We start from the raw sequence: 72,089 nt of genomic DNA, 5'->3' as shown, positions 1-72,089 counted from the left end.
GTGTAAAGGGTACTGTCTGAGCCCCCTGCCGGGTGCTGACATAGTGCCTGCTCTCCCTCTGGAGAGGGAAAGGGCAAAACTCATCCAGTCTAAAACCTTTAGAACAGCAGGGCCTTGCCCTTGGCTCTGTGTGTGTGTGTGTGTGTGTGTGTGTGTGTGTGTGTGTGTGTGTGTGTGTGTGTGTGTGTGTGTGTGTGTGTGTGTGTGTGTGTGTGTGTGTGTGTGTGTGTGTGTCTGTCATGTCTATGAGTCAGCTCATAAAGTCCAACAAGGATAATTTAAAGTGGCAATCAGCAGTTACTACATCAATGATTGGACTTATAAATTAATTATACTGCATGTACCCATTAATTCTTCAAAAATATAACTTATAAATGGATAATGAGCTTAGTTCAGCTGACGTACCCCATCAGAACCCAAAGTGGTTGAGAGTGGTTACATTTCTCTAGCCCCATCCCCACGCGTTTTACCGAAACAGTGGTGGACAACGCTTTGGTATTGTTTTAAAGTGGAACTGACAGCATTTTAGCAACAGGAAATATTATAAAACAATCTGTCCATATACACCCCAGGAAGAATATGACACTTTTTAAAATATGTTCTGACAAGCGAGCACTTAGATATGGTCATTTTCACGTTTTCATAAATTCTTAGAATGTTTGGCAATTACGTATACTAAGGCATTTGTGAAAATTCTATAGCGATATAAAGTAGGACAGTGACCGTGCATTTGGGCAATTAACTTCTTATGGCTGGGGGGGCAGTATTGAGTAGCTTGGATGAATAAGGTGCCCAGAGTAAACTGCCTGCTACTCAGGCCCAGAAGCTAAGATATGCATAATATTAGTAGATTTGGATAGAAAACACTCTGTGTCAGATTTCAAGAAAACTTTACAGAAAAAGCAAACCATGCAATAATCTGAGTATGGTGCTCAGAGACCCTACAAGCCAAAAAGATATCCGCCATATTGTGCAGTCAACAGAAGTCAGAAATAACATTATACATATACACTTACCTACGATGATCTTCATCAGAATGCACTCCCAGGAATCCCAGTTCCACAATAAATGTTTGATTTGTTCGATAATGTCCATCATTTATGTCCAATAGCTACTTTTGTTAGCGAGTTTGGTAAACAAATCAAAACTCACAAAGCGCGTTCACAAGTTGCAGACAAAATGTCAAAAAGTTCCGTTACAGTCTGTAGAAACATGTCAAACGATGTATAAAATCAATCTTTAGGATGTTTTTAACATAAATCTTCAATAATGTTCCAACTGGAGAATTCCTTTGTCTTCAGAAAAGCAAATGGAACGGGAGCTACCTCTCATGTGAACGCGCGTGACCAGATCGTGGCTGCGGGCAGACCTCTGACTCATTCCCCTCTCATTCAGCCCCCCTTCATAGTAGAAGCCTCAAACAAGTCTCTAAAGACGGTTAACATCTAGTGGAAGCCTTAGGAAGTGAAACATGACCAATACCCCACTGTATCTTCAATAGGGGCTGAGTTGAAAATCGACCAACCTCAGATATCCCACTTCCTGGTTCGATTTTTTTCTCAGGTTTTTGCCTGCCATGAGTTCTGTTATACTCACAGACATCATTAAAACAGTTTTAGAAACTTCAGAGTGTTTTCTATCCAAATCTACTAATAATATGCATATATTAGCAACTGGGGCTGAGGAGCAGGCAGTTTACTCTGAGCACCTTTATCATCCAAGCTATTCAATACCGCCCCCGGCCATAAGAATTTTTAAGAAGTTTATCTATAATTCCATGCATAACACTTGTATCTTTTATCAATGTTTATTATGAGTATTTCTGTAAATTGATGTGGCTCTCTGCAAAATCGTCAGATGTTTTGGAAGCAAAACATTACTGAACATAACGCGCCAATGTAAACTGAGATTTTTGGATACATGTAATTGTGTAACATGAAGTCCTATGAGTGTCATCTGATAAAGATCATCAAAGGTTATTGATTCATTTTATCTCTATTTCAGCTTTTTGTGACTCCTCTCTTTGCCTGGAAAAATGGCTGTGTTTATCTGTGACTAGGAGCTGACCTAACATAATCGCATGGTACGCTTTCATCGTAAAGCCTTTTTGAAATCGGACACTGTGGTGGGATTAACAAAGTTTATCTTTAAAATGGTGTATAATACTTGTATGTTTAAGGAATTTTAATTATGAGATTTCTGTTGTTTGAGTTTGGCGCCCTGCACTTTCACTGGCTGTTGTCATATCGATCCCGTTAACGGGATTTCAGCTGTAAGATTAAGACTGCAGTAAATAAAACCTAGTAAAAACATCTGTCTCATCCAGGACAAGAGTCTATGCAGACCAGTGCACTACAGCCAATTAGAGCTACAGCCTCCAGTTCAAAGTAAATGATAGCAATCCTGTGTTGCAAATGCCTTGCTCAGTTGTGCACAGGGGCCTCCCACTCCTCTTTCTATTCTGGTTAGAGACAGTTTGCGCTGTTCTGTGAAGGGAGTAGCACACAGCGTTGTACGAGATCTTCAGTTTCTTGGCAATTTCTCAAATGGAATAGCCTTTAAGTAGTAAGTTTACATACACTTAGGTTTGAGTCATTAAAACTCATTTTTCAACCACTCCACACATTTCTTGTTAACAAACTATAGTTTTGGCAAGTCGGTTAGGACATCTACTTTGTGCATGACACAAGTAATTTTCCAACAATTGTTTGCAGACAGATTATTTCACTTACAATTCACTGTATCACAATTCCAGTGGGTCAGAGTGTTACGTACTCCTCTTGGAGGAGGGAACGCAACACACTGCTACAACTCAACTCCCCGTGGAGTTAAAAAAGGTATGTGATTGTAGGTGCGGGTAAGGATGACAGAGGCAGAGAATATTACCGTTTACAGGGAATTTATTCTTCCTTCACATGGTAAGGTGGGAAAAAGGGGCAGGACGGAACCAAAACAAAGAAAGTAAAAGTTCCCCCTATTCTACCTTACCTGCCTACCCACTGGTTACCTATTCTTAGCACCACCTGGTGCGCTAACCAAAATACAGGGGGTTGTCCGCCGAGGTCTTACCTAGTGTGCCTAGACATAGTAAATACTACGGGTATATGTATGCCCACAGGCCTCTTGCCTAAACACTCCCAATGTACCTTCCCCTTCCACCCTGGGAACAAATGAAACACTATAATTAAAACTTAGTGAACAATTTGAATAAACCAAAAACACTAGGTACTATGGTATACACATACCTCTACAGGAGTGGCTACAAAACACTTTCAACAAATTTACCAGACCAACAACCAACACATGACATACAAAGAAGCTCTCTCGTAACAAAGGAACACTGGCTTTTCAAGCTGCAGGAGGAGTCGGTAATTGATGAGCCAGCTGTTTCCCCTAGCAAGAGGGCGGGGTCCGAGCTCCAATCTGCAGTGGGGCCAACTAATCAGCTGCTTGGAATCCAACAAACCATCCTGAAACACACACATACAAACCCACAACAACACAGAAACTGGGGAATGAAACACAGAGGTTTATTTCAAGGCCTACCTTCAAACTCAGTGCCTCTTTGATTGACATCATGGCAAAATCAAAAGAAATCAACCAAGACCTAAGAAAATAATTGTAGACCTCCACAAGTCTGGATCATCCTTGGGAGCATTTTCCAAACGCCTGAAGGTAGCACGTTCATCTGTGCATACAATAGTACACAAGTATAAACACCATGGGACCAAGCAACCGTCATACTGCTCAGGAAGGAGGCCCTCCTAGAGAAGAAAGTACTTTGGTGCGAAAAGTGCAAATCAATCCCAGAACAACAGCAAAGGACCTTGTGAAGATGCTGGAGGAAACAGGTACAAAAGTATCTATATCCACAGTAAAATGAGTCCTATATCGATATAACCTGAAATGCCGCTCAGTAAGGAAGAAGCCACTGCTCCAAAACCGCCATAAAAAAGCCAGACTACGGTTTGCAACTGCACATGGGGACAAAGAACGTACTTTTGGAGAAATGTCCTCTGGTCTGATGAAACAAAAATAGAACTGCTTGGCCACAATGACCATCGTTATGTTTGGAGGAAAAAGGGGAGGCTTGAAAGCCAAAGAACACCATCCCAACCGTGAAGCACGGGGGGTGACAGCATCATGTTGTGGGGGTGCATTGTTGCAGGAGGGACTGGTGCACTTCACAAAATAGGTGGCACGATGAGAAAGGAAAATGATGTGGATATATTGAAGCAACATCAAGACGTCAGTCAGGAAGTTAAAGCTTGATTGCAAATGGGTCTTCCAAATGGACAATGACCCCAAGCATACTTCTAAAGTTGTGGCAAAATGGCTTAAGGACAACAAAATCAAGGTATTGGAGTGGCAATCACAAAGCCCTGAACTCAATCCCATAGAAAATGTGTGGGCAGAACTGAAAAAGTGTGTGCGAGCAAGGAGGCCTACTGACTCAGTTACATCAGCTCTGTCAGGAGGAATGGGCAAAAATGCACCCAACTTATTGTGGGAAGCTTGTGGAAGGCTACCCGAAACGTTTGACCCAAGTTAAACAATTTAAAGGCAATGCTACCAAATACTAATTGAGTGTATGTAAACTTCTGACCCAATGGGAATGTGATGAAAGAAATAGAAGCTGAAATAAATAATTCTCTCTACTATTATTCTGACATTTCACATTCTTAAAATAAAGTGGTGATCCTAACTGACCTAAGACAGGGAATTTTTACTAGGATTAAATGTCAGGAATTGTGAAAAACTGAATTTAAATGTATTTGGCTAAGGTGTATGTAAACTTCCGACTTCAACTGTAAGTGCCATTGAAACACAGGAGTGATGGTAGCTGATAATAGGCCTCTGTACGCCTATGTAGATATTCCATTAAAAATCAGCCATTTACAGCTACAATAGTCATTTACAACATTAACGGTGTCTACACTGTATTTCTGATCAATTTTATGTTATTTTAATGGACAAAAAACATGCTTTTCTTTAAAAAAAACAAGGACATTTCTATGTGACCCCAAACTTTTGAAAGGTAGTGTATGAGACAATAGTTTCTCACTTTTTACTTTGATTCCTTTGAAATTGAAAAGGAACATTTCCAAACACTTTAATTTATTGTTTTTATTTTTTCCCCAGCCAATGAGGCAAGCCAGAGCTCTGAAGTTTAGAATCAGAGTGGAGCTTGGAGGAGGACACAGCTAACAAGCGTTACATCAACTCATGCAGATATAGAGAAAAGAGGCTGCCAGAGGTAAACTTGCAACTGTAAAATGTATAATGCTCAATAAATAACAGGACCGATTAATTCCATTCCATTAGTGTCAGTTAGCTGGACGGTAAATCAGACAGACTTCATGGACCCATATGCGTCAGATCAGATGTTCTGCTACAAAGGTGTTGAGAAAAAGACCAGATTATTAAAAACTTTTCCATGAGCCAATATAATTCAATGGTTGATTTAATATCCATATTTTATTGTTCAGTTAATTAAGGTGGAGCTGGTATACAGAAGTTCAGTGTGGGGCAGCAGTCAGGGTGAAAAAATAACAATTAGGAGCATCTAACTGCCTTGCTGCATTCAAACCTTAATTAATTCCTTATAATGTAAAGTTTCCCCACCAACCAGCTCCCCCACCTCAGGGGAACCCTGGCAGCGAATGAAACAGCCTCTCCGCCTCCTCATGCTGCTTGGCATGTCTGTTTTTTATTACAGGTTGAACTCGTTTTGCTACGTTTTGTTTTTTCAACTTTCATTACACAAACTGTTCATTTTTTGGAAAGACGTTATTTGTGATAAATGACTGTTGGAAACACACACTGTATTTCACCACTGGACACCACTGGGGAGGAGTGGCTGCTGCCTGTGGTCCTGTGTCAGGATGGTAGCTATGCCACCAGCAGAAAAAACACCCACCTGCCATGGCTGGAGCAGCTCCAAACTCCATGTTTTAACTACCCCCGCCTGAAGGTCGGCTGATGAGGTGCTAAGTGTCTAATAACGGCAGATTAACACTCCTTAAATGAGGACATTTCTCCTTTAATACATCACCAAGACTGCCCACTGGCCATCCCTCTAAACGGGAATGAAGTACTGTAAATTCATCTCCAACTGATGTGAAACGGATCAGGCCTTCTATAACATCATCTGAAAAGTGGATAAAATACCCTTTTTCAAAGCACCCTGAACTTTATAACAAGTTTTTTTCTCTTTCCTTCCGTGCTTCCAAATGAGAAATTCTTGAATAAATATTAGTGTTTCAGATTTGTTTTCCAGAGATAGTTCATCTAACCCTTGCAGTTTTGGCCTCGATACTCATTATGCCTACAATATTGCTACTGCACATGAGATCAGTTGAATATGGGCACTATCATAACAACTGAGCAGCAGCGGTAGAGGTATCCCAACCCTACCAACACTATAAATCTATAGTTATGCTCTTCTGAACCTAGCCACCAAGGTTTCAGACAAGGACGTATGGGTATGACAATGTGAATCTATCTATACCTTTCCTTATCTCTACTTAACTGTATCCTTATCTGATCTGATCCTAGATAACCTTTGTCTCTCTTGGTTTCCCACTGAGTTCCTGGCACTGGTTCTATAGCTCTGGCTCAGGCCTGTGATCCATGTCAAATCATGTGATGTGTGGAGAGCATGGAGCCGCAGGGAAGCGCTTCACACAGCAGAGCTGTAAACACCAGACTGTATGGGGGGAGAGAGAGAGATAAACACGCTTGTAGGTTTGGGAAGCCTGGGTGGATAAATATGCTAGGCTTTGGGACTATAAAGTTCTATCTGACATTTTTTTTAAATTACATATTCCGACCCGAGTTAAGCGAGTGTAAATGGAACCTAATTCAGTTTTTATGCATTTTTCCTTGACCTTGAACTTAAGCATGAGAATATTGTACTATTCACCAAGAGGAAAAACATCTAGGCCTACTTTATTTTTATGATAGAAATAACACCATTCTCCATGCACTGTAATAGACAAGTGCTATCAATAAGAGTTAGATAAATGTGTAATCAGTTTGGATAAGGGAATTGTAGTCTAAATATAAATGCTACTTGTTTTAGATCTATTTTACCTTATAATCGCTGGAGACAAATGTCAAACCAGTCACTTTTTTCCACAGTAAAATACTGCGCATTTATGCAGAATTTAAATTCTACGGCCTTTTAACTTGCAGGGATGGGCACTCTCGAAAGTCTTATTAATTATAGGCTACCCCAACTTTCTCTCTCTCTTATTTCTATCATGTTAAATATTAGCCACGACCGTCAGTAGACCTAATAACCACACATATTCAACTGCCAATTTACTGTTAGTTCCTTCAGTTGGTATAGTCTACATTATCATTCCATTGAATTACATTGTTTTGTTAACCTTCATTTGCTTCCTCTGTAAACGCAATCACGGCCATGTGGTTGTTTCTGAGGATCATTAGTAACAGTTGATAATATTTAAAAAGACATGAAGGCTAAATAAATCGTTATGAAGTGGAGTGTAGACCAAGCCTAAGAGTTTGAATCCGATACATGGTGCAATACTTGGCTGTCCTCACACAGTCCCATGGTTAGTGCAGGCAATAGACGATAGGACAGCCTACTATTGTACACTATTATCCCTATTATATTTATATGTACACTAACCTGCCAACATTATCATGGGTGGAAGAACTGAATGTCGGAATATTCAGAATGAATCAAACCGGTTTTCTTTCTTTTGTGCAAAAGGCTATCCAAACCAGTTTTTTTTATGATTCATAAATATTTTTCTTCCCCTATATAATAAAAAAAGTTATCTACCAATTGGTGCTGAAACAGAGATTAATATGCATATATTTAGATGCCATTCTTTCATTGATCCCTAATATTCTCAACCTGTTCTCTTGATGTATTCTAGTGTGTCTGTTGACAAAATTATAACTACAGGGTACACCGTATTTAAAGGGGTGGCTTTTTATAAACATACTCGAAACCCTAATGAATGAAAACTCCACAAGAAAATCTGTTGGTTAGCAAGAGGAACGTTTTTCAGCTGTTGAATTACATTTATGCAGCGCACACAAGGGAACCATGCCTGCAAAGCCTGCTATGCACCTTCATAAGGGAAGTCTGAATAGCAACTACTGAGAAGTGCATAGGAAAGGTGTGTGTAAGAAATATGTAACTTCCTAATTTGGAATAGGGACCATAGAGTTACTCTTTAGTTGTTCCTTTTCATATTTGGTCCTTTAAATATTTCAGAAGGATGAAAAAAATTAAATATCTGGAAGTTATATTTGTGCAAACACCTTTGAACTTGGTGCTATAAGGTTCTATCTGCAATCCAATCACACAATGCTGGTTTGTCGATCACAAATAATTGTATGTAAGGTGATATACTTATTGAGTCATGAAATAGGAAGACATCACAAAGCAGTTCTGAGATCTGGGACTTTATGGGACTTTACATTATGATCATTATCTCAAAACTATACATTTTGCACTTAGAACTTTATAGTCCCAAGTCCGTGATTATTCATATCTTAGGTTCTGGTCCTCTTTTTCAATTCATTACATTTGTTTCACCACTTTTTCAGAAGAATGGCCATAACGTCAACTCTTTATGGTAAAAATAAATCAATACAGGTTCCTTAGAGCATGTTTTATTCCCTTAGGAGAGGTATTGTTGTTTTTGTCTTGTTCTACATCAATACGGAAACCTACTTGGAAGGGGGTATTTCACAAACATTACAATCTTACTACATTTGATTGATTAATAGCAAGTATTTTACTGACTTTGGGTGTCAGAGACCAGAAAGATATATCCGTTTACTTATCCAGAGCTAAGCTTTAGCAATGTTGCTAGTTATCCATAGGATATAAGGTGCATTCTGAAAGTATTCAGACCCCTTGATTTATTCCACATTTTGTTACATTACAGCCTTATTCTCAGATGGATGAAATTGTTTTTTGTTCTCATCAATCTACACACAATATCACATAATGTAAAAAAGCAAAAACAGGTGGTTACATTTTCTTTCACCTTTACTCAGTACTTTGTTGAAGCACCTTTGGCAGTGATTACAGCCTCAAATCTTCTTGGGGATGACGCTACAAGATTGGCACACCTGTATTTGGGGAGTTTCTCCCATTCTTCTCTTCAGGTCCTCTCAAGCTCTGTCAGGTTGGATGGGGAGCATCACTGCACAGCTATTTTCAGGTCTCTCCAGGGATGTTAGATCGGGTTCAAGTCCGGGCTCTGGCTGGGCCACTTAAGGACATTCAGAGACTTGTCCCGAAGCCACTCGTTGTCCTGTTGGAAGGTCAACCTTCGCCCTAGTCTGAGGTCCTGAACGCTCTGGAGCAGTTTTTCATCAAGAATCTCTCTGTACTTTGCTCCGTTCATCTTTCCCTCTATCCTGACTAGTTTCCCAGTACTTGCCGCTGAAAAACATCCCCACAGCATGATTCTGCCATTACCATGCTTCACCGTAGGGATGGTGCCAGGTTTCCTCCAGATGTGACGCTTGGCATTCAGGCCAAAGAGTTCAATCTAGACCAGAGAATTTTGTTTTTCATGGTTTGAGAGTCCTTTAGGTGCCTTTTGGAAAACTCCAAGCGGGGTGTCATGTGCCTTTTACTGAGGAGTGATTGGCCTGATTGGTGGAGTGCTGCACAGATGGTTGTACCCTTCCCCAGATACGTGCATCGACACAATCCTGTCTCTGAGCTCTACGGACCATTCCTTCAACCTCATGGCTTGGTTTTTGCTCTGACATGCACTGTCAGAGCATAGATAGGTGTGTGCCTTTCAAAATCATGTCCAATCAATTGAATCTACCGCAGGTGGACTCCAATCAAGTTGTAGAAACATCTCAAGGATAATCAATGGAAACAGGATGCACCTGTTAAATTTCGAGTCTCATAGCAAAGGGTCTAAATACTATATAAATAAGGTATTTCTGTTTGTTATTTTTAATAAATTTGCAAACATTTCTAAAAACCTGTTTTTGCTTTGTCATTATGGGGTATTGTGTGTAGATTGATGAGGATTATTATATTTTTTTTTATCCATGTAACGTAACAAAATGTGGAAAAAGTCAAGGGGTCTGAATACTTTCTGAATGCACTGTAGTGTATTTGTCATTTTAGGGAACTATCGCTTTAACAAATGTGTGATGAACATAAATGAATATATTTGATTATGTGATTAGAAAGAAGGAAGTGTATTCTCTTTATTTCATTATTAAATGTCTGTACGTTTCTATTGAAATTATTTTAACATTGTGTGCCATATAGCCTTATGGCTGAACCCAGATTGACAATTCTATCTGTGATTTCACCCCCCCCAAAAAAAATATTTAAAAATGTCTTAGTGTAACGATCATCATAGGTGGAAGAAGGAGAGGACCAAGGTGCAGCGTGGTACATGTTCATGATCTTTTAATTACCCTGAGCACTAGAACAAAAATAACAAAACAGAACAAACGAAACAGTCCTGTCTGGTACAGAGACAGAAAACAACTACCCACAACTCAAGGGCGAAACCAGGCTGCCTAAGTATGGTTCTCAATCAGAGACAACGATTGACAGCTGCCTCTGATTGTGAACCATACCAGGCCAAACACATAGAAATACAAACATAGAACAAAACATAGAATACCCACCCACATCACACCCTGACCAAACTAAAAATAGAAACATACAAAGCAATCTACGGTCAGGGCGTGACACTTAGGATTTTTTTTTAAGGTGAGGACCCTGGGTTATGAAAGAAGAATTCACTACAAAACAGTTCTGCGATCACAACCTGGGATGTGAAAACTTTGATGCTCAATATCTCAGAACTCTGCTTTGTGCAGATAGAACTGTATAGTCCCAAGGTCTCGTATTGTTACTTGGGAGAGTCGGCCATGTGTCTAAGAGACACGTTTGGGGTTCTAAGTCTCAGACAGGGCTACGTCTTCATGAGAGCGTGTTTCCAAATCACCTCCACTACACTATGTACTGTATTGTAGGTTTGGTTTGTGGAAGCTTGGGTTCACATGGTCTCAGGTTTGAATAAAATACCTAATTCAAGGTAGGCCAGTATTACTGAACTCTGCAGAGTAGTTACGTTGTAGTTACTGTACATTTTTATTCTGATCCAACACCTTTTTATAGGATTTATCCTGAATGGATGATCCAACCAACAGAAACATCCACAAAATCCCAGAGGGACAAAGGTACCACCTGAACTACAGTGGGGTTTGATGTATCACAGTCTGTGCTGATTCACTATATTACCTTCAGAGGTGAAACTAGATAGTCATCAAGAGAGAAAAGAGAAGCACATTTCAGTGTGGGCAAGACAAAAGTATCAAGCACAAGTTTTGGAAAACCCGACACATAACCGCAAAGATATGTTAATCTCTCTCAATCTCATAAAACACAAACATACAAACGCATGCACCGCACACACACACACATACACAAACTGATGCACTCATGTACGCAAGCACAAACACACACACCAACAAACAATTTGCCTCAAACAATCCACACACATCCACAAATTTAACCCAATCAGCCCCGATACACATAACAAATATTCACACACAGCCCAGATGAAAGCTGTCTTTAACCACGGTGAGTTTGTACCAGGAGGGTAGCTACTGTTCACATCCGGTGTACAACCCATTTCCAACCACCCAGACCCAGACCTGACAACCTCCAGCAGCACTGCAGGCTAGGCCTCACTGCTTCTTTGTGGTTGATCCTTTTATAACAAAAAGGGGTAGCATGGCAACATTTTTTAATAACAGTAAAACAGAATTTCTGGCAGTAGCTTGAAATCAGTTGTAAACCTAAACTTGTTAACCTGCCCATAACACTTGATTTTACACAAGCCATTTACAGTGCCTGAAGTAGCTACTTTTCCTTCTGTCTCTAGAGAGGAAAATACAGCACTGTGGATTCCTTATCAGCCCCATCCAAATATGTTTATTAGAGATCGAATTCCAGATAAGGTAAGTGAATGGATGGAGGGGCTGGAAGAGAGAAATATTCCCTCCTTTTCCAAAGGCTGTCTGATAAACTTGTTACATTGCCACATCGAACCTTTTGTCCACAGAGAAACTGCACTGAAGGCCTGTGGTTCAGAACCACTCATATTCCACAGATTCAGCAATCTAAATCGCAACAAGTTCAGTTACAAGCTACAGTACAGTAAACCTCAGAGCACTTTGTTTTATTTTCTGGCTCGTACAGCTACAAGTTGTTTGATACTGAAAGCCCACGGTACTTTATCATCATGCTGACAATCACCATCATGTCCAGGCAATGTGCATATATACAGTACAGTACATAGCCCCTCATCAGTTTAATGGAGGTTTGATCTAACATACACCATGGATTACAACAGTAAATGACACAACTGTCTTTGCTGGGTTCATTGCGTATGAGCTGAGCTCCATCCAGTCATTGGCAGCCAGTGTTACAGTTGGATCAGCCTGGGATAAGGCTGTACCTGAGTTGAGGAGCAACTGAGGGAGGGAGGCATTCAGCAGGCTCACCTGTGCACCAACAGACAGGTGTGTCTGCAGCCTGGGCCTACCTGTACCTATAGCTCCTCAACACCCAACACCCATCAGCCGGCACAGATTCCTCTATCCGCCCCAATAGGGGTGACTGTCTCCAAGGTCCCAGGCAGGCAGAGAAAACAACATTTCAGCACCATGCGTACTTCCTGGCCCCTGCGAACGTAGACCCCCATGGAAAACACATTCCAGTGATCAAGGCAGCCGTGAGAGCCCCCCCCGCCCCCAAATCCCCTCTCCACACACACACCCTCACACCCTCACACCCCAATCACACCCTCCCCACGCGCACTCAGGCGCATCGCCGAAATTCAAACCCAACGACCCTCACAGGCAACACTCCAGTTCCTGGAGAGACAAGAGGCAGAACATCTCATCCTGAAAGATGTAATATGTCCTCAGAGTGAGATGAGTGTGAGGGCTGCAAACACCGTGTAGGCAAGGATGGAGGTACATATGGTTCAGACAGGAGTTGAAGTTAGGAGCAATTTAAGTACTTATTGCCTGAACTCTAATAGATTCATTTGATTCTATCAAATTAATTGATTCCACTTTATTCTAATAGATTATATTCTAATATATTCTATTGATTCAATCAGAGAGGATCCTTCCACTGTAGGCCCTATTTTCGCAAAACAAAGAGAAGCCTTAAGGTTGAAGACTATAATACTCACAATATCTGTTATGAAATCTATTTCGAAAACATTTAACCGATTCAGTCTTGCAACTGTTGCATACCAAATTCACACGCCAACTGTTTGAACAAACATGGTGCATTGCCATCTTGATATAAAGCATAAAGACTGAAGAGGCTTTCTGATTTGAAGAAAACATATACTTATTCCACACACAAGAAGCCCTGACTGAAATACAACTCTGCCTATAGTATACATTCCTATTTGCTTTGTTAAAAACCATTAGCACTTCTCGTCCCCTGACGGACTGGAAAAGGAAATGTGTTGTGGATGGTGTCACCGCCGTCCTGGTTGCCCACTTGGCACATCAGAGTCATTATACAAGGGCTGGGCCATTGTAAGCCCGGTTTGCCTTGTTAACGAACCAGGAGCTGAGAAGCATGGAGCAAACTGAAAGTTTACCCACTTTTTCCTCTTTCTGAGTCCTTCTCTCTCTTCATTGCTCTCGCTCCCGTCTCTTATCTCCCCCCTATCCTTATCTCTCTCCAACCTCCTCCCTAGCTGAGCTCACCCTCCACTTCACTCTGGTTCTTCTCCCAGTTGCTCTGTATATTACACTTTCTCTGTAGAAACCTGTCAAATAAAGTGATGACCCTATTAACACAACACATGCAAATGAACAAACAGTCATGAATGCAGTCTTTACTAGGGTGAGAAAAGGGGCCATTGAAGGCTCTTTCCACAGTCTCAATCAGGGGCCACAGTTGTATAATGGCAGTGATTCGCTTTTTAATATTTGTGTAATTACATATTATTGAGGTTGAACCAGGTTAACAAACTGATTATTTAGTACACTATAAAGGCCTTAATAAGAATAAAAGGCACTGAGGGAAGGGGTGTGTGTTGCAGTGTGGAGGGTGAGTTTGGTGACAGGGCGGTCAGTGCCCTCTTGTGCTTCCAGGTCACTGACCCGCTCCACGTCCAGTCGTGTATCTTTAACAGCATGGCGTGTGTTCAATGGTCATCTGCCTTTTTTCAAAAGCAACTCATCTAGACTATCCACCATCCAGGGCGAGGCACGATACAATAGGACTTGTTGGTTGGTGTATCCTTTACTCAAGGCTGTCACCTAGTGGTTTATTTTTTAAAGAATATACACTCTTTTATTTGTTTAAAGGTTAGACAGATAGTTTGAGGGCTGTAGCCTGTCCTTGATGTTGAGGCAGTAGCCTACAATGTTTTAGTTTCACACAGCTGTATAAAATCAGGCCATGGTCTCCTGTAGTGATTTGTGGCTCTACAAATATTTTTTTTTAGGCTCCATAGCTGACTGCCAGAGGAGAGGAGGGTAGAGGAGGGGAGGCCAGGTCAAGGTGGGTGGAAGGGGCATTGGGGTGACCTGGGGGCAGAAGTTAGAGGTGGGTGGGGAACCTGCAGGTGTGTGCGTGCTGCTAAGTCCTCTGGCTAGGGACAAGTGCACTGCACCTGCACCACATATGCTCAATCAAACCCACACTCATTCGCATTCCAACATCCGCAATGCAAATGCATACACACGGACAACAATATAGTGTTATATATTGTGTTTTAGTGTTTGTGAGTGCGTGATGCCTTGTTTTACAGCATAAAACACCCCTCTCCCCCAACACGCGTCATCAGTCAACAACAAACATATGTGGGACAGTCTGACTTGGTAAGAGACATCACCATGATGAATGTCTTCTTCTCCCTAGACCTGGACTCCCTAAATCTCTGGTGGGGTGTGGGGGGGTGATACTCCTCATTTTCTACCTCCTCCTCCTCCTCTTGCTTGCTGGCAAATGATGCTAATCATCTGGTTACCTTGACTGACTCAGCAGTTTGGAGGGCTCTTTCACACGCTGGAGAAAGTCATCAGGAGTACGCAGTGTTCTGGAACAGCGGGCCTGGAGGGGCAGCTAGCTTCCAACCCCTCCCCCAGGCTAGCAGTCAGGCCTCCAGGATCTAGGGATGCAGAGGAGATGCCTTGACTGATATGATGGCATGGACATGGACTTTCTGGTCTCACAGGGTATGTGACTTGTAATGGTAGTACCCTGGACCTTTGTGTTTCCTGCCACTTCAACAATATCTCTATCAGGTTTTATAGACAATCCCTCAGTATCCTGCAAATGATCACATTTTAGAGGACATTTTAGAGTGGCAGAAAGACAATGAATCACCACAATCAACACAATCATCTATTCCCAATAGACAATGTGCACAACAAAGATATGACTGTATGCAAGAAGAGTGAATACACAAAATTCCCTTCTGGTCTAAGAGAAAGGAAACAACTAAATCCACTGCAGGGTCATTCCATGTCATTTCTGCAAGCCATGACACCCACAATCTCAGATTGCTCTGAAATATTTTCTGTTGTTAGAAACAAGATAAGATAAACAAAATACAATTTCTGGAATGCTTAAATATAATTTAATCTCTGTGAATTTAAGCTAATTTATTGCACCCAAATTGGCCATTTTAATTTATAGGATTCAAATAATATTCAATAATTACAAGTACTAAGGAGCAGCTCAGAGTATTGTTCCCCACCCATTTTTTAAAGGGATAGTTCACCCTAATTAAAAAATGATATTAGATTTGGACCAAACGTTTTCCTAACAATGAGTAAGACATGAGGAATACAAAGAATTGGTCAAAAACCCTCCATGGACTCCCCACGTCAATCCCACCCCAACAATGAGTATATAGCATCAGCTCTCTGCTTGACAGGTAGCATGGAGCTGCGGCTCAGAGAATTGTTTCTTCATCCTATGTAATGTATTCTCAGTGAATTTGGTGATGTTCTTCTCCTGTCATTGAAGTTCTTAGGTTTATTTTTTGGTAATATCAGGATGTAGGATGGGACACAAACTTAACAACGTCAATGACTGATTTCTTGATTTCTCTGAACAGAGGAACAAAACATCCCCAAATTCACTGAAAATGGGGATCCTCAATAAATACAAATACAAAAATACCTAGGATGAAGAAATAAAAACTCCATTCCGCAGTAGCATACTACTTTAGCGTGGGTTCTGGGAGGTCCGTGGGTGATTTTTGACCATTCCTTTGGATTCCTCATGTATAACTCATCGTTAGAAAAAAAGTCTGGTCCAAATCAGATGTTAGGTACTGTATGTATTGAATATTATATGAACCCTATATATTAAAATGGCCAATTTGGGTGCAATCAATTAGCTTAATTAAAAATTACATTTCAACAAAATAATGTTTCGGGAATGCTAATCTTTCTAACAACAGAAACGATTTCAGAACAACCTGAGATGGTGGGTGTCAAAATCCTCTTTCTTGTGCTTTTTGAGGTGGAACAACCCTGTATCTACTTGTGTCTGGACAGCATCAGAGAGAGTGAGAGCGAAAGCGAGAGAGAGTGAGAGTGTTCATGTACACCACACGTCCAAAGAAGGAAGGAACCCCCTCCTAATTATAGTCTCCAGCCACACACTGGAAGTTTGAGTAAACTTTTTCTCACTACGTGGTGGCAACACTCCATAGAGAGACCAGTAAAAATAACAAGCCTGAAAAGCTCTTCTGTTTCTTCATAGAAATTGTTTGTTTACACGTGATGAAGGGGTGAGGAGGAGTTTGGGGGGGATAGAGGGAAGATGGGAGGTCTGTGTGTCGTGTGGTAGGGTAGAGTTTCCCCTGATGGGCCAAGGCATGTTGGGAAATCTAAACGATATGCACCACAAACGATGCAACTGGCGATCGTGTGATCATGTTTTTGCCCTTTTTCTCTGGGGAAATTGGGGGGAATTATGGGTGCAGCTGAACCCCGTTGATAAACAGGCTGAGGAGTAAAGTATATAAATGGTTGCTACGTAGGCTTTGGAGATGAAAAATGACCCAGCCACATGTAAACTGTGGTCGGAAAACACAGAAAGCTGCTGACTAACTGCAGTGGGGTAAAAGGTGGGGGCACCCTGTCATTTGGTCTGGGCCTGGGCTGCCTGACTGAGAGTGCCTCACTCATCTAAACATGTCCTCTTTAGTCTGGGTATACCAACCACCCAACCAACCCACCAAACAGGGCTGTATTTTTTGCCACCATCTGTATCACATAAATAAGTGCTCATCACCTTACTCCTTCCATCCAAAATAGCCCTGCTGTTAAATAGAGACCTGTTGCTGTCATTGTTTTTGCCCTTTATTAGTTTATTAAAGGCCTGTTCTTGGACACCCAATTTAAACAACACACCTAATTTAAAAACACAGGAAATTAGTTCACTAACTGCAGTTTATTATTACTTACTTTCCTTACAGAGGATAAAGAAACACTTCAATCTGAGGAGTTTTCCTAAGTCTTCAAGTGACCTCAATACAGATGCCATTTAATCTGCTCAGGGACTAGAAATCATATCTCATTGGGTTCATAGCTCTAGTAAATGTGTGCGTCTTTTACTGGGTTGACAGGCATCATACTCAGAACCATTCTACAACCATTAGTGCAAATTCTACAACCATTAGTGCAAATCAACACATCATTAAAAAAAGAAAATAAACAAGCATAACCATATCACTTTGGAAACAGATTTACAACAGGTTTCCTACTGGACTAGAAGCTGGTCAGTGGACTGGTGCTGCCCTCAAAATGCCACTCTCAGGGCTCCAGTGTAATGTTATTTCAGCCCAACACGCTGACAGGCCCTGTCCAGAAACAAAACCTATCCCCTACCCCCCTAACAAGCCCTAGACACTTGGCCTCCACCTTACCACCAGCACTGAGAGAGCTCAGCCTCTTAGGTCATGGGTTTATTCATCTGTCTCAGTTCAAAGGTCACAGTTCACCAACAGACAGGGTAGTAGTATTCCATCTTTATTACAGGAAGGTGTCAACGCAGCCCCTGCTAAAAACAAGATCCTTGATTGATTTATGGAATAGTAATAACAGGGTTCCAGGAGGAACCTCAAGTGGGGTGACAGGCTCGTGGTAATGGCTGGAGAAGAATCCGTGGAATGGCATCAAATACATTGTTTACATGTTTGATGCCTTTCCATTTGCTCCGTTCCGGTCATTATTGGAATTTCATGACTTTTCCATGACTTTTAAACCAAACTTCCATTACCAACCATTAGCGGTGTCTCTACGTACATAATGTATAAAAAAAGTATGTGTAATGCGGTATTGACACTGGCAGGCTGCTCTCTGATCCCATTTACAATCTCCTGTAGTTGTGCATGCACTTAACCCCCCCAAAGTAAAATACTAGATAGGCAATTGCAAAAAACACATGGTCAACCCTCAGTTTGTAGAGATACTGGGTGTGCAGGCATTTGATCAAGCCTCGGCTGAGCAGATCATTTCCAAAACGTGGTTTGTTAAATGGGGACTGTAATAAAATCCTGCACACCCACTAGCTCTCCTGGCGGATGGTTGACCACCCTTGATGTATAACATATAAAATACGTTTTATGTCTTTGGAAATAATTCACTGATTTAATATATCAAAGAGCAAATGGCTTTGGTAGGCTACAAAGTTGTTTTATTCAGCAGATGCAACTCCACAACTTTTCTTCAGGAAAGTACCTTTTGTAGTCATATTTATCTTAGCTGCCTTAGAAGTGTTTACTTTGCAGGCTGACTAGTTATCTGCTAGATGGGCTTTTAGTCTAGTTGGCCTGCCTAACTAGTTGTTTTTTTATCTGGACTAATAATGGGGGCCTCAAGGGAAGAAAACGGGCCGGTTTGGGGGCCTCATGGAAAAAAAATTGCCGATGTGTTACAAATGCCAGGGACGATTTCTGGTCCCAGTCCGCCCCTGCTGACTAGCATCTATTGAGTTGCAATGTCCTATACACTGGATGCCCAAATCAACTGGAAGTATCTACAAAACTAGTTTTGAAGCCAAATAATCCAAAAGAAAGGCTACATCTAATCTTTTTTTCCTAAAATTACTGTTCGCGATTCACAAAATGATTTTGATTCACATTCGGTTCGAATTTACAAACACAGACGCGCTAATGCATCATTCCGATCTTGGCGATATGCAGATTTTTTGGGGGATTGATAAAATATGTAAAACCTGTGCCTAAATACATTTTATTATCAAATTATTAAATACATTTCCATGACTTTTCCAGGCTTAGAAAACACCATTACAAAATCCATTACTTTTAATGACCATAAAAACCCTGTAATAACTTTGTATTATGTTATGATGGTTGCTTAACCCTTTGAAAGTAGTCAGATTTGATAAATTAGCAGGTAACATTTAGCCAGTTGGAACCAGCCTGATCGCTGTGGCTAGGTAAAATGAACCTCATCTAAAGTTATTCCTCACTGATTCAGCGGTGACAAGAGTCTAGATTTCTGACAGAAACTACAGACAGTTAGGTTGCTTCTCATCTTTCCAAATTGTCAAAGGTAGACTGGTATGATTCAGTCTGCGTCACAAATGGCATCCTATTTCCTATATAAACGCCAATAGGGCTCTGGTCAAATGTGTGTGCCATTTAAGACATACCCACCGTCCTCAAAAGCACTGCCCCCCACAAACACCAGGCCCCCTCCACAAAAGTATTTCCTTCAGTCACACAAACATCACTTCACACAACACCCCCAAGGCTTGGACCATGCAGGGTGGCCAAGATGATGGCATCACTTCTCAAGAGCCAACTTTAGATAAACAACACCTTCACTAAAAGAACACACAGTTGAGCATTTCCCAGATTCTGCCAATGATGGCAAAACAACAAACGAACCATGGCTGGCACTTCAGAAACTTATTCTGTGTCTTTACAATAAGGAACCGTTCGTTTCTTATAATGTCCGGATATAAAAGCTTGAGAAACGACTTGTCTGAAACAAGTTTGTCCCTTGTCTCATCTGGAATCTTGCAGGGATACTGTCAAACTGTTATCTAAATGCCCTCTGGTACATGGATACAGCTGCCTGAAAGTAAAGCCCTTTAACAGTACTCTAGACACTTAGGGCCCTCTTGAAACAAGTCTGATATTGTGCTTGCTGGGATAAGACAAAAATAACACAGAAAGATGTAGAACATTGAGAGCCCTTAAATCTCCTGCCTCCAATAAATAAATAAATACATATTTTAAAATGGTGTTTATTCGTTCACAATTCACACTTATTACACAAAGGGCAATAAACATCAAACAATAAAAAACATATTTGAATAGAAAATGAGACATTTAAAACAGGGAGCCCTATGTCCCCATGGAGTCCATTGTAAACCATAGGCAGGTGTCGGCCCAATCCTAAATGGACCCCTAGAACCTTCACCTAATGCTCTTGTGCAGATCTGTGAGGATTCAATTTGTATATGCAATATGGTGAAACTTTCACCTAGCCTATCAAACAGCAAGGTGGAGTTATTACCATATCGATTGCACCGGTGAAATCCTCTCCACAATTGCATACTGGCTTAGGGGTCCATTTGGAATTGGGCCATCGTGTGATCCTTACATTACTCCCCACCGTTGGTGGCCATCTTGTTGGTCTCCTCCTTTCCTGTCAATGTCCTCTTGCTGATGCCGCTGAAGTACTTTTCCCTGAAGGCGTTGTGGCCTTGGTACGGGCTAAAGTGAGGGTCTGACAGGTGGGCCAGCGCATCTGTCTCCTATAGAGAGAGAAAATACAATTTAGCCCCATATACCAACAACAGAAAGTTCTTAGTACAATTATACCTCTTAAATTTTCGAAAAAAGTGAGAGGGTTTGCCTTCACAAAGCGGAACCAATTCACCTACAACATCGGTTAAGTAAACAAATTTAGCGTCATAAAAATGCATTTGAACACAGGTGAAGGAAGAAAGAAATCAGATGATATCAGACCTCTGCCAGGTATCCCATTAAACTAACCAAACAACCACAGGATAAAATTCTCACCTTGTTTTCCACCTTGCCGTCACAAGCTCAGTGTTACAATAATAAAATGTTAGCAGAGTGTTAAGTTCCTCATATTGTCCTGGTTAGGGCTTTGGCCAGGTCGTTAGGCAGTGTTTGGCAGGCCAGCAGGCAAGAATGTGCCGGGGTGGACAGAAAGTTGGATGGAGCGGGAGGGATGGTGAGAGGGATGAGGAGTAATGAGGTGTCGGGGATGCAGAGTGCTAGAAGGGATGACTCCACAGCTGGCCTGCCATTTGTCAACACAACCTCTCTCTGTCGGCCCTGGTTACCACTGCCAGGCAACCTGTCATGGACCTAGAGATAGTTTCCTTCAGTCTCCACCACATCCAAGAGCTTAAAGAGCAATCCCAGATATGAAGCTCCTAATACTTCCTTAGAGCAGGGTATTCAATAACCACAGAGGTCAAAATTTTCCAGGTTATATTTTCTACCTGGTAGTCAGTCATTGATAGGCCTAGAGTTCACACACCTGTCCCAAATCTGAACATTTCCCAACACAACCATACACCAAACCATTCAACACAGAATATAAAAGCTCAGCAACTAACTTCAAAGTGCTCCGTGGTAGGAGTTAAAAACACAAACATCACTTCTGAATGGAAGCAGTTAAATTCACACAAACTGACACTGCAAACTCTCTCAAACACACACACACACAACCAACACTGCTGTCCCATGAAAGAGACATTGAACCACTGGACACTTCCCATTTTCCACTGAGTATTTAAATACTCTATTCCCATCATAGCTCATTCTAATAATTCTACTACTGTACTTTGTATTTAGTGACTGTTTATACCCACAGCATATCTTATTTACATAATGGATTATTGACATAGCTCACTAATATATTTACTGCTGTACACATCATTCTTAGTACATAGTGTAAATTGTTCCAGTGTATACATAGTGCCTTCGGAAAGTATTCAAACCCCTTGATTATTTCCACTTTGTTACGTTACAGCCTTATTTATCCTCAACAATCTACACACAATATCCCATAATAACAAAGCAGAAACAGTTTTTTAAAAATGTGTGCAAATTTACAGAAATACTTTATTTAAGTATTCAGACCATTTGCAATGAGACTTGAAATTGAGCTCAGGTGCATCCTGTTTCCATTGATCATCCTTGAGATGTTGCTACAACTTGGAGTCCACTTGTGCTATATTCAATTGATGGGAAATGATTTGGAAAGACACACACATCTATATAAGGTCCCACAGTTGACAGTGCATGTCAGAGCATAAACCAAGCCATGTGGTCAAAGGAAATGTCCGTAAAGCTCCGAGACAGGATTGTGTCGAGGTACATATCTGGGGAAGGGTACCAAAACAGCGTTGAAGGTCCTCAAGAACACAGTGGCCTCCATCATTCTTAAATGGAACCACCAAGACTCTTTGTGAGCTGGCCGCCCGGCCAAACTGAGCAGGGCTTGGTCAAAGAGGTGACCAAGAACCCGATGGTCACTCTGACAGCTCCAGAGTTCCTCTGTGGAGATGGAAGAACCTTCCAGAAGGACAAGCATCTTTGCTGCACTCCACCAATCAGGCCTTTATGGTAGAGTGGCCAGATGGAAAACACTTCTCAGTAAAAGGCACATAACAGCCCGCTTGGAGTTTGCCAAAAGACACGTAAAGGACTCTCAGACCATGATAAACAAGATTCTTTGGTCTGATGAAACCAAGATTGAACCGTCTGGCCTGAATGCCAAGCGTCACATCTGGCACCATCCCTACGGTGAAGTATGGTGGTGGCAGCGTCATGCTGTGGGGATGTTCCTCAGCAGCAGGGACTGGGAGACTAATCAGGATTGAGACAAAGATGAACGGAGCAAAGTACAGACAGATCCTTGATGAAAACCTGCTCCAGAGCGCTCAGGACCTCAGACTGGAGCGAAGGTTTACCTTCCAACAGGACAACGACCCTAAGCACACATCGAAAACAACGCAGGAGTGGCTTCTGGAGAAGTCTCCGAATGTCCTTGAGTGGCCCAACCAGAGCCTGGACATCTCTGGAGAGACCTGAAAATAGCTGTGATAACAATGCTCCCCATCCAACCTGACAGAGCTTGAGAGGATCTGCAGAGAAGAATGGGAGAAACTCCACAAATACAGGTGTGCCAAGCTTGTAGCGTCATACCCAAGGAGATTTGAAGCTGTATTTGCTGCCAAAGGTGCTTCAACAAAGTACTGAGTAAAGGGTCTGAATACTTATCTAAAATGTTCAGTTTTACATTTTTTATAGATTAGCAAAAATCTGAGGATAGAAAACAAAGGAATAACAATAGAAACTGAAAGACTAAAAATCACCCTAAGGAAAAGCTGAGCTAAAAAGGTGTGTTTTAAGATCTCTTTTAAATATGTCCAGTTTTGTCCCCCCTCAGGTTCTCTGGCAGGCTATTCCAGAGGCTGGGGGCATAATAACTAAAAGCTGCCTCTCTATGCATCTTGGTCCTGAGCTTTGGAACAGTTAAAAGGCCAGTACCACGGGACCTGAGGGACCTACTGGTTACATAACTAAAAAGTATGTCTGACATGTATTGGGGTGCACAATCATTAATTATTTTAAGAACCAATAGAATAATCTTAGCATTTATTTCAAAAACGCACATGCAGCCAGCGTAGAGACTTTAAAACCGGTGTAATGTGCGCTCTTCATATGGTCTTGGTCAGTACCCGTGCTGCAGCATTCTGTATGTTTTGCAGTTGACCAATGGCTTTCTTGGGTAGACCCGACAGAATAGCATTACAGTAATCAAGCCTGCTTGTAATAAAAGCATGGATGAGTCTCTGTATCATTGTGTGTGTACTTGTTTGACATTGTACTGAATTATAAGGAGCTGGTAACATAACCATTTCACTGCACCCGCTATATAATCTGCTAAACTGTGTACGCAAACAATAAACATTGATTTGATCTCAATATGAATGGTAGCCTACATTCTCCAGCTTTCTAGCTATTGCGAATCCTTAACTCCGATTGGATAAATAGCAATTTCAGTTTTGAGCCAACATCGCATCACAATATATGGAGGACGGGGAGAAGGGCCAGGTTCACGGCCCAGTCAGGAATGCCCATCTTGATTAGATTTTTACCACTTCGGCCTGTAAAGCAGAAGCCTTTGAAGACTGGGTTGAGCAGCATTGCTGGATACAGCCTGCCAGGAGGAGACTACGGAAATGTGATAAACAGTTGGGTCCCAAATTGACACCCTTGATAAAAAAATTAAAAAACAATGACAGTATAAAATACATTTTTCAAGTACTCCAAACTTCGAAGCATTTGCAGTTACTTTTGGTTGTTTCAGATTATTTTGTGCACAACATAAATTAATAGTAAATAATGTATTGTGTCATTTTAGAGGCTCAGTATTTGATTTATTTTACACAGTCATTTTGCTCATCTATATCAAGGTTGTCAATTATTTGACACCACTGTATACAGTGTCATCAGAAAGTATTTACACCCCTTGAGTTAGTCCACATTTTGTTGTGTTACAGCCTGATTTATTTGTCTGACCCATCATACACACAGTACCCCATAATAACAAAATGTTTTTAGAAAATGTAGCAAATGTATTGAAAATGAAATAAAGAAATATATAATTTACATAAGTATTCACACCCCTGAGTCAATACCTTTGTAGAAGCACCTTTGGCATGTTCTTCTATCTTAGCCAAGGAACTCTGTAGTTCAGTCAGAGTGGTCATCGGGTTCTTCGTCACCTCCTTGACCAAGTTCCTTCTTGCTCAGTTTGGTCAGACGGCCAGCTCTAGTTCCATATTTTTTCAATTTCCCAATGATGGAGACCACTGTACTCTAGAAAACGTTTTATTCTTCCCAGGTACAGTGAGGCAAAAAAGTATTTAGTCAGCCACCAATTGTGCAAGTTCTCCCACTTAAAAAGATGAGAGAGGCCTGTAATTTTCATCATAGGTACACTTCAACTATGACAGACAAAATTAGAAAAAAAAATCCAGAAAATCACATTGTAGGATTTTTAATGAATTTATTTGCAAATTATGGTGGAAAATAAGCAAGATTTCTGGCTCTCACAGACCTGTAACTTCTTCTTTAAGAGGCTCCTCTGTCCTCCACTCGTTACCTGTATTAATGGCACCTGTTTGAACTTATCAGTATAAAAAAGACACCTGTCCACAACCTCAAACAGTCACACTCCAAACTCCACCATGGCCAAGACCAAAGAGCTGTCAAAGGACACCAGAAATAAAATTGTAGACCTGCACCAGGCTGGGAAGACTGAATCTGCAATAGGTAAGCAGCTTGGTTTGAAGAAATCAACCGTGGGAGCAATTATTAGGAAATGGAAGACATACAAGACCACTGATAATCTCCCTCGATCTGGGGCTCCACGCAAGATCTCACCCCGTGGTGTCAAAATTATCACAAGAACGGTGAGCAAAAATCCCAGAACCACACGGGGGGACCTAGTGAATGACCTGCAGAGAGCTGGGAACAAAGTAACAAAGCCAGATGTGTCCCCCTGCTTAAGCCAGTACATGTCCAGGCCCGTCTGAAGTTTGCTAGAGAGCATTTGGATGATCCAGAAGAAGATCGGGAGAATGTCATATGGTCAGATGAAACCAAAATATAACTTTTTGGTAAAAACTCAACTCATCGTGTTTGGAAGACAAAGAATGCTGAGTTGCATCCAAATAACACCATACCTACTGTGAAGCATGGGGGTGGAAACATCATGCTTTGGGGCTGTTTTTCTGCAAAGGGACCAGGACGACTGATCCGTGTAAAGGAAAGAATGAATGGGTCCATGTATCGTGAGATTTTGAGTGAAAACCTCCTTCCATCAGCAAGGGCATTGAAGATGAAACGTGGCTGAGTCTTTCAGCATGACAATGATCCCAAACACACCGCCCGGGCAACGAAGGAGTGGCTTCGTTAGAAGCATTTCAAGGTCCTGGAGTGGCCTAGCCAGTCTCCAGATCTCAACCCCATAGAAAATCTTTGGAGGGAGTTGAAAGTCCGTGTTGCCCAGCAACAGCCCCAAAACATCACTGCTCTAGAGGAGATCTGCATGGAGGAAAGGGTATATAACAAAGTATTGCCAACAAAGGGTACATAACAAAGTATTGAGAAACTTTTGTTATTGACTAAATGCTTATTTTCCACCATAATTTGCAAATAAATTCATAAAAAATCCTACAATGTGATTTTCTGGATTTTTTTTCTAATTTTGTCTGTCATAGTTGAAGTGTACCTATGATAAAAATTACAGGCCTCTCACCTTTTTAAGTGGGAGAACTTGCACAATTGGTGGCTGACTAAATACTTTTTTGCCCCACTGTATATAGCTCTTACGGACAGTTCCTTGGACTTTATGGTATAGTTTCTGCTCTGGCATACACCGTTAACTGCGCGGCATTTTATGAACAGGTTTTTCTTTCTAAATCATGTATAAATAATAGAATTGACCACAGGTGGACTCAAGTTGTAGTGACATCAACGATGATCAAAGTAAATTGGATGCACCTGGGCTCAATTTGGAGTGTCTTAGCAAAGGGATGGATACACCTACTCAAAATATTTGTACTATTTTCTACATTGTAGAATAATAGTAAAGACATCAAAACTAGGAAATAACACATATGGAATCATAGAGTAACCAAAAAAAAAAAGTGTTAAACAAATAAAAATATATTTTATATTGAAATTCTTCAAAGTAGCTACCCTTTGCCTTGATAGCTTTGCACAATCTTGGCATTCTCTCAACCAGCTTCACCTGGAATGCTTTTCCAACAATCTTGAAGGAGTTCCCACATATATTGAGCACTTGTTGGCTGCTTTTCCTTCACTTTGCAGTCCAACTCATCCCAAACCAGGTCGGGTGATTGTCGAGGACAGGTCATCTGATGCAGCTCTCCATCACTCTGCTTCTTGGTCAAATAGCCCTTGCACAGCCTGGAGGTGTGTTGGGTCATTGTCCTGTTGAAAAACAAATGATAGTCCGACGAAGCACAGACCAGATGGGATGGAGTATCGCTGCAGAATGCTGTGGTAGCCATGCTGGTTAAGTGTGTGTCACTAGCAGAGCACACCCATACCATCACACCTTCACGGTGGGAACCACACATGCGGAGATCATACTCAGTTCACCTACTCAGCATCTCACAAAGACACAGCAGTTGGAACCAAAAATCTGAAATTTGGACTCATCAGACCAAAAGTACAGATTTTCACCGGTCTAATGTCCATTGCTCGTGTTTCTTGGCCCAAGCAAGTATCTTCTTCTTGTTAGTGTCCTTTAATAGTGGTTTATTTTCAGCAAATCAATTCACACAGTCTCCTCTGAACAGTTGATGTTGAGATGTGTATGTTACTTGAACGCTGTGAAGCATTTATTTGGGCTGCAATTTCTGAGGCTGGTAACTCTAAGGAACAGATCCTCCACAGCAGAGTAACTCTGGGTCTTCCTTTCCTGTGGCGGTCCTCATGAGAGCCAGTTTCATCATAGCGCTTGATGGTTTTTGCGACTGCAATTGAATAAACTTTCAAAGTTCTTCAAATGTTATGGATTGACTGACCTTCATGCCTTAGTAATGATGGACTCTCGCAATGATGGACACTCGTTTCTCTTTGCTTATTTGAGCTGTTAATTCACTTAATTCAAATGCATTCCAGGTGACTTACCTCATGCTTGTTGAGAGAATGCCAAGAGTGTGCAAAGCTGTCATCAAGTCAAAGTGTGGCTACTTTGAAGAATAGAATAGCTCATATATATATATATATATATATATATATATATATATATATACACACAGTGCCTTGCGAAAATTTCAGTCTCTCGATGTGCAAAACTGATAGAGACATACCCCAAGCGACTTACAGCTGTAATCGCAGCAAAAGGTGGCGCTACAAAGTATTAACTTAAGGGGGCTGAATAATTTTGCACGCCCAATTTTTCAGTTTTTGATTAGTTAAAAAAGTTTGAAATATCCAATAAATGTTGTTCCACTTCATGATTGTGTCCCACTTGTTGTTGATTCTTCACAAAAAAATACAGTTTTATATCTTTATGTTTGAAGCCTGAAATGTGGCAAAAGGTCGCAAAGTTCAAGGGGGCCGAATACTTTCGCAAGGCACTGTATATATATATTTTGATTTGTTTAACACTTTTTTGGTTACTACATGATTCCATGTGTCATTTCAGAGTTTTGATGTCTTCACTATTATTATACAATCTAGAAAATTGTAAAATAAAGAAAAACCCTTGAATGAGTAGGTGTGTCCAAACTTTATACTGGTACTGTATGTAAATTAGATATTTCTGTAGACAATTGAGAGAAAAATGTTTTTGGAATTCAGGCTGTAACAAGAAAATATGGAATAAGTCAAGGGGTATGAATACTTTAACGGAACTGTATCTATATATAGTAGCATGCTATGAGATATGTTCCAGGTTTGGGGCGCTGGGAGTCAGAGACAGATTCTAGAGTGTGTGTGTGTGTGTGTGTGTGTGTGTGTTTGCGGTGATTCGCGCAGGGCTTTCCTTTATGGGAACAATTTGGTGTTTTGAAGTGAAGAGGTTGTCAAATCCAAAGATGGATTATTTTCCATAAAATGTGTGATTAAGTCATTTAAGTGCTGTATATAAAAAAAGCCAAACATAGCCAGATGCTGAGGTTTACTGCAGACCTCGAGAGAAGCACCATCGACATCCCCCTTAACTGTAACTGTGTTGTATTGCACGTGAACGTTTAAAGAACACACACAGACAACTCATAGTAAACATTAAAAAAAGAAGCGTCCTCTCACATGTCAACTGCATTTATTTTCAGCAAACTTAACATGTGTAAATATTTGTATGAACATAAGATTCAACAACTGAGACATAAACTGAACAAGTTCCACAGACATGTGACTAACAGAAATTGAATGTGTCCCTGAACAAAGGGGGGATCAAAATCAAAAGTAACAGTCAATATCTGGTGTGGCCACCAGTTGCATTAAGTACTTCAGTGCATGTCCTCCTCAAGGCACCTGCAAGTTCCCTGACATTTCTGGGGGGAATGGCCCTAGCCCTCACCTTCCGATCCAACAGGTCCCCGACGTGCTCAATAGGATTGAGATCAGGGCTCTTTGCTGGCCATTGAAGAACACTGACATTCCTGTCTTGCAGGAAATCACGCACAGAACGAGCAGTATGGCATTGTCATGCTGGAGGGTCATGTCAGGATGAGCCTGCAGGAAGGGTACCACATGAGGGAGGAGGATGTCTTCCCTGTAACGCACAGTGTTGAGATTGCCTGCAATGACAACAAGCTCAGTCCGATGATGCTGTGACACACCGCCCCAGACCACGTCGGCCCCTCCACCTCCAAATTGATCCCGGTGTAACGCCCATTCCTTCAACGATAAACGCAAATCTGACCATCACCCCTGGTAAGACAAAACTACGACTCTTGCCAGTCCTGTCTGGTCCAGCAACGGTGGGTTTGTGCCCATAGGCGAAAATGTTGCCGGTGATGTCTGGTGAGGACCTGTCTTACAACAGGCTTACAAGCCCTCAGTCTAGCCTCTCTCAGCCTACTGCGGACAGTCTAAGCACTGATGGAGGGATTGTGCACTCCTGGTGTAACTCGGGAAGTTGTTGCATGTGTGATGTTCGGATTTATCGATCCTGTGTAGGTGTTGTTACACGTGGTCTGCCACTTCGAGGATGATCAGGTGTCCATCCTGTCTCCCTGTAGCGATGTCTTAGGTGTCTCACAGTACGGACATTGTAATTTATTGCCCTGGCCACATCTGCAGTCCTCATGCCTCCTTGCAGCATGCCTAAGGCACGTTCACGCAGGTGAGCATGGACCCTGGGCATCTTTCTTTTGTTTTTTCCAGAGTCAGTAGAAAGGCCTCTTTAGTGTCCTAAGTTTTCATAACTGTGACCTTAATTGCCTACCGTCTGTAAGCTGTTAGTGTCTTAACGACCGTTTCACAGGTGCATGTTCATTAACTTCTTTGGGACTGGGGGGCAGTATTGAGTAGCTTGGATAAAAAGGTACCCAGAGTAAACTGCCTGCTACTCAGGCGCAAAAGCTAGAATATGCATATAATAGTAGATTTGGAAACACTCTGAAGTTTCTAAAACTGTTTGAATGATGTCTGTGAGTATAACAGAACTCATATGGCAGGCAAAAACCGGAGAAAATAATCCAACCAGGAAGTGGGAAATCTGAGGTTTGTAGTTTTTCAAGTCATTGCCTATCAAATATAATGTCTATGGGGTCATATTGCACTTCCTAAGGCTTCCACTAGATGTCAACAGTCTTTAGAACCTTGTTTCAGGCTTCTACTGTGGAGGAGGAGAGAATGAGAGCTTGAGCCAGAGGTCTGGCAGAGTGCCATGAGCTGATCACGCGTGCGCGCCCGTGAGAGGTAGCTGCGTTCCATTGCATTTTTAAAGACAAAGGAATTTTCCGGGTTGGAATATTATAGAAGATTTATGATAAAGACAACCTAAATATTTATTCTATACATCGTTTGACATGTTTCTACGAAATGTAATATAACTTTTTTGACGTTTCGTCTGAACAAGTGATCGCGCATTATGCATTTGGATTACTTGGTTAAAAGCGCAAACAAAAAGGAGGTATTTGGACATAAATGATGGACTTTATCGATCAAAACAAACATTTATTGTGGAACTGGGATTCCTTGGAGTGCATTCCGATCAAGATCATCAAAGGTAAGTGAATATTTATAACGCTATTTCTGACACCTCTCCTTCTTCGGACCATGGCTGGATGTTTTTCTGTGACTAGCGCTGACCTAACATAATCGCAAGGTGTGCTTTCGCCGTAAAGCTTTTTTGAAATCTGACACAGCAGTTGCATTAAGGAAAAGTTTACCTATATTTCCATTCATAACACTGGTATCTTTTATCAATGTTTATTAACTGTTTATTAGCCAACTGCCAGCCCCTGCTAACTGCTTGCTTGCTAACCCGGTCTGCTAACTGCTAGCTCGTTTAGCCGCGGCCTACTAACTGTTAGCATCGGCCTGCGAACTGTCTGAATCGCCGTGTCCCCAGTCAGCCCGACCACTCACTGGACTCACTGGACGCATGCCTCTTTCTAATATCAATATGCCTCGTCCATTACTGTCCTGGTTAGTGATTACTGTCTTATTTCACTGTAGAGCCTCTAGCCCTGCTCAATATGCCTTAACCAACCATGTTGTTCCACCTCCTACATATGCGATGACATCACCTGGTTTAAACGTCTCTAGAGACTATATCTCTCTCATCATTGCGCAATGCCTAGGTTTACCTCCAATGTACTCACATTCTACCTTACCTTTGTCTGTACACTATGCCTTGAATCTATGCTATCGTGCCCATAAACCTGCTGCTTTAACTCTCTGTTCCGAATGTGCTAGACGGAAACAGTTCGTATAGCATTTATCCGTAACCTTATCCTACTTCTCCTCTGTTCCGCTGGTGATGTAGAGGTTAATCCAGGTCCTGCAGTGCCTAGCTCCACTCCCACTCCCCAGGTGCTCTCATTTGTTGACTTCTGTAACCGTAAAAGAATTGGTTTCATGCATGTTAACATAAGAAGCCTTCTCCCTAAGTTTGTTTTACTCACTGCTTTAGCACACTCTGCCAACCCGGACGTTTTAGCCGTGTCTGAATCCTGGCTTAGGAAAACAACCAAAAACCCTGAAATCTCCATCGCTAACTATAACATTTTCCGCCAAGATAGAACTGCCAAAGGGGGCGGAGTTGCAATCTGCTGCAGAGATAGTATGACAGCCTGCAGAGTTCAATCTAGGTCTGTGCCCAAACAGTTCGAGCTTCTACTTTTAAAAATCCACCTTTCCAGAAATAAGTATCTTACTGTTGCTGCTTGTTAGACCCCCCTCAGCTGTGCCCTGGACACCATATTTGAATTGATTGCCCATCATCAATCTTCAGAGTTCATACTGCTAGGTGACCTAAACTGGGATATGTTTAGCCCCCCCAGCCGTCCTACAATCTAAACTAGATGCCCTCAATCTCACACAAATTATCAAGGAACCTACCAGGTACAACCCTAAATCCATAAACATGAGCACCCTCATAGCTAGCATCCCGACCAACTTTCCCTCTAAATACAACTCTGATGTCTTCAACCAGGATCTCAGCGATCACTGCCTCATTGCATGCATCCGTGATGGGCCAGCGATCAAACAACCACCACTCATCACTGTCAAATGCTCCCTAAAACACATCAGCGAGCAGGCCTTTCTAATCGATCTGGCCCTAGTATCCTGGAAGGACATTGACCTCATCCCGTCAGTAGATGATGCCTGGCTATTCTTTATAAGTGCCTTCCTCTTAAATAAGCATTCCCCATTCAAAAAATGTATAACTAAGAACAGATGTAGCCCTTGGTTCACTCCAGACTTAACTGCCCTTGACCAGCACAAAAACATCCTGTGGCGTTCTGCATTAGCATCGAATATCCCCCCCGCTATCCAACTTTTCAGGGAAGTCAGGAACCAATATACTCAGTCAGTTAGGAAAGCTAAGGCTAGCTTTTTCAAACAGAAATTTGCATCCTGTAGCACCAATTTCAAAATGTTTTGGGACACTAAAGTCCTTGGAGAATAAGAGCACCTCCTCCCAGCTGCCCACAGGCTAGGAAGCACTGTCACCACCGATAAATCTACGATAATCGAGAATTTCAATAAGCATTTTTCTATGGCTGGCCATGCTTTCCACCTGGCTACCCCTACCCCGGCCAAAAGCTCTGCACCCCCCGCAGCAACTTGACAAAGCACCCCCCCCCCCACCCCCCCCCTCTCCCCTCTCCTTCACTCAAATCAAGATAGCTGATGTTCTGAAAGAGCTGCAAAATCTGGAAATCTGTAAATCGGCTGGGCTAGACAATCTGGACCCTCTTCCTAAAATTATCCGCCGAAATTGTTGCAACCCCTATTACTAGCCTAGAGATCCCTAAAGATTGGAAAGCTGCCCAAGTCATCCCCCTCTTTAAAGGGGGAGATACTCTAGACCCAAACTGTTACAGACCTATATCCATCCTGCCCTGCCTTTCTAAAGTCTTCGAAAGCCAAGTTAACAAACAGATCACCGACCATTTCGAATCCCACCGTATCTTCTCCACTATGCAATCTGGTTTCCGAGCTGGTCAAGGGTGCACCTCAGCCACGCTCAAGGTCCCAAATTATATCATAACAGCCATAGATAAAAGAGTACTGTGCAGCCGTCCTCATCGACCTGGCCGAGGCTTTCGACTCTGTCAATCACATCATTCTTATCGGCAGACTCAATAGCCTTGGTTTCTCAAATGACTGCCTCGCCTGGTTCACTAACTACTTCTCAGATAGAGTTCAGTGTGTCAAATCGGAGGGCCTGTTGTCCGGACCTCTGGCAGTCTCTATGGGGGTGCCACAGGGTTCAATTCTCGGGCTCTTGCTGGTGGTGATTCTCTGATCCCCCTCTACGCAGACGACACCATTCTGTATACATCTGGCCCTTTCTGGACACTGTGTTAACAAACCTCCAAACGAGCTTCAATGCCATACAACACTCCTTCCACTCCTGCCATACAACACACTCCTTCAACCTGCCTGCCTGCCCAGCATCCCTACTCTGGACGGTTCTAACTTAGAATATGTGGACAACTACAAATACCTAGGTGTCTGGTTCGAATGTAAAATCTCCATCCAAACTCACATTAAGCATCTCCAATCCAAAATTAAATCTAGAATCTGCTTCCTATTTTGCAACAAAGCCTCCTTCACTCATGCTGCCAAACAGACCCTCGTAAAACTGACTATCCTACCGATCCTTGACTTCAATGAAGTCATTTATAAAATAGCCTACAACACTCTACTCAGCAAACTGGATGTAGTCTATCACAGTGCCATCTGTTTTGTCACCAAAGCCCCATATACTACCCACCACTGCGACCTGTATGCTCTCGTTGGCTGGCCCTCGCTACATATTTGTCGCAAAACCCACTGGCTCCAGGTCATCTGTAAGTCTTTGCTAGGTAAAGCCCCACCTTATCTCAGCTCACTGATCACCATATTAACACCCACCCATAGCACGCGCTCCAGCTGGTATATCTCACTGGTCATCCCCAAAGCTGGTCATCCCCAAAGCCAACACTTCCTATGGCCGCCTTTCCTTCCAGTTCTCTGCTGCCAATGACTGGAACGAATTGCAATAATTACTGAAACTGGAGACATATCTCCCTCACTAATTTAAACATCAGCTGTCAGAGCAGCTTATCGATCACTGTACACAGCCCATCTGTGAATAGCACACCCAACTACCTCATCCCCATACTGTTATTTGTTGTTGCTCTTTTGCAGCCCAGTATCTCTACTTGCACATCATCATCTGCACATCTATCACTCCAGTGTTAATGTTAAAATGTAATTATTTTGCCACTATAGCCTATTTATTGCCTTACCTCCCTAACCTTACTACATTTGCAGACACTGTATATAGATTTTTCTATTGTGTTATTGACTGTACGTTTGTTCATCCCATGTGTAACCCTGTGTTGCTGTTTTGTCACACTGCTTTGCTTAATCTTGGCCAGGTCGCAGTTGTAAATGAGAACTTGTTCTCAACTGGCCTACCTGGTTAAATAAAGGTGAAATGAATAAGTGGTTTATGGTTTATTGAACAAGCATGGGAAACGGTGTTTAAACCCTACAAATGATATTTTTAAGATGGGGTCCTGAAAAAGGGAAGTTTCTTTTTTTGCTGAGTTTATGTGCATGCTCGTACATACAAACACGGCACAAACATATTCAGTGGCACGGTACTTTACTCTTTAGATACATGTAATTCATAGTAAGCGCAACACGAAAACCTACAATTATATGGTGTTGCAATCATATTCACAAAGGGATACATCTACCTTTTTGAAATGGGTGACGTTCCACTCAAATGCATACACACGCTCGTAACAGCACAGTCAGATGCACACACACAGGGTAGTACAAAAGGAAAAGCACACACACACACACGGATGGGCGGAGAGACAGACACATACAGATGGAAGCACAGACAGACACCCACCTCTGGTTCCTTGATCTTCTCCATGGTGATGAGACGTCTGGAGGTGTGGCTGGAAAGGGTCTGTTCACAGTTACTGACCAGTCTGAGACAGGCATTCAGGGGCACCATCTCTTCACAGTACCTACAAACAGACACACTCTACTGGTGAATCATTATGGTTGAGTACATTTTTAAACAGCTGGTCCTGTACTGTAGCATGAACCAACAAGTCTAAAGGGTTGATGGGTCCAAATTATCCTCCAAACCACAATATCTGCATCTCACCATACACTCACCTGCAGAGTAGACCAGCCTTAGCCTCCTAGTAATCCCCTCAAAATGACATTACATCCAGGCCAGGTCAGCTCTCTCTCTGTTAAACTCAACCCAGATGATCAGCTCTCTCTTCCCTCCCTCTCGCTTACTCTCTCTCTCTCTACCCTCTTTCCTGCTCCCAACTCTAGACCATTTCTCTCTCAGCTCCAGGCCTTTACTGACCATGTCATTATCTGACTGAAGTGGACAAAAGCCACCGTGAAAAAGGTGAACTAGATTAGATTTAAGATATCGGGAAAAACGTAGTCTTGTCAGGAGTGCTGTGTGTGTGTGTGTGTGTGTGTCAAAAATGTTATAAATTGATTTGCATTTTAATGCAAGTGCCAGCTTCTGATCCTAACCACAGATCCTAAACACTAGATATAATCTCACAAAATGTGGAACCACCTGTGTCCTTGGTTCTCCCGTTTGACGTCAATACTATTCATAATAATAATGTGATTAATAGATGCTATTGATTGCAAGTGCCTGTAGAATACAGGCCTCTAGTGTGTGTGTGTTTGTCAGCACTGTGACCAAAGCAAGGCATTCCTTCTACCTGCCAATCACCTCTTATTACTGGGTAGCTGGACCTTCCACATGGGCCGTTTGGATGGTAGACTAACACACTGCACTATACCTTAGTGAACACTTTAAGGGCGGTAGAATGTAACACACTGCACTATACCTTAGTTAACACTTTAAGGGTGGTAGAATGTAACACACTGCACTATACCTTAGTTAACACTTTAAGGGTGGTAGAATGTAACACACTGCACTATACCTTAGTTAACAGTTTATGCGCAGTAGAACACAGCAATTGTTTGGTTTAGTTCATTTTTATGCACTAGACAGGGCGAAGGACGTAAGTTACTATGAATAGTATTGACGTCAAACTGGAGAACCAAGGACACTTGTGGTTCCTAATTTTGTGAGATTCTCGCTAGTGTTTACAGAACAACTGGTTCTGAGAGATTAGGATCAGGAGCTGCAGTTGTAACAGTAAGCAACTAACTAAATGGATGACTGCAGTGTAGCCGTTATTATGAGTACAGGTAGATTACGAGAGAGTGTTTGTTTGCATATGTAGCACTTTCTCCTACCAGCACCACACTGACACTGGGCCAGATTTTCACCCTACTGTTTGTCTCCTGGGTTGCCATGGCCACTGTGGAATACAGGCCTCTAATGTATTGTGGATGGTGCGTGTGTGCATGTGCGCGCGAGCTTCGGTGAGCACCCTGAACAAGGCGGGCGTTAATTCTTCCTGCCAATCACCTCTTATTACTGGGTAGCTGGATCTGCCACATTGGCCGTTTCATTTAAAGATGGGTGGGGCTGGGCCTTTCACTTGCAATACAGCTTTTTCCATCCTCAGACAAAGAGAGTTGAAACCTCTGTGCAGATGCTTATAAGCAGCACAGGAGGCTGCTGAGGGGAGAACGGCTCATAATAATGCCCGGAATGCAGTGAATGGAATGGCATCAAATACATCAAATCAAAATGCATGTCACATGCACCGAATACAACAGGTATAGGTAGACCTTACAGTGAAGTGTTTACTTACAAGCCCTTAGCCAATGCAGTATATAAAAAAATATATAAAAAATACCCCCCCAAAAATAAGAATAAGAAATAAAAGTAACAAATAATTAAAGAGCAGCAGTGAAATAACAATAGCGAGGCTATACACAGGGGGCACCGGCACAGAATCAATGGAAACCATGCGTTTGATGCATTTGATGCGATTCAAAAAATTACGCTCCAGCCATTACTACGAGCCTGTCTTCCCCAATTAAGGTGCCACCAACCTCATGTGATAGGCAGGCAGACTAGGGGTCAGGTTAGAGGCCATTTAAGCCCAGTAGGCTGAGGTGCAGTAGACTAGCCCATATCTTCTGCCTTTATTTCCAGGTCAGGGCTCTATACTGATTTTTTATTTTTTTTTGACAAGGGGCAAGTGTGCGCCTAAGTTCAAAAATGTAGGAGCACACAAAAAAATTTAGGAGCACAATGAAATATATTTGACGTAACAAGCCGTTTTCTTTGTAGCAATGGTGACGGTCATGAATCTGTACTATTCCATTCCTGTATATTTAGGCGCATATGCAAGTAAAACGGTTGCACTGTACAGCCCTAATGGTATACTGAAGGTCAGAGACACGGGCATTAAGCACAAGGATCTGTCTCTCAGTAAGGCAGCAGCAGGAGTGTTGTAGACAAAAGGAAGTTGATAACCCGGTAAAACCAACCATGGGGATTCAAAACCCATCAGCTTCCTGTTAGCTTTGCACTCTGCTTCATTAGCGCTGTCTGGCTTATGACTTTAATCCATAGAGAATGATAGACACCTCTAGTGACCAAAAGGCTATTTTAGCATGGGCAGCGCCATTGAGGGCTTCCACCATGCTTCGGCCATTTTAAAGTAGTCAACTCGGTGGCGATTCCTATGGGTTGTAGCCTCCATGGCGCTGCCCATGCTGTCACAGATGCCATAATAGCACAGATATAAAGATGAGTCCTCTATCTATCTCTATGCTTTAGCCTCAGAGATAATGGGTCTGGTCCCTGCCAAGGCGCTGCGGCAGAGGAAATGGTAACAGACCCCACCGCGACTGGAAAAGTTTTGAGCTAGTTCAAACTTAAACACAGCATCAGAGGGGGGAGAAAGGGGGGAGTTAATTGAAACACTGAAAGGCAGCTGAGGCACGGGGCAAGGCAGTGCTCGTCATGACGACGGCGGAAATGTTTTAATTGGCCGACTTGGGGGACCTCATCACTCAGGCCTGTGACCAGTGTTAGGGGACCCCGTATTGGCCTGCGTCTGGTCCGACCTCGGCCCAACACAACAATAACACAACATTGCAAATATTTTTTTCCTACAGCAGCTGCACTGCAACCCCCCTGTGACACCAGTGTTTACAAACAAGCATGTTGCTACACAGTCCTGTCCCCTTGGACCATTTAGTCACCCTGTTCTATGTCAAAGGTCCACTGCAGTAACAGTCATTGGTGATTGGCGACATCTAGTGGTGTAGTATATCTCGCTCTCTCAGGACAGACTTCAGACCACCTAAATCTAACCAGCTTAGACATCTACTATTAATGTTTCAACAGTGTTGAACTGATCAGGACCTGGAGACAGGCTGTGTTTGGTCAGTGTCAGCCAATCAGCATGTCTGGCCTCATGGGTTTATTTTGGCACTCTGCCCTGAATGATACAGGGTCAGGAACTGCTAGGGGCTACACACCCGGAGTGAGGAGCAGAGCAGAGCACAGGCACACACAGAGGCACAGAGTCAGTCAGACAGAGGCACACAGACACAAACACAAACATACACACTCTCTCTCTCTCTCAACCACCACTGCTAAGGGCTGTAGCCCTCTCTCCCTTTCCTTGTCTTATCCAGTCAGTGTGGGGAACTCCAGTTTGTGTGTCACAGACAGTCAGGGGGAACTGCTGGAGGTGAGTGTGAGGTGTTATAGAAACATCACAGGGCTGTGGTGCATGGTCTGGTCTCATCTTCCTGATGCTCAGACCCTGCCTTGTAATCAGTGGCCAGGAGTCCCAGGGCCCAGGGGCCTGTATCCTGTCCACACAGTAAACCAGCTGTATGGAACAATACACCCAATATACCTCAGGACACCCGCACACTGACCAGAACACCACTAACCCCAGGCCTGAAGACTTTATGGGACAGAGAATGAGATGTGCTGATGGGAATAAACACCTGGTCCTGACAGAGAATGATGCTTATGAGGGGAAGAGGTGCAGGGAGAAAAGCCTGTATCTAAACTAGAATGCTTCGTTAAGCAGATCTAGTACAGTAGCAACACTTCATCAGGGTGAAGGCTAAATCACCAGTGTGACTGTTGCCCTCTAGTGTATTTTTTTATTATTTTAATGTCACCTTTATTTAACCAGGTAGGCCAGTTGAGAACAAGATCTCATTTACAACTGCGACCTGGCCAAGATAAAGCAAAGCAGTGCGACAAAAACAACAACACAGAGTTACACATAAACAAACATACAGTCAATAACACAATAGAAATATATGTACAGTGTGTGCAGATGTAGAAGAGTAGGGAGGTAAGGCAATAAATAGGCCATTGTGATAGAGAGATAGATGTGCGGACTAGAGGTCGACCGATTATGATTTTTCTACGCAGATATCGATACCGATTATTGGAGGACCAGAAACGCCGATACCGATTAATCGGCCGATTTAAAAATATATATATATTTGTAATATTGACAATTACAACAATACTGAATTAACACTTATTTTAACTTAATATAATACATCAATAAAATAAAATTTGCCTCAAGTAGATAATGAAACATGTTTAAATAATGCAAAAACAAAGTGTTGGAGAAGAACGTAAAAGTGCAATATGTGCTGTGTAAGAAAGCTAACGTTTCAGTTCCTTGCTCAGAACATGAGAACATATGAAAGCTGTATGAAAGCTGGTGGTTCCTTTTAACATGAGTCTTCAATATTCCCAGGTGTATTACCTGTTTTAGGTTGTAGTTATTATAGAACTATTTCCCTCTATACCATTTGGATTTCATTAACCTTTGACTATTAGATGTTCTTATAGGCACTTTAGTATTGGCTTCTCCCTGGGCTCGAACCAGCAACACAACGGCAACAGCCACCACATTGAAGCAGCATTACCCATGCAGAGCAAGAGAAACAACCACCCCAAGGCTCAGAGCAAGTGAAGTTTGAAAGCTATTAGCGCGCGCTAACTGGCCAGCCATTTCACTTCGGTCACACCAGCCTCATCTCGGGAGTTGATAGGTTTGAAGTCATAAACAGCACAATGCTTGACGCACAACGAAGAGCTGCTGGCAAAACGCTCGAAAGGTGCTGTTTGAATGAATGTTTAGCACCTGCTTCTGCCTACCACCGCTCAGTCAGATACTTAGATACTTGTATGCACAGTCAGATTATATGCAACACAGGACACGCTAGATAATATCTAGTAATACCATCAACCATGTGTAGTTAACTAGTGATTATGATTGTTAACTGTAAGGTTGCAAGATTGCATCCAACGAGCTGACAAGGTTAAAACTCTGTCTTTCTGCCCTGAACGAGGCAATTAACCCACCGTTCCTGGGCCGTAATTGAAAATAAGAATGTGTTCTTAACTGACTTGCCTAGTTAAATAAAGGTGTAAAAATTGTTATGACAACTTGAAATCGGCCCTAATTAATCGGCCATTCCGATGAATCGGTCGACCTCTAGTGCAGACTATGTACAAGTAGAGATACTGGGATGCAAAAGAGCAAGAGGATAAGTAACAATATGGGGATGAGGTAGTTGGGTGTGCCATTTACAGATTGGCTATGTACAGGTACTGTGATTGGTAAGCAGCACTGACAGCTAATGCTTAAAGTTAGAGAGGGAGATATGAGACTCCAGCTTCAGTGATTTTTACAATTTGTTCCAGTCATTTGCAGCACAGAACTGGAAGGACAGGCGGCCAAAGTAAGTGTTGGCTTTGGGGGTGACCAGTTAATATACCTGCTGGAGCGCGTGTTATGGGTGGGTTTTGCTATGGTGACCAGTGAGCTGAAATAAGCCGGGCTTTACCAAGCATAGACTTAAAGATGACCTGGAGCCAGTGGGTTTGGTGACGAAAATGTAGTGAGGGCCAGCCAAAGAGATCATACAGGTCGCAGTGGAAGGTAGTATATGGGGCTTTGGTGACAAAAGGGATGGCATTGTGATAAACTACATCCAGTTTGCTGAGTAGAGTGTTGGAGGCTACTTTGTAAATGACTTCACCGAAGTCAAGGATCGGTAGGATAGTCAGTTTTACGAGGGTCTGTTTGGCAGCATGAGTGAAGGAGGTTTGTTGCGAAATAGGAAGCAGATTCTACATTTGATTTTGGATTGGAGATGCTTAATTTGAGTCTGGAAGGAGAGTTTACAGTCTAACCAGACACCTTGATATTTGTAGTTGTCCACATATTCTAAGTCAGAACCGTCCAGAGTAGTGATGCTAGGCGGGTGGGCAGGTACGGGCAGCAATCGGTTGAAGAGCATGCATTTAGGATTACTTGCATTTAAAAGCAGTTGGAGGCCTCGGAAGGAGTGTTATGGCATTGAAGCTCATTTGGAGGTTTGTTAGCAGTGTCCAAGGGAGGGACGGATGTATACGGAATGGTGTTGTCTGCGTAGAGGTGGATCAGAGAATCACCAGCAGCAAGAGCGACATCATTGATATATACTGAGAAAAGAGTTGGCCCGAGAATTGAACCCTGTGGCACCCCCACAGAGACTGCCAGAAGTTCGGACAACTGGCCCTCCGTTTTGACACACTGAACTCTGTCTGCGAAGTAGTTGGTGAACCAGGCGAGGCAGTCATTTGAGAAGCCAAGGCTATTGAGTCTACCGATAAGAATGCAGTGATTGACAGAGTCGAAAGCCTTGGCCAGGTCGATGAAGACGGCTGCACAGTACTGTCTTTTATCTATGGCGGTTATGATATTGTTTAGGACCTTGAGCATGGCTGAGGTGCACCCATGTCCAGCTCGGAAACCAGATTGCATAGTGGAGAAGGTACGGTGGGATTCGAAATGGTCGGTGATCTGTTTGTTAACTTGGCTTTCGAAGATTTTAGAAAGGCAGGGCAGGATGGATATAGGTCTAACAGTTTGTGTCTAGAGTGTCTCCCACTTTGAAGGGGGATGAATGCGGCAGCTTTCTAATCTTAGGGGATCTCAGACGATACGAAAGAGAGGTTGAATAGGCTAGTAATAAGTAATAGGGGTTGCAACAATTTTGGCGGATAATTTTAGAAATAGAGGGTCCAGATTGTCTAGTCCAGCTGATTTGTAGGGATCCAGATTTTGCCGCTCTTTCAGAACATCAGCTGTCTGGATTTGGTTGAAGGAGAAGCGGGGGGGGGGGGGGGGGGGGGGCAGCCAGGTGGAAAGCATGGCCAGCAGTAGATTTTTTTTATTGAAATGATCGATTATCGTAGATTTATTGGTGGTGACAATATTTCCTATCCTCAGAGCAGTGGGCAGCTGGGAGGAGGTGCTCTTATTTTCCATGGACTTTACAGTGTCCCAAAACTTTTGGGAATTAGTGCTACAGGATGCAAATTTCTGTTTGAAAAAGCTAGCCTTAGCTTTCCTAACTGAATGAGTATATTGGTTCCTGACTTCCCTGAAAAGTTGCATATTGCAGGGGCTATTCGATGCCAATGCATAACGCCAAAGGATGTTTTTGTGCTGGTCAAGGGCAGTCAAGTCTGGGGTGAACCAAGGACTATATCTGTTCTTAGTTCTACATTTTTTGAACGGGGCATGCTTATTTAAGGAAAGCACTAAGGATGGAGGAAAGCACTTTTAAAGAGCAACCAGGCATCCTCTACTGACAGGATTAAGTTAATGTCCTTCCAGGATACCCGGGCCAGGTCAATTAGAAAGGCCTGCTTGCTGAAGTGTTTTAGGGAGCGTTTCACAGTGATGAGGCGTGGTCGTTTGACCAAGGACCCATTACGCACGCAGGCAATGAGGCAATGATCGCTGAAATCCTGGTTGAAGACAGCAGAGGTGTATTTAGAGGACAAGTTGGACAGGATGATATCTAAGAGGGTGCCCATGGTTATGGATTTAGGGTTGTACCTGGTAGGTTCCTTGATAATTTGTATGAGATTGAGGGCATCTAGCTTAGATTGTAGGACAGCTGGGGTGTTAAGGGCACAGCTGGGGGCTGAAGGGGGTCTATAACAAGCGGCAACAGTTTCTGGAGAGGTGGATTTTTAAAAGTAGAAGCTTGAAATGTTTGGGCACAGACCTGGATAGTATAACATCCTGAAGAGTTCTATCTCTGCAGAAGATTGCAACTCCGCCCCCTTTGCAGTTCTATCTTGTCGGAAAATGTTATAGTTAGGGATGGAAATGTCAGGATTTTTGGTGGCCTTCCTAAGCCAGGATTCAGACACGGCTAGGACATCCGGGTTGGCGGAGTGTGCTAAAGCAGTGCATGAAACAAACTTAGGGAGGAGGCTTCTAATGTTAACATGCATGAATCCACGGCTTTTACGGTTACAGAAGTCAAGAAATGAGAGCGCCTGGGGAATGGGAGAGACTAGGTGCTGCAGGGCCTGGGTTAACATCTACATCACCGGAGGAACAGAAGAGGAGTAGGATAAGGTCTAACAGGGTAAAGGGAAAAAATAACAGCATTTATCAGCAGGAAAAACAGCTGACTGGTGAGGTTGACCCTGTGTGCAATAAGGTCTTATCAAATGCTGTTTGTATCTATTCGACATCACAACAGTTGATGACAGTGCTATTTGGTTTACACATAGAGAAGAGGGAGACTGTGTAGACGATACATCTGTGAGCTCAAACCCATGTAAACATCATGACGATACATTAGACTGAACAACACCAGATGTTTATATTTGACAAATTCAAACTAGAGCTTTAACAGGAAGTGCTGTATCCAGGGACCACAGATGGATATTAACCATGTACCTGTATGTAGATAACTCTGGCGCAATACTGGGGTTGTTGTGAATGGTCCCTGACAAATAAACACGTCAATACTCACTCTGGCCTGTAGATTGGTAGCCAGTAGACTAGCCGCCCCCCGATGACCAGGTGGTGAGCTGAGAAGTTTAACAGGTCAGTGAAGATGTCACTCAGGTGGTAGGCCATGGAAACGGGGACATGGCTGTCTCCAACACTGGATGAAAGATAAAGAGTCAGTTACTGCAGTGAAGATGCCTTTACACAATTTAACATCATCTGAGAGGACTTTATATATCTCTAGTGTATCTATTGCTTGCTTGCAAGTTTTATAGGCCGTCTTTTTCAAAACTGAGCAAATATACAAAGCACTATAAACAACACAGACTCAAGAGGAAGATGAAGACGTACTAGTCTTCAGATGGCTTCACACTGTTTACACTGTCCTTCTGAGAGCCTGTTCTCCTGGTTGACTCCCGAATCCCATATGGGGCTGAGAATTAAACAAACACAAAAATGAAAGACAAGAAATTTGAACAGATTTAAATCTGAACAAATCACAAAGAATGTGGACTTCAACAGACTAAGACGTTTTACTCGTGTATGACTGTACAGGAGACATTACAGGATGGAGGACCCTACATGAGAAGAGAACACACAGAGCTCTAGGATAAGAACGTACGGTCAGTGATGATGGCGTCAAAGAGCACTCCGTCCCTCCAGATAGGCTTGGAGGCGTCAGACACAAGGACGTCCACATACAGCTTCTCTGAGCCGTACTGACGCAGGTTGGCTCTGATGTTCTCATCTGGACCCCTCCACTTCTGGTTCTTACGACTCGCTTTGCCTGAAAAATAAACCAAAATACTATTATACAGCAATGCACTGGGTTGTAATTAGGGCCGGGACGATACCAGTATCGCGCTACTCCTTAGTATCGTGGCAAGGAAACAAAACACAAAGTGGATTTAACTTCTTTAGGAAAACAGCCCTAATGTTGGAAACATTATATTGTCATCCAGATTCATATTTATTTATTTTCCAAGCTATAGCACACAATATTTTACATGCACACAGGTGTAAAAGGACCAGTAGAGTTTGATCTACTTCTTGATTTCTTTGCCATGTAAAAAATAGAGATTGTGGTTATCGTCCCGGTCCTAGTTGTAATCATATCACATATCAAGTGTTAGGCCTATAGGACAATACAATTGGATTTGAGCATGAATATGAGCACAGGAAAATTTGAAGTATTTAAAAAGATGATAGAAAGAGCATAACCAACATAATGTTCATCATATAAATGGATTAACTCGCTTGCCTAAGCACAAGATGTTTAGCTCTGGGTAATAGGAAGTAAACAAGGCCATTTCTAGTATATTACCTATCCCATGGATGGTGTTGTAATCAATATCTGTTCCACAGACATATGCACCAAAATGAGAGCATGCAACCAGGAGGCTACCTGAGAGAGAGAAAAAATTTCCAATAAGCACAGACTAGCCTTGGGTTCAGCTAAATGCAGTGTATTTCTGCAAGTGTCAGTTCAAAGACCAAAAGTAACTTTTCTCTTACCAGTCCCAACGAAGGGGTCGTAGACCAGGTCGTAAGCTTTGACCCTAGCATGGTTGGCCATGATAAAAGACAACCCAGCATCCATACTGGTGTTACCTATGAAGTGCCTGTTCTTCACACTGTGAGAGCGAATCAACTCACGCTGGCCATCTGCAATCTAAGGAACATACAGTTGATAAGACAAGATCAAATATAGGCTTACCTTTATCACTAAATGAAACAGTGCTTCTCAACCTGGTACCTGGCTTATACACGGGGGACTTGGGAAGACTCATAAGGACATAGGCCTCATAATAAGTTTCACAAGAGGGAATACTTCAGGCAGACCAAAATATGATTGGCAACCAAAGAAGGTTAACAACCACTGCGGTAAATAACATTAATGAGTTACAGTAATTACTCATTTGTATAATGACACAGAAATTATGGAGCACACAGCATACTGACTTACCCATCTCCCAAAGTAGATGTAGAGAGGCTCGTCTGGGATGTCGTTAGGGTCAGTTCCATAGTCCTCCAAAAGACAGAAGATGTGTTTAGGGTTCCTTAGATTGACCCTTCCCTCGAAGGAGAGATATTCCATTGCCTTGGGGGAGGAAGACCACAGGGTAACTTGTCCAGGTGTCATGGTGCATACTGCATATCAGTGCCTCCCTTTAACACAATAGTGCAGTACAAAAGGTAGAGTAAATTGACTTTTCTGGGCTCAATCTTAAGTACAAATTACTGGGACCAAGTCAAGTGTATCATACTCACATCTATCTTCTTAATTCTATCTTCGAACTCTAGAGTCTTGTTGAAAGTGTAGACATTGATTTTGTATGTGGAGTCTTTTTGTAGGAAGGGTGACTGTTGGGAGAGGTAAATTTACACACATTAGATACTCCACATTAGTGGAGTAGTTTGCCCTCTATTTAGATAGTAATGTAATTTCTCACAAACCATGTTCTCTGTTGGATATTTCAAGAGCGAGGTCCTGAGTTCAATGTGTGTTCTGCCATGACCCCACAGCTCAAATGCAGACCTAGGTGATTAAACAAATAACCACAAAAAGGTCATTACAATTACTGTGACATTCAAGTTGAGAATCACCTCAGAAGAGAAGGGCTGATGAGCAATGCTGCAGTACCCATCTAACTATTTTCATTGCAACTCCATTGTTGATCTGTCTCACTTACTTTGCACAAACAGTTCTGGCCATGATGCTGTTGACATCTTCCTCTGACAAGCCATTCAGGCGCCAGAATGGAGACTGGGGAGAAGAATAGAAGATTTTAGGATTTGAGTAGCCTATGCATGGACACATGGCCAACTTCTCCCTTCATTATGGGCCGGCAAAGGATTATTGGTGTCTCGGAGGGGCCTTTGGCCTGGTTTGCTAACTACCTCTCTCAAAGAGTGCAGTGTATAAAGTCAGAAAATCTGCTGTCTCAGCCACTGCCTGTCACCAAGGGAGCACCCCAAGGCTCAATCCTCTTCCCAATTTACATCAACAACATAGCTCAGGCAGTAGGAAGCCCTCTTATCCATTTATATGCAGATTCATTTTGTGTTAAACGCTCTACAACAAAGCTTTCTCAGTGTCCAACAAGCTTTCCCTACTCTTAACCTTTTTGCTAAACACCTCCAAAACAAAGGTCATGAGGTTTGGTAAGAAGAATTCACCTCTTCCCACAGATGTTAATACTACCTCTAAGTGTTTAGAGCTTGAGGTAGTCACCTCATACAAGTACTTGGGAGTATGGCTAGATGGGACACTGTCCATCTCACAGCACATATCCATGCTGCAGGCTAAGGTTAAATCTAGACTTGGTTTCCTCTATCGTACTCGCTCCTCTTTCACCCCAGCTGCCAAACTAACCCTGATTCAGATGACCATCCTACCCATGCTAGATTACGGAGACATAATTTATAGATCGGCAGGTAAGGGTGCTCTCGAGGGGCTAGATGTTGTTTACCATTCAGCCATCATATTTACCACCAATGCTCCTTATAGGACACATCACTGCACTCATCTGTAAACTGGTCATCTCTGTATAACCCGCCGCAAGACCCACTGGTTGATGCTTATTTATAAAACCCTCTTAGGCCTCACTCCCCCCTATCTACTGCAGCCCTCATCCTCCACATACAACACCTGTTCTGCCAGTCACATTCTGTTAAAGGTTCCCAAATCACACACATCCCTGGTTCGCTCCTCTTTTCAGTTCGCTGCAGCTAGCAACTGGAATGAGCTGCAACAAACACTCAAACTGGACAGTTTTTTCTCAATCTCTTCATTCAAAGACTCAATCATGGACACTCTTACTGACAGGTGTGGCTGCTTTGTGTGATGAATTGTTGTCTCTACCTTCTTGCCCTCTGTGCTGTTGTCTGTGCCCAATAATGTTTGTACCATGTTTTGTGCTGCTACCATGTTGTGTTGTCATGTGTTGTTGCCTTGCTATGTTGTTGTTGTCTTAGGTCTCTCTTTATGTAGTGTCTCTCTTGTTGTGATGTGTGTTTTGGCCTATATTTATATATTGTATTTATTTTTAATCCCAGGACCCCGTCCCTGCAGGAGGCCTTTTGCCAGGCCGTCATTGTAAATAAGAATTTGTTCTTAACTTACTTGCCTAGTTAAATAAAGGTCAAATAAAAAAAAAAATTGGTATGGCTATCTGGCAAATAATACATATGGACACTAACTTATTTTACCTTTTCTTTGAAGTTTTCACCTGGATCAAACGGTTTGCCCCTGAGTGACAGCAGCGCCCTAATCTCCTGTAATGTTACGATGTACAAGAAATAAAATCAGAACATTTCTGAAGAATTCAAACATGACAGCTTGCAGCATGTAACGTTACTAGCTTAGCAAGCTAATGTATGGGGAGAAATGCTGTAATGAGACACCCAGATCTTTAGAGATGGAGAGAAATAACACAACATGTACAGTTTGACAGAGAGGTACGACATTGATATGCATACCGGTAGCCTGAAGTCAACATTGTCGTGGGCCAAATGTATCAAATATTGTAGGCATGTTCTGCTACAGTGGATCGCCATGTTCGCGTTCCCACGCAAAATACATCCGGCTAGAAACCGCCTCCCCGCGAATAGTGGTTCCTGTCAGTTCCAAAAATAAATACCACTTTACCAGCAATGAATGTGCATTGCATGTATTTTGGCAACGCAAATTTAAAAAGAGTATGTTTCAGTTTTGTCATTAACGTCCAAATAATTGTGTGCTTATTATTCTGTATAGCTGCTACATAACTGCTTCATAAATTAGGGTGAATCATTTTACTGTAGAGAGAGCTAATGATCCACCAACTAAACATATCCCAAAGTTAAGCAGCTTTACTTCAGAACATTGCTTACTGACAGGGCACGTGACACCAACATTTAGCTACTTGCGTCACCACCACATTGTCATTGGCTACTTTGGATGCCGATCAGTGTTTTTCACTGCAGGTAGAAAAATAATCCGATTCAGCACTGTTCTAATGTAAAGTTCCATAGCATGGATACAATGTTGCTAACATACACATGTTCCTCAGGCTATGTCAGTGTTCGTGACAAGAAGTGTAAGATACCTAAAATTCGACACGGACAGAAGAAGAAAATCTCGGAATAAGCAATACATCGATTTTGACATTGTTGCAGTGACACTTGTCACCTTACCGTATGTATGTCACTTTCAGTTTACAGATGTGTGCTCACCTTGCATTCCTAGATTTCTTGTAATGTAACATTTATTTGTGCGAGATAAATTAAATGTTTTTCATGTCTGGAACAGGAGCCTAACAATCTGAAGGGGCACAAAGTAAGCGAGGATGGCAGAGGGGTGGTCCCATTCCTGAAATTTGCAAATTTAGTCTGAAAAAATATGTATATTCTTCTGCATATCTAAGCATACCTCTTGAGCTTATTTTTTTTAAAGAAACTAAATATGCTTCTCTGCATCTCTACTAAAGTCTAGGTAAAATATTCAAAGGAATGTGGGTCTTATTCAGTACATTTAGTAATTGCTAGCTTTTCAAAAGACTACCAACCTTGCCAGCAGGCTTGCCAACTAAGATAGTTAGACAAGCTAGCTACTCTAGCTTGATAAATAGCCTGAAATAGCTTCTTGGTAGATAGTTATGAGGTTGGGAGATTGGGAACCTATCTAGACTAGCTATAGCCAACTTCATAAAATTGCTACAGTAGGTGGCTAGTAGTATTATAGAGAAACAACAAAAGATTTAACAAAAAATGTAAATAATATATACACACTGAATACAAATATAAACACAACGTGCAACCATTACAAAGATTTTACTGAGTTACTAGTCATAGATACCTTAAAAATAAAAGTAGGGGCGTGGATCAGAAAACCAATCAGTATCTGGTGTGACCACCATTTGCCTCAAGCAGCGCAACACATCTCCTTCTTAAAGAGTTGATCAGGCAGATTGTGGCCTGTGGAATGTTGTCCCACTCCTCTTCAATGGCTGGGCGAAGTTGATGGATATTGGTAGGAACTGAAACACACTGTCATACACATCAATCCAGAGCATCCCAAACATGCTCAGTGGGTGACAGGTCTGGTGAGTATGCAGGCCATGGAAGAATTGGGACATTTTCAGCTTCCAGAAATTGTGTACAGATCTTTGCGTCATGGGGCCGTGCATTATCATGCTGAAACATGAGGTGATGGCGACAGATGAATGACACAATGGGCCTCAGGATTTCGTCACGGTATCACTGTGCATTCAAATTGCCACCGATAAAATGCAATTGTGTTAGTTGTCCATAGCTTATGCTATGAAATGGAGAAAGGAGAAATTCTCACTAAGAGGTACAGTATAAGTCAAAAGTTTGGACACACCTACTCATTCAAGGGTTTTTCTTTAATTTAACTATTTTCGACATTGTATAATAATAGTGAAGACATCAGAACTATGAAATAACACATATGGAATCATGTGGTAACCAAAAAAGTGTTAAACAAATCAAAATATATTTTATATTTGAGATTCTTCAAAGTAGCCACCCTTTGCCTTGATGACAGCTTTGCAAACTCTTAACATTCTCTCAACCAGCTTCACCTGGAATGCTTTTCCAACAGTCTTGAAGGAGTTCCCACACATGTTGAGCACTTGCGGGCTGCTTTTCCTTCACTCTGCGTTCCAAGTCATCCCAAACCATATCAATTGGGTTGAGGTCAGGTGATTGTGTAGGCTAGGTCATCTGATGCAGCACTCCATCACTCTGCTTCTTGGTCAAATAGCCCTTACACAGCCTGGAGTATGTGTTGGGTCATTGTCCTGTTGAAAAACAAATGACAGTCCCACTAAGCGCAAACCAGATGAAACGGTGTATCGCTGCAGAATGCTGTGGTAGCCATGCTGGTGCCTTGAATTCTAAATAAATCACTGAAATAAATCTCCTCCATGCTTCACGGTGGGAACTACACATGCTGAGATCATCCGTTCACCTACTATGCGTCTCACAAAGACACGGCAGTTGGAACCAAAAATCTCTCATTTGGACTAATCAGACCAAAGGACAGATTTCCACCAGTCTAATGTCCCTTGCTTGTGTTTCTTGGCCCAAGCAAGTCTCTTCTTCTTCTTGGTAACCTTGAGTTGTGGTTTCTTTGCAGCAATTCGACCATGAAGGCCTGATTCACACAGTCTCCTCTAAACAGTTGATGTTGAGATGTGTCTGTTGAACTCTGTGAAGCATTTACAGTGGGGCAAAAAAGTATTTAGTCAGCCACCAATTGTGCAAGTTCTCCCACGTAATTTTCATCATAGTTACACTTCAACTATGACAGACAACATGAGAAGAAAAAAATTTCAGAAAATCACATTGTAGGATTTGTAATGAATTTATTTGCAAATTATGGTGGAAAATAAGTATTTGGCCAATAACAAAAGTTTATCTCAATACTTTGTTATATACCCTTTGTTGGCAATGACAGAGGTCAAACGTTTTCTGTAAGTCTTCACAAGGTTTTCACACACTATTGCTGGTATTTTGGCCCATTCCTCCATGCGGATTTCCTCTAGAGCAGTGATGTTTTGGGGCTGTTGCTGGGCAACACAGACTTTCAACTCCCTCCAAAGATTTTCTATGGGGTTGAGATCTGGAGACTGGCTAGGCCACTCCAGGACCTTGAAATGCTTCTTACGAAGCCACTCCTTCGTTGCCCGGGCGGTGTGTTTGGGATCATTGTCATGTTGAAAGACCCAGCCACGTTTCATCTTCAATGCCCTTGCTGATGGAAGGAGGTTTTCACTCAAAATCTCACGATACATGGCCCCATTCTTTCTTTCCTTTACACGGATCAGTCGTCCTGGTCCCTTTGCAGAAAAACAGCCCCAAAGCATGATGTTTCCACCCCCATGCTTCACAGTAGGTATGGTGTTCTTTGGATGCAACTCAGCATTCTTTGTCCTCCAAACACGACGAGTTGAGTTTTTACCAAAAAGTTATATTTTGGTTTCATCTGACCATATTACATTCTCCCAATCTTCTTCTGGATCATCCAAATGCAAACTTCAGACGGGCCTGGACATGTACTGGCTTAAGCAGGGGGACACGTCTAGCACTGCAGGACTTGAGTCCCTGGCGGCGTAGTGTGTTACTGATGGTAGGCTTTGCTACTTTGGTCCCAGCTCTCTGCAGGTCATTCACTAGGTCCCCCCGTGTGGTTCTGGGATTTTTACTCACCGTTCTTGTAATCATTTTGACCCCACGGGGTGAGATCTTGCGTGGAGCCCCAGATCAAGGGAGATTATCAGTGGTCTTGTATGTCTTCCATTTCCTAATAATTGCTCCCACAGTTGATTTCTTCAAACCAAGCTGCTTACCTATTGCAGTTTCAGTCTTCCCAGCCTGGTGCAGGTCTACAATTTTGTTTCTGGTGTCCTTTGACAGCTCTTTGGTCTTGGCCATAGTGGAGTTTGGAGTGTGACTGTTTGAGGTTGTGGACAGGTGTCTTTTATACTGATAACAAGTTCAAACAGGTGCCATTAATACAGGTAACGAGTGGAGGACAGGGGAGCCTCTTAAAGAACAAGTTACAGGTCTGTGAGAGCCAGAAATCTTGCTTGTTTGTAGGTGACCAAATACTTTTTTTCCACCATAATTTGCAAATAAATAAATTAAAAATCCTACAATGTGATTTTCTGGATTTTTTTTCTCATTTTGTCTGTCATAGTTGAAGTGTACCTATGATGAAAATTACAGGCCTCTCTCATATTTTTAAGTGGGAGAACTTGCCCAATTGGTGGCTAACTAAATACTTTTTTGGCCCACTGTATTTGGGCTGCAATTTCTGAGGCTGGTAACTCTAATGAACTTATCCTCTGCTTCAGAGGTAACTCTGGGTCTTCCTTTCCTGTGGTGGTCCTCATGAGAGCCAGTTTCATCATAGCACTTGATGGTTTTTGCAGCCGCACTGACTGAACTTCTTGTCTTAAAGTAATGATGGACTGTTGTTTGTTTCTCTTTGCTTATTTGAGCTGTTCTTGCCATAATATGGACTTGGTCTTTTACCAAATAGGGCTATCTTCTGTATACCACCCCTACCTTGTCACAACACAACTGATTGGCTCAACACATTAAGAAGGAAAGAAATTCCACAAATGACCTTTTAACAACGCACACCTGTTAATTGAAATGCATTCCAGGTGACTACCTCATGAAGCTGGTTGAGAGAATGTCAAGAGTGTTTAAAGCTGTCATCAAGGCAAAGGGTGGCTACTTTGAAGAATCTCAAATATAACATATATTTTGATTTGTTTTTTGGTTACTACATAATTCCATGTGTTATTTCATAGTGTTGATGTCTTCACTATTTTTCTACAATGTAGAACATTTAAAAATAAAGAAAAAACGTGAAATTAGTAGGTGTGTCCAAACTTTTGACTGGTACTGTATATATATATATTTTTTAATTACATGACAAATTTGAGGGGGCACGTGCCTCTGTGCATCCTATGGGCATGATACCTCTGATCTGGAAGAACTCTCACCTTCATCAGAGCATTAGTAGGATGATGACCTGTTATTATAACTTTATTATAACTAATATAGTTTACCATAACTTTATTCAGGGTGTAATTAATGGTTTAAATAGGCTATTTCTGAGGATTAATTTGTGTCTTCATAAATTAGAAATAGAAATAGAAATAATTCACACTGTACTATATTGGTAATTGAAACTTTTATTACACCCACAGAAAAGGAACTATGCCTAAAAGTGGACAAACCACTTAATACAAGACATCTGAAACACCACCATGGAGAACAACGATGCACCTGTCGAGTTTAACGATGACAGGACAGTGTGTGTGACGTCAGTGAAAGGGTTAAAGGAGAACTGGCAGAGATGGTCCAATAAGCACCAGGAGTACCAGAAACACAACCCCTTCAGTAACAACCGGGGGGCTATGGTGAAGGTGACTGCCCAGCAGCAGAGGCTCCAACGGGACCAGGATGGCTACGGGAGGCCCCTGGAGGGCTCCTTGACAGAGCAGAGGGGCAGAGACGCCCACGTCCACATCACCCGGGAGGTGGAGGAGCTCTGCCAGATGATCAGGGACATCGGGGAAAGCCGTGGCGGTGGGGACGGAGGCAGCGAGGAGAGACCTGTGGTGACGGTGGAGTTTGGGAAGCTGTTTGAGCACTATGTGAACATCTCCAACAAGGTGGTGGGGATCCTGCTGAGGGCCAGAAAACAAGGCCTGGTCAGCTTTGAAGGGGAGATGTTGTGGCAGGGACAGGATGACCGGGTCCTCATCACACTGCTACAGTGACCAGGATGAAATGACAGGGTCGCCATTATGCTGCTTCAGTGACCAGGTTTATGCAGCCGACGGACAAGACAGTAACCAAGGCCCTGTCCAGAAACGCCCTTTAGGCATTTGTGTAGTTGTGAAAGGATTGGCTAGGTCTAAGCAATATGGTGAAAATTACATTAGGTAGCAAGGTGCAGCAACACCTATCCAATTCTTTCAGGTTTACACCTGCACCTAGCAAGGGTAGTTGTTTCTGGGCAGGGCCCAAGAGAACTAACCTGTGGCAGCAGTGACATGCAATATGGTGCTGAAGGATGAACCTGAGCTTATTGGCCTGAATGGACTTTGCGTTGCATTCCCAGTTACACCAGTACACTAATCTACACAGCGTTTACAATGTTCCTTAGCAATCTTTGTAATTAGACAGAGGAAAGGTGTACTTTCTATGGCACAAATACAACACACTTACACTGTAGGCTTATGTTAGAAATCCTGGAAGGAGGCTATGAAACTGTATACATGGTTGACAATGTAGCAAAATGCATCACAATTATATTTACATTCAGGAGAAATAGCACATCACTTTCTGATCCACTGGCATTTGTGGAATTCACACTGTACTATATGCACATTGTTCAACCTAACAAGGGTTGTTTGAGGAATGCTTTTTCAGCTACTTGCACTCATGAAATATACTGTAGCACTTGACTAATTTGAAAAAGAATTACTGTATTCCAAACATGTTTGTTTAGAAAGGAAAGCACTGATGTTTATCAATAAAGTCTCCTAAAAAAATCAAAACAGACTAATTCATGATAAATTGCATTAGAATGACAGGTAACACTTTATTTAAAGCCTGCATAACATAATACTGTTTAATAAAGGCATTAGAAAGGGTCATATTAAGTCATACTGCCTAAGTCATACTGCATACTTTACAGTATGTGTTACTGAATGATGTTTCCCATTAATAAGAGACAAGGAAGGAAATCTGATACACTTGGAGGCAGCAATGCATCATTTATTTAACCATGAACCACCATTATTATTTTACAGCGACATGTCAACCAATAAATACAAACACATGACGCTCTTAATTTCATGCAGCAGCATACACTAAACATACATTACTTTGTTGAGTGTTCCATTGGGCTGTAGTGCATAACAAAATTAAGAATCACTCGCCAACATTCATAATAAAATAACACAATTAATGCAGAGTATTGTGTTAACAGAATGTGACTAAAGAAACAATTGTTTATGGATGACTGAGCTCCTTGATGAATAAGTAATGTAGGTATTATTCAGTGAATATATTAAACCTCCACACTCCAGTGTACACTTCCATTTTACTCTTTGATCGTGTATGATTGAATACCATTCATGCAAAACAGTTGCTTTTCTGACCACTTGACTGAGGCCTAAAAGAGCTCATACTTCTCATCATATTTCTCCGCTTTCAGTTATTATACCTCATAATACAAGATCCTGTTGACAGTGACTGCATCGCAAATGGCGCCCTATTCATTACACTACTTTTGAGCCCTATAGGAAAAGGTGCCATTTGGGATGCCAGCCAGTGGCACAATGCACATGCATTAGACATCTTTATCAAAGGTATCCTGCAATGGAGACTTACTGTAGGTTTCCCAGTCCCAATACATCCCATTCTCAGGTCTCCTGGTTATGATCACTTAGGAATGCCTTTACGTTACTAATCATTCTTTACATTAATACTAGAGCCTAAACACAAACATGTATCACTTTTGATATCTTTCTATACCAACAGAAATTGACCCCAAAATCATTCCAGTCATTACTATTTAATATTCTGTGGTAAAAAATAAAAAGAGTAACTATTGGTCATTTTCAAAAAAAATAATAATTAAAATAACAAGTAAGGAAAACACATTTGGCTTAATTTCTGATTTGGCTGTTCAGCTTGATACTAGAATTAAAAACCTTAGTTGAGTTGAATCATCATCACTAGTCTCACTGTAACCTGCTGGGGAGTACAGTACACTCACACAGAGAACCACGGAGGGAGACCAGACCTGACCTGCTCACTTCACTACTAGTAAGGTAACCCTGTTTCTCACTGGACCAGCCCAGACTGCAACCCACTCCTCAGTTGGTCTCTCCCTTAGAGTTCAGCTGCTGAATCAACTGGTCAGCCTGCAGGAGACAAACACAAATAGTACAAGAATAAATAAAATGACAAGTCATGGCTTCTTCATGTCTTTTTGATGTCTGAATTGCCAGTCCATTGTCATGCTCATGTATTGTATCTAAAGGTAGAAAAACAAAAGCTCTTGCATGAGGTGCATGCCTGCAAACCAACCTGATGGGAATAGACTGATAGAAGTGAGTGTCCCTGACATACTGTATAGATGGCCATCCTTTAACCTGGGAAGACCCATATACACACTGAAGGCAGACACAGGAAAAAAAAAACAGGTTTCCTAGTCCAGTGTATTTGGGGCTTTAGTCACCTTACTTCATCCCAACAGATTTCCCCAGCCCAGTAGTCTCCACAGGGAGTTAATTGACCATGAAAGCTGGCAGTGATAATGCAGTGAGAGATCAGTGTTGGCTGACTGGCTCTTAACAGATGACACACAGTCAGAGTGGCAGAAATTAGCTGCTGGAACAGTGAGGAACAATGGAGCTGTTCATCAGCTGCCAATCTAGACTGTCTAACTATGTTTAAAAAAAAAAAAAAAAAAAGAGCCCTCTTTCCCAAACACAATGCTAACAAGCTACTCTGACAAGTCTAAATGAGTGGAGTTGATGTTTGGGAAATTATTGTTCTATCCCGACTTTGGTACCGTACGAACACTGAACTCAATAGGTGGATAATATTATCACAGAACAGACTTTTTATTTTATTTATTTCACCTTTATCTAACAATGTGGGGGGAATTGTGAAACATTTATCACAAATTCTGACAGCTACCGTACTACAATGGCCATTTGAAAGAGACTTACAGTGACAAACCAATAAGAGTTGGGTCTGTAGAAGAGGCGGGACATGAAGCCCATCTGACTGGCAGGTGCCAACACATGTAGGTGCAGGTGAGAGACAGAACAGAATGGGGGCCAGTGGAAGCCAAACCTGTAGAAAAAAAATTATAATAATTGTCTGCTTCTTTGTCTCTGCATGATCTGCTGTGACAACAGCAACATGTTCAAAATGCTAAATTCTACAGACTGCTGAATGTGATTTGCCATTGTATGTCATTTCATAAAGTCAAACCAATCAACTATGCATGTATAGCAAAAATAAATAAATTGGCCTTTACAATTGGAGCCACTTGTTAAAAGGGCCGGGACGATACCAGTATAGCGGCTCTCGTCAGTATCATGGCAAAGAAACAAACACACAACACGGATTTAACTTACTTTGGAAAACAGCCCTAATGTTGGAAACATACATTATGTCATCATCTAGTCACATTTGTTCATTTTTCAGGCTATATCATACAATAGTTTGCATACAGCAGGTTTTTAAAGAACCAAAGAGCTGTCTGCTTTCTATTAATTTTTTTCCCCCATGGAAAACATCTCAATACGGGTATTGTCACAGCCGTTATTAGGGCTGTGACAATACCCGTATTGAGATGTTTTCCATGGGGGAAAAAAATTCAAATTCAATCTGAAGATTGAAAAACACTCCTTCATTTGAATCATGTGACATTGACTGGAGAGAATGTTGTGGTCATACCTAACGTCACTGAGGTCTAAGACATTGTTCTTCTGAAGGATCTCCATCCCTATCTCCACCATCTTCTCTACTGATCACAGACACAGCAGGATAATCAGTTAACGTTCACACACACACACACACACACACACACACACACACACACACACACACACACACACACACACACCTTTAAAGTTGCATACCTAATGACACATGCTCTTTACTGAGTGATTTACAGTTTCCAACATGTCTCGTTGGCACAACCAGGTAATGATGGGGAGCTCCAGGCTTGATGTCCCTGAAGCAAGAGACCTCCTCGTCCTGTCATGCAAACGAAGTCAAACACATGGGGTGGTCACTAGTTGGTTCAGCTAGGACGTCAATCACAATCAGCATTGTTTTCAGTTTGGAAGCTAACCTGTCTAAAAACTATTTTTGGGATCATTAATGTATATTGTTTCCACATAGCTATGGAAAGATGATAATGGATTAGCTCAAATGACCTGTCGTTAACTGTCAGTGGTAATCAACGTCGCTGTTTTCTGACAGCTAAACTAGCCAGCTAACGACGTTAGTTAACGTAACGTTAGCCTAGCTAGCTAGTTTAGTGTCAATAATTCACTCATACTTACAACATGAAGAATCTCCGTGCCCATCTCATTGTTGACAACCTTGCAGAATATGCATTTCTTGTCGTATCCTTCGCCTTGACCTTGGTTTATTTTAGAAATATATACATTTGCAGGTTCAGAACCCTCGTTGGTTGCCATATTTATTGGTCGACACTAGTTACCACAGCCACAAAGTCATAAACCCCGCCCATTTCAACAATGTATTTAACATGCGATTTTAAACCTAACCTTATCTCTAACCTTAACCACCCTGCTAACCTTATGCCTAGCCAATTTTCACTTTGTGGCTGTGGTAATTAGTGGAAATCATATTGTCGGTGAGACTGGGACCTATCAACGAAGGAACACAAGTGGTGAGTCGAAAGGTAAAGCAAACAATTACCCAACTTGGTAGTGCGCACGAATGTCCACCTGCAGGTGGCAGTGAAACACCTCTCTCACTGAATCGTCTAGATAAAATATTTACATTTTGGTCATTTAACAGATATGCTTTTCTATTTTCTGCCACTTCTTCAACATGTATATGTCAATGCTACGCTTATATTGCATTGTTGTATTTGCCTAAATTATTTAAAGATGGGATTTTTTAAGCCATTTTCGTGACCTAGAAAAAGAACGATAAAGATTAACTTCTCGATTTTTTTTTACTGGTCATAGCCTATAACTTTTTTAAAAATCTAACTCCTCCTTACTGTTTACAGTAATAAAGATGGGCTCAACTTAGGTATTTTGTATCTTATTAGGATCCCCATTAGCTGTTGTGAAAGTACATTAGGCTGCATCCTATGTAGGCCTTGCTTTTGAGATTGCAGGTGTCATTTTCATTAAGCAAGCATACTTTCTTTGACAGTACAGCAACATGTAAATTAATGCTGTGACATTTTATAATTTCTTTCAAAACCAATCATACAATGAGTGATTACTGATGTGGCCTTAGACTACCTATTGCTAGCTTAATTTCAACATACAGAAATGACTGGGCATCTAGCATGATCATTCAAAATACTGGGTAAATCTAAAACATGTCTTATGTCCTTTTGTTATCATGAATCTTGCTTTTATATTGTTGTTGATGAGATTAATATTAGTATTACTATTTCAGGCAATGATGCTTATTGATCTAAAAACAATCCGTCACATAATCACACAAGTTTAAAGCACATTTTTTGTCACCTGGAAATGCAGAATTTTAATAAGGAGCCATTAACAGTGCCAGCACTGTACAGCACACATACAGAAAAACAAAACAAAATACTTCACTGGATAACATTTCTTTAAATATATCTATATATTTTTTTTATAGCAAATATAAAAAACAAAGGAATGTGAAAAAGACGCCAAACTAAAACAATTGGTCCATCTTATATCCTGTTTCTTTCTTTTAAACAAATTTCATTATTCTCTTTTAGAAATGTAAGAAAACATTTAACATGGATTTAAACCCATACCTTTAGTACAAACCATTAGAGGCCACTTTTAGCAGCTCTAAGAGACAGTACTCTGCCGTGGCTGTTTCTAGACCTGAGTGTTGTGTGTGTGAGGAATCCCTACGGGGCATCTGATGTTGTACCCTTGTAACACAGACACAGAAATAAATACAAAATAGTTGGGTAGTACAGTAGTGTGTTCATCTTAGCCTCTATAAAGTTTAAAGCTTATGAGGAAATTGTAATGAAAATAGGATATTACTCTAAAATGGGCTTTGGTTTGTAAATGCTGTCCATAACAAAGGATTTATGGAGGGTTTACAGCTTAGATGTCTAGAACCAGTTGTAATGCTCGTTTTGGACAGAGCTTGTTCAGTAGCAGGTATTGAGCAGCAAACAGTAGGACACTGTATAAACAGCCTGTCTATCTCTCACCATACAATCCTCAGTTAACCAGGCAAAACACAGATACAACCTGAGTTAATGCTGGTATAATAGGTTACGCGCTGGTAAAACACAGGTAAAACCAGCCTAAAAGTCATTAGACCAGGTTTTACACGTGACAAACCCAGGGGTGAATGACTGCCCCCTCTCATTCAAGGCCAACCACAGTACTGCAGGCATTATTTGCCAAACACAGGATCCCCAGTACAGTGAATGGGAAGATGGTAATCTTCATGGTCAATCTTCGTATAAATATAATAACAAATAAAAACAAAAATGTCTTATTACCCCAGATGTATGTGCTTGAACCGATTATTTTAAAATCGCACACAGAAGAAGTTACTATCATAATTTAGTAGCTATGGCAGCATGCCCCATTCTGCCTTTAACATGAAATACTCAATGAGATGGGGCAGCACTGAGCTAGCCTGCAACGTCACATCCTGGAGTAGCTCAAACTAGCATGTAATGCCTACGTAAATCTCCCACATGAGACGCCATCTTAATGGACTTCCTTGGCTTCAAATGCACTATTGAGTTTTCACATAGGAATGACTGGTGTCACGTGATCGATGGCGTTGTCCATTCATATATACAGTCATTGGACAAACCAAGCTTACTATATTAAGCTTACTGCACTTTAACAGCTTGAACACAGGCTAAACCTCACTGAACACAAGTAAAGCCATGTTGTAAACCATAGATAGACATGGCTCTGGCTTTTTTCTCTCTCTCTTTTCCGCTTCTGAGTCTCTCAGCGTCTCGCTCTGTTTACTGGACAGTCCAGACCTCCAGGTCCTGCACTGTGAAGTCTTGCTGGGTGGACAAGGGCTGGTTGTTGAAGGTGTGACATGGGAAGCTGGCACCGTAGTACAGATCAGCATCCAGCCACAGGCCAAAAAGCCCCCTAGAGGTCAACAAGAGAAAGATACAGTGGGGCAAAGAAGTATTTAGTCAGTAACCAATTGTGCAAGTTCTCCCACTTAAAAAGATGAGAGAGGCCTGTGATTTTCATCATAGGTACACTTCAACTATGACAGACAAAATGAGAGAAAAAAAATCCAGAAAATCACATTGTAGGATTTTTAATTAAATTATTTGCAAATTATGGTGGAGGACTTGCACAATTGGTGGCTGACAGTGGCTTGCCCCACTGTATATATCAGACCAGAGCCAAAGGATGCGGTTTAGCCAATCTGATCTGTAGACATCAATGAGTTTGTGGAAGCTAACTAGATTTACTTTTAGATGATAAAGGCTTCGGTATTTCTGATAAAGAAAATTCTGAACACTTACCCTCCTCCACCAATCTGTAGAGAGTCCATATGGCCCCTGATGAAGTAAGAGTTCTCACCACTCCACCTGTAGGCCTGTGTGAAGAGAGAGGTGTCAGATTAACTCCACCCATCACGACAGTCAAGAGACAGCCTATTAACTACAACGACAGGGGCTGTATCTGAAATGACACCCTATTCCCTATAGTACAAAGGTAAGCTCTGGTCAAATGTATATAGTGAATAGGATGCCATTTTGGACAAGCCGTGCACACAACAGTATGCAATGTTACCTTAAATGCAGGGTCGAAGCTATAGACAAAAGTCTCTCCTGTTCCGTAGCAACAGTCACTCACTCTGAAGGGATGGGAGGAGAAGGCACCAAACACCTGAGAGAGAGGAAAACAAACCTATTAGCATTTTACTGGGATCGTATGACCCATTCATAATGTAATAACAATGTAATAGCAGTACATGGATGTAACAGTACAATAGATGTCAGTCATATAGAACAGTGCGTTGTTGAGATGTCTACCTTTTTTTCCATGTCTTTGATGACCAGAAGCACAGGACTGTCGATGTGGGCCATTTGCCTGTACAGAGTCTTCAGGCTGGTGCCATGAATGGCTGTGCTGTAGACCAGGTTCCATGGATACCCCTGTGTCCTTGCTGGTATGTGATTGGCTAGCTGTGGGTTTCAGAAACAGAGGATGAGATGGATGATGAGAAAATGTCCCATTTAAATTCACATGTCAAAGCTGTGTAATGCTGATATGAGTATGTGCACTTTATTTTCCCAGGAACTCAGTATAAATTGAAGAACCAAAAAAAAGTCCCATATTTAGCTTTGTACATATCAAACAAACCAAAGCACTATGTTCTTCCCATGAGCTGGCTGTGTAGCCTATATAGTGCTGGGAGATGATTGCTTTACTTTTCCTTTACTTCATTAGGTTTATTTGATAAGTACAAAGCACCTTCATCAACATTTCTGTAAACATGCCAGAAGTGACTGTATTAGCCACAGTGTTTTGTTGTAGTGTAGTTTAAAAGTAACTCACACTCTCGATGTGTTGGTCGTTGAGGAGCTGGCTGTGGTTTCGGAGAACAGGAAGTATGTCCTCAGGCTCCTCGCCCTCAGAGCGGTTACCCTCCTCTGAGCTGCACACGCTCCATCGAGGCTTTACTGAATCGTTCCCTGTGATAATCTGCAAGGAAATAACCACAAACTCTTTTAAGGGGAAAGTTCACCAAAATTACAAAATTACTTATATGTCCCAGGTATTATAATTTTTCACTTTCATGTTCAAATTATCTTCAAGTAACTTTATTAAGGTACAAAATCCATTTCAGACACTTTGGGATGATTTGGACATGAAATCACAACTCTGTTAAAACACATTCTCCTTTTCGCTCTGTGAGTTTCTCAGCCACATCTCTGTTAAAACACACTCTCTTTTTCTCTCTGTGATTTTCTCAGCCACATCTCTGTTAAAACACATTCTCTTTTTCTCTCTGTGATTTTCTCAGCCACATCTCTGTTAAAACACACTCTCTTTTTCTCTCTGTGATTTTCTCAGCCACATCTCTGTTAAAACACACTCTCTTTTTCTCTCTGCTGTGAGTTTCTCAGCCACATCTCTGTTAAAACACATTCTCTTTTTCTCTCTCTGTGAGTTTCTCAGCCACATCTCTGTTAAAACACACACTCTTTTTCTCTCTGCTGTGAGTTTCTCAGCCACATCTCTGTTAAAACACACTCTCTTTTTCACTCTGTGAGTTTCTCAGCCACATCTCTGTTAAAACACACTCTCTTTTTCTCTCTGCTGTGAGTTTCTCAGCCACATCTCTGTTAAAACACATTCTCTTTTTCTCTCTGCTGTGAGTTTCTCAGCCACATCTCTGTTAAAACACACTCTCTTTTTCTCTCTGTGAGTGATTATTATTGCACACCACCCTAAAACTACTCTTCACATATTTGGGTCATACATACTAAAGGTATTTCAAAAAATACAAATAAAAATGGCATTCATACTAGTACATTATCTCACACTAAACATTACAATTCACAAAAATAAGAGTATAGTTAGCAACCCACCACTACATATGGCTCCAGACATTTGTTTGCAAAGTAAAGCACCTTGATGTTCTCCTGCATTGGTCTCATGTCTACTAATATTCCTCCCAAACACAACTCATGTATACTAATAATGTAACACAGTTGCCTCAGTATATGATACTGTATGTACCACAGGCACAGGCAAGAGTGTGAACTGATAACCTATACCCAACCATCAAATGCTCTCTCTTACTTCATTCAACTTCCATCCCCCTAAATCTCATTGGCTGATAGCAGACCTGCTTGTGGAAACCGTATTGGCCACCTCAGTTTTGTGTTTCAGATTCCTTTCTCGAAAAACAGGATGGCACTTGTAGTAAACTGAATTATGGGGCATATGTCCATATATGGGGTGTCCGGCAGGTTTGAGCTAACTGTCAAAATATCTCATTGTTGCACTCATGGCAATGAGCCAACAATTCTGTAGCCTGGGTACTAGTCTGTGTCTCCTAACCTTCCACTCCTTGTACTCCGTGCTATTTGCCAAACATGTTTAGCATATGAGAAGAAGTGGCAAGGAGTGGAATGTTAGGAGAAGAAGACTGGTACCCAGGCTAACAAATATGTGCCTTAAAGCTACAATATTTCATAGATATTTCATCACAACAAACCTAACCTAGATGTATAAATGTCAAGTAAAAATAGTTTCAAACTTGCTTAAATCTATTATTTCATACTTGTTAATTTGTCTAATCCATTCTTTATAATGAGAAACCGCTCTCATTGTTTTAGAGATAGAGGTCGTTGAATGCAATGCCACATCTTTAGATCCTTGAATCAGAACTCACCTCCCAGTTTATGGCAGCACAGCAGCACAGCACAGCTAGCTCGTATTTCTCCACTACCAGACGGCAGGGATGCTTGTGGTGTCTCGTTTTGTTGTCCTTGGTTTGGATCAGTTCAACCCTGAGGAGGCAATCACATACATCAATATATTGTTTATGTACTTTAAATTATGTAATACGTTTCACCAAAAACCCACACACTCCTCTGCAATATGATTGAAACACAATCTAATCTAGCAACCACAAGCCAGAAATCTTTAAACAAGCCTAAAGTGAACCAATTTCTGCATGGAAAAACAAGTCTTTCAGCTACTTTTCAGAAATAGCTCTTACAGGAAAAAGCTCATTTAGGGTCCAAATGCATGACTACAGCCCATTGGAATGCCACTATCAGATCATACATAGCCTCTGGTCTGCATGAATAATGACTAAAGCACACACAAGACCTGAAGAGGCTGGAGCTGAAGCTGACATAGGCCTAGCTATTTTCCCAATCAAGAAAACCCCCAAAAGCTGCAATACCAAAATCGCTCCTACTGCCCTTGTTAAATTAAATTTTTAACCTAGCAAAGAAAGGGCAAGATTTGTCTTTACAAACCCCTTATTTCTCCAAATCAAGTGTCCAGGTTTGGTATCCATAGTAAGTATTGTCACTTACTCTTCAAAGCTGTAATTGACTCCCATGCTGAATAGTAGCTGGGGTAGAAAGGAGGAGCAGGAGATGGAAAAGGAGGTGAAGAAGAGAGGATGATATGGTGAAAATTAGAGCGGATTGTCTGGAGGCTCAGTGCTTTAACAGCATGTCTACCCCATCTCAGCCATCAGGCATCTTATACTCCAGCGTTACAGCTTAGATAAGCCCCTTTCACCATAAAACCCTCCCTTAAGGTCCTTCAAGGCCGCCTGACATGGAGGATTTCACAATGGCGTTAGATAGCCTCTGTGACACATTATCTTTACTTGCTACAGTATGCCTCCCTGGGCTGAATCTGGGTCAGAAAATGACAGTGTCAATTCACTGTCGCAGAGACGCTAATTTCCAAACAAATAAAGGTCTGGCTGACAGACACTGTCTTTTTCGATCTGTCTCTTTTCCTGATACTTTTGTTTTATTGCAATCTGCACTTTATTGTGTGAAACACAGCCAGTCCCAATTGACTACCTTCCTTACCCTTCAAGGTGTGCCGATCTGTGAGGTGGAAGCTCCTCCACTACATTGCGTATACCTATCCAGACCCTGTACAGAGTCTTTAAATCTCCAAGAGTTAGTGGTCAAGAGGAAGGGGTAAGGAGCAAATTGGAAACTCTGTCTAAATAAAGCCAGGGGTCACAGAGGAGGCCAAGAGGTTACACAACAGTAGCCAACCATAGGATGGAAGAAATCCATATCAGACTTTGTGGGGGCTGATTATAGACACACATGGAGGATCGATGGTGTTGTACATTTACATGACTATGTGAAATATATTTTATTGAGTTAAATATAAATGGACAACTTTTCCATGAGTGAAAAACATGAATCACATCCAATTAAAGATCTACTGTAATCTACTGGTACTATATATAAATAAAACAAATTAGACTGAGCTATCAATCTGGTATAGTGTGTGCCCTTTCCAGGACAATTGCTTAATAGTTACAGTTTGTACTGTACCTGTTAGACAACTTTCACTTGGCAGTGAAGCATCTTGTAGTTGCTTCAACTCTCCTCCAATTCCTGCAAATCCGCTCTCTGCCTCAGCATGTTCCAGATGAGTCATGGGAAAATCTCACATGGACCTGGACATGCTAAAGGCATCCTTAGTGCATTTAACTATTAAATGCAACTAATTGAATGGCCGCTTTGGGAGTGTGTACAAAATGTTAATCAGGCAATAAGTATTTAAGGAAAATGTGTATATTTAGATGGGGGATGGGGAAGAAACCCATGGTATGTCTTTAGTTTGGTTTGCTGTGGTAGACTGCTGTAGACCCTGTGGCAGGCCCTCTATCAGAAGGATGAGGAATTATCATCCAGAATACAAACAGTTTGACACTTCATCAGACCATTATCACAGAGACTTTGACTGGACCTAGGGATATTACATGTAAGAACCACTGAAACGTTGTATAGCGCAACCCCAATCTATGAAACCTATTGATTAAAAAAACGTACTTGTTTCACACAGATGTTATCATTCCATATTGTGTGTTTTCATGTCAATAGTGGTGCGTATCTGAGTGGTAATAGACAGTAGAAAACATTTCTTTATCACCCCAAACTTGCGTCAGTTAGTCTTACCTGCTGTAAACTGTGTACAGTTGATTTGGGATGGGAGAGCTACAGTAGGGTTCTACAGTAGGGTTCACACACAGGTCACAGACTCTACAGAGGTGTCAGAGCACTAATAGGATTACTAGGCTACCATGTGAAAACAAAATTGTGAGGAGAATATTGACCGTTCAAAAGGTTTTGAAAGAGTAAACAGCATTCACTGGTAAAGGGCAAAGCTGCAGGTGTCAGCCCTCTTTAAAGATGCCTGATGTCCACCTGTTCACTCACAGATGTTGAGAAAGAGGAACTGCATTACTGTAAAACAAAACGTTCCTACTATATTTATCATCCTCTGATACGGAGTTGTCTCTTCCTCCTATATACCCATTTTATGAGGATTGAATGAAATGCAGAAGCACTATCCACCTAAAAGCACACAGCAATTCAACGGTCAAATACAAACAATGACTACATTCATTTGTATGAGATGAAAACTGATTATTTCCTTAGGGAAAGGGGATATCTTCTCAGCTTCACAACTGAATGCATTCAACCGAAATGTGTCTTCCTCATTTAACCCAACACCTCTGAATCAGAGAAGTGCAGGGCCTGCCCTAATTGATGTCATCGGTGCCCGGGGAGCAGTTGTTGTTGGGGTTAACTGCCTTGCTCAAGGGCGGACTGACAGATTTTTCCACATTGTCGGCTCTGGGATTCGAACAAGCAACCTATCGGGTACTGTTTCAACACTAACCGCTAGGCTCCTTCACCAGCCAGAGGTTCCAGTCCAGTCAAACGAACTACATGCAGTAACAAATGCATTTTATTAGCAGCTAAACATGCATAACTCTCTCTCTGATTTTCATGTGTAACCTTTTGCTTTGGGATCAGTACCCATTTAGAGCGTATGCAAAAAGTTTAACATTTGGGCCAAGTGATAAAGTTTGTCTTTTTTCTTCAGTAGGCCTTCAGTCGGCCTAAATATAGTTTTGCTGCAGCAGTGGGAACACTTTTCATTACAAGTCAACTCTGGGTCCATTATAGAGAGGAGTCACCCTCACCTGTCCTGCTATAAGGCACAAGAGAAGAACTTGTTGGGGTTGAACCAGTTAATTTTGGGTGACATAGAACTGCACGGCTAGTGTCCTAGGCCCCACAGAGCAGCAGTAAAACGACAACAATAGCAGCCACCTCCTCCTGACCCGGTTACCTTAAACTCACTCAAATGACACTACACTACATATCTCAATGAGAGATCCAACCACTTTCAGCAGTTATTGAATAAGAGAGTTGACACAAAAGGACCATGATGTAGAGAACATTCAGATGGCTGTGCAAATAAACTTGCCAATACTGTATTCCTTTTGCCTGGCTGGTTGAACCAGACTTGATAAGTAAAGAGGTAGAATAATGGTGTGGGCAGTGTTCATTCTGGTTCAACTAGGCAAGTACAGGTGTATTATCTTAATTTGATCACTCTGTGGTTACAGAGAATTTCCCTTCACCTGAGGAAATTCAAATGTGCCTCTTGATTTACATATATTTACTGAAAACCTGCAGTTTTCTTTCTTTCTCTATCGCTCGCTAAACACTAAAGAACCAGACAGAATAAATGTGCTACTACTGTAGGTCCTACTGCTGTGACATTCAAATGTACATGCACTTCAACAACCGTTGTTTTACATAGCTTAATAACACAAGATAGATTTTGTTCTCCACTATGCCATAGAAGTGTATATGAAATGCAGCTGTAGGCTACACCTAAACTATAGCCTACTGTAGCCTATCCAAGACTAATTTCTCAATAAAAAATATCACATTTTTAAATAATCAAGTCCTCCTGCTGCAGGATTATTTTACTCCTGTGACGAAACTGGTCAAATGAAGATCTGACACCTGTATTTCTTCCCTTCATACACTAAACCACAGCAAACTGTTCCCATGGAAAAGCAAGTCTGCTGCAGTCAGCATCAAATATACTTGTATTTGTCACATGCTTCATATATATAAATAGTGACATGAGGAAAAAATACACAGTGAATAACGAATAACAAAAACGAGTAAAAATAACATGGCTATGTACAGGGAGTACCAGTACCGAGTCAATGTGCATGGGTACGAGATCATTTAAGTAACTATGTAATTACATACAGTGAGTGTACTAAACATTAGGAACACCTTCCTAATATTGAGTTGCACACCCTTTTGCCCTTAGAACAGCCGTAATTCGTCGGGTCATGGACTCTACAAGGTGTCGAAAGCGTTCCACAGGGATGCTGGCCCATGTTCACTCCAATGCTTCCCACAGTTGTGTCAAGCTTTTGGGTGGTGGATCATTCTTGATAAACTGTTGAGTGTGAAAAACCCAATTCTTAACACACTCAAACCCAGTGCACCTGGCACCTACTACCATATCCTGTCCTAAGGCACTTAAATGTTTTTTCTTGCCCATTCACTCTCTGAACGGCGCACATACACAATCCATGTCTCAATGGTCCCAAGGCTTAAACATCTTTCTTTAACCTGTCTCCTCCCCTTCATCTACACTGATTGAAGTGGATTTAACAAGTGACATCAACAAGGGATTATATCTTTCACCTGGATTCATCTGGCCAGTCTATGTCATGGAAAGAGCAGGTGTTCCTTGATGGTAGGGATAATGTGAATAGTTAACAGATAGACAATAGACAGTAGCAGCAGCATATGTGGTGAATGTGAAAGTGTGTATGAGTGTGTTTGTGGTGGCAGTATGCATGCGTGTGCATGTTGTGTGTGTGTGTGTGTGTGTGTGGGGGGGGGGGGGGGGGGGGTTTGTACATAGCATCAGAGCATTACACAAGATTAATAAATGTGTTTATGACCAAGCCAAATCTCAAAGCTCGCTGAGCCAGTTTGGTCTGGAAAAAGAATGTCTAAGTAGCTTGTATTCATTTTATTGTCTTATTATTGTTTTTGTCCTATACTCTTTCATGTACAGTGAGTGTCTGTGGGTTTTTCAAAAAGTGCATTAAATCCCATGTATTATTATTATTATTGTACTGTTGGCAAGTAAAGTTTGTACATTTTGGGAAGAGGCCTGGGTAGAATGGGGACAACATATTCTCCTCATGCTATTAGTGTTTATCATATGGTCATTATCTGAAATAGAATTTAATAGATGAGAGGGCAATGAGAACAAGAAAGGAATCCAACTTCACTACAGACTGTTCAAATAGATTGCAATTCATCAATACCACATCTCTCTCTCTCGTTATCTCTCGCTCTTCCCCTCCTCCCTCTGTTAAAGTTCTGTCTATATCTAGCAATAATATTATGTCACTGCAAGAACAAACTTTAGTGTCTTTCAGTGGTGCATTCATTGTCTGGTGTAATGCAGAATAAAATAGGGTTTTATGCTTTTTACCCCTTTTTCTCCCCAATTTCGTGGTATCCAATTGTTGTAGTAGCTACTATCTTGTCTCATCGCTACAACTCCCGTACGGGAGGTTGAAAGTCATGTGTCCTCCGATACACAACCCAACCAGCCTGCTTCTTAACACAGTGCGCATCCAACCCGGAAGCCAGCCGCACCAATGCGTCGGAGGCTACACCGTGCACCTGGCAACCTTGGTTAGCGCGCACTGCGCCTGGCCCGCCACAGAAGTTGCTGGTGCGCGATGAGACAAGGACATCCCTCCCTAACCCGGACGACGCTAGGCCGGGTTAGGGAGGGATGGTACAGCTGATGGTACAGCTGGCGCTGCAGTACAGCACCCTTAACCACTGCGCCACCCGGGAGGCAGGGTTTTATGCTTGATGGTAGTGATATTACTTAAAACCTTCAGAGTCAAGTGAGTTAATGAATGATGTTGAGATGTCAGAGACTTCTTCCACTGACCTAGGAGGGATGCTAGTTTGCATGCAGCAGAGAGTCACTCTGTGGTAAAGTGCTACTCTACACTTCTCAGGATCACAGAGGTAAGGGGCTTCCTAAGAAATTAAGTAGGCCGATGCATGCGTCATTTTCCCATTTAGAACTAACCATACAGTATTTTGAAATGTGAGAGCAACCGCAATTTACTTTCCCCCAACATGTTTACCAATGTTTGAGGTAATGTTTGGGGGTCAATTCAATTCTATATCTATATGAATTGTGGAAACATATAGATTATACTGTTGTTATTACCTAACATGACTGTAATCATAGCTGATCAAATTAATGATAAATAATAAGTAATAATAAAGAATCATACTTTGTTGGAAGGTTAAGGGGTTTATAAATCTATTCATAACCTAGATTACAAAATAACTTTTAGGGGACACATTTCAGTAGAAAAAGTGTTGAGAGCTCAGTTGACGATACCAAACTGTAAGGGGGTGCGTGCTGGTGGCAGGGAAGTCAGGCGCAGGAGATCGAACTTGGTATAAACGGAGAAGTCTAATAATACGAGAGGATAATGCGGTAATCGGGGGGAAGCTGTAACCTATAACATACCTCGTTCACTCTCCTCAGGACTTTAAATGGCCCCACAAACCACGGACCGAGCTTCCGCCAAGGCAGGCGGAGGGGCGAACACTGGGGTCTCACTGCGGTGGCAATCTGCATTACTCTTCTGGCGCGTCACGGCCTGCTAAAGGTGGACACGGACAGCTTCCCATGTCTCCTCCACGTGCCTGAACCAGTCGTCCCCGTTAGTGGAGGAGTGGCGTAGCGAGTTCTGGGCAATCTCTGCCCAGGGCACGAACTTCGCCCACTCCTCCGGGCGATCCTGGCAATAAGACCGCAGAAACCTACCCACATCCTGGTTAACTCTCTCCACCTGCCCATTTCTCTCGGGGTGAAAACCTGAGGTAAGGCTGACCCGAGACCCCCAGACGTTCCATGAACTCCTTCCAGACCCTTGATGTGAACTGGGGACCCCGATCAGACACTATATCCTCAGGCAGCCCATCGTGCCGGAAAACGTGCGTAAACAGGGCCTCCTCAGTTTGTAAGGCCATAATGAGGAGACGGCAGGACATAGAAAAACGATCGACAAAGACCAGGATCGTGGTGTTACCCTGTGGAGGTGGAAGATCAGTTAAAAAATCCACCGACAGGTGCGACCACGGCCGTTGTGGAACGGGTAA

At 41.9% G+C, this 72,089-nt stretch overlaps 4 protein-coding genes across 5 annotated transcripts; 1 reads left to right on the top strand and 3 right to left on the bottom strand.

Moving 5' to 3' along the window:
• Positions 1–20,301: 20,301 nt before the first annotated feature.
• Positions 20,302–48,895, bottom strand: LOC139405829 (tRNA (guanine(10)-N(2))-methyltransferase homolog). Its single transcript, XM_071148264.1, has 13 exons — positions 48,533–48,895; positions 48,263–48,328; positions 46,744–46,817; positions 46,508–46,589; positions 46,322–46,414; positions 46,017–46,151; positions 45,566–45,722; positions 45,375–45,455; positions 44,673–44,837; positions 44,402–44,483; positions 44,073–44,207; positions 35,197–35,317; positions 20,302–20,830 (listed from the first exon to the last, which is right to left on the bottom strand). Exons 1-13 carry the CDS (start codon positions 48,608–48,610, stop codon positions 20,678–20,680), a joined length of 1,422 nt encoding a protein of 473 aa, XP_071004365.1. The 5' UTR covers positions 48,611–48,895; the 3' UTR covers positions 20,302–20,677.
• Positions 48,896–49,045: 150 nt separating this feature from the next.
• LOC139405828 (actin-binding Rho-activating protein-like) lies at positions 49,046–55,057 on the top strand. Its single transcript, XM_071148263.1, has 2 exons — positions 49,046–49,229; positions 53,782–55,057. The coding sequence occupies exon 2, from the start codon at positions 53,842–53,844 to the stop codon at positions 54,355–54,357; it is 516 nt and encodes a 171-aa protein (XP_071004364.1). The 5' UTR covers positions 49,046–49,229; positions 53,782–53,841; the 3' UTR covers positions 54,358–55,057.
• A 282-nt stretch (positions 55,058–55,339) lies between these two features.
• On the bottom strand, positions 55,340–59,029 carry LOC139390968 (adenosine 5'-monophosphoramidase HINT3-like). Of its 2 annotated transcripts, none has more exons than XM_071138404.1 (5): positions 58,678–59,029; positions 58,249–58,366; positions 58,064–58,133; positions 57,328–57,454; positions 55,340–56,514 (listed from the first exon to the last, which is right to left on the bottom strand). In XM_071138404.1, exons 1-5 carry the CDS (start codon positions 58,813–58,815, stop codon positions 56,467–56,469), a joined length of 501 nt encoding a protein of 166 aa, XP_070994505.1. In that variant the 5' UTR covers positions 58,816–59,029; the 3' UTR covers positions 55,340–56,466. The 2 variants fall into 2 exon arrangements, with proteins under 2 accessions (XP_070994505.1, XP_070994513.1); XM_071138412.1 differs by having other exon boundaries at positions 58,064–58,130; positions 58,678–58,853.
• Positions 59,030–59,857: 828 nt separating this feature from the next.
• LOC139405827 (nuclear receptor coactivator 7-like) lies at positions 59,858–64,048 on the bottom strand. Its single transcript, XM_071148262.1, has 7 exons — positions 63,921–64,048; positions 62,884–63,030; positions 62,358–62,510; positions 62,116–62,211; positions 61,845–61,918; positions 60,259–61,455; positions 59,858–60,224 (listed from the first exon to the last, which is right to left on the bottom strand). The coding sequence occupies exons 1-6, from the start codon at positions 63,987–63,989 to the stop codon at positions 61,320–61,322; spliced, it is 675 nt and encodes a 224-aa protein (XP_071004363.1). The 5' UTR covers positions 63,990–64,048; the 3' UTR covers positions 59,858–60,224; positions 60,259–61,319.
• Between the last annotated feature and the right edge of the window lie 8,041 nt (positions 64,049–72,089).

The sequence above is a fragment of the Oncorhynchus clarkii genome, chromosome 3 (genome assembly GCF_045791955.1).
Source record: "Oncorhynchus clarkii lewisi isolate Uvic-CL-2024 chromosome 3, UVic_Ocla_1.0, whole genome shotgun sequence".
Lineage (NCBI taxonomy): Eukaryota > Metazoa > Chordata > Actinopteri > Salmoniformes > Salmonidae > Oncorhynchus > Oncorhynchus clarkii.
The sequence above is the reverse complement of the archived record's forward strand: the minus strand, read 5'-3'. Positions and strand labels throughout refer to the sequence as shown.

What these genes read in the sequence shown, in the direction of transcription:
- LOC139405829 (XM_071148264.1), bottom strand. Translation starts at nt 48,610, where the DNA reads ATGGCGATCCACTGTAGCAGAACATGCCTACAATATTTGATACATTTG. An exon ending in ATGTTGACTTCAGGCTACCG is followed by an intron (nt 48,329 to 48,532) that starts GTATGCATATCA and finishes GTAACATTACAG; the next exon opens with GAGATTAGGGCGCTGCTGTC. An exon ending in AATATCCAACAGAGAACATG is followed by an intron (nt 46,415 to 46,507) that starts GTTTGTGAGAAA and finishes CTCTCCCAACAG; the next exon opens with TCACCCTTCCTACAAAAAGA.
- LOC139405827 (XM_071148262.1), bottom strand. Translation starts at nt 63,989, where the DNA reads ATGAGACCAATGCAGGAGAACATCAAGGTGCTTTACTTTGCAAACAAA. An exon ending in ACGACCAACACATCGAGAGT is followed by an intron (nt 62,511 to 62,883) that starts GTGAGTTACTTT and finishes TGAAACCCACAG; the next exon opens with CTAGCCAATCACATACCAGC. An exon ending in GCTTCGACCCTGCATTTAAG is followed by an intron (nt 61,919 to 62,115) that starts GTAACATTGCAT and finishes CTCTTCACACAG; the next exon opens with GCCTACAGGTGGAGTGGTGA.
- LOC139405828 (XM_071148263.1), top strand. Translation starts at nt 53,842, where the DNA reads ATGGAGAACAACGATGCACCTGTCGAGTTTAACGATGACAGGACAGTG.
- LOC139390968 (XM_071138404.1), bottom strand. Translation starts at nt 58,815, where the DNA reads ATGGCAACCAACGAGGGTTCTGAACCTGCAAATGTATATATTTCTAAA. An exon ending in GCACGGAGATTCTTCATGTT is followed by an intron (nt 58,367 to 58,677) that starts GTAAGTATGAGT and finishes TTTGCATGACAG; the next exon opens with GACGAGGAGGTCTCTTGCTT. An exon ending in TAAAGAGCATGTGTCATTAG is followed by an intron (nt 58,134 to 58,248) that starts GTATGCAACTTT and finishes GTCTGTGATCAG; the next exon opens with TAGAGAAGATGGTGGAGATA.